This window comes from Daucus carota, chromosome 1 (assembly GCF_001625215.2).
Source record: "Daucus carota subsp. sativus chromosome 1, DH1 v3.0, whole genome shotgun sequence".
NCBI lineage: Eukaryota > Viridiplantae > Streptophyta > Magnoliopsida > Apiales > Apiaceae > Daucus > Daucus carota.
Genome location: NC_030381.2, coordinates 18,043,413 through 18,114,856, shown reverse-complemented (window position 1 = coordinate 18,114,856; position 71,444 = coordinate 18,043,413). Strand labels below are relative to the sequence as shown.

At 34.1% G+C, this 71,444-nt stretch overlaps 10 protein-coding genes across 10 annotated transcripts in view; 7 read left to right on the top strand and 3 right to left on the bottom strand.

The window, feature by feature from the left end:
- LOC108203076 (cellulose synthase A catalytic subunit 5 [UDP-forming]) overlaps positions 1-5,137 on the top strand; it is a 7,622-nt gene extending 2,485 nt beyond the window's left edge. The window contains exons 6-14 of the mRNA XM_017371798.2: positions 704-970; positions 1,063-1,408; positions 1,761-1,898; positions 2,016-2,141; positions 2,283-2,495; positions 2,621-2,891; positions 3,014-3,210; positions 3,294-3,644; positions 4,096-5,137. Of these exons, the coding sequence (XP_017227287.1) occupies positions 704-970; positions 1,063-1,408; positions 1,761-1,898; positions 2,016-2,141; positions 2,283-2,495; positions 2,621-2,891; positions 3,014-3,210; positions 3,294-3,644; positions 4,096-4,677 (2,491 nt within the window). The 3' untranslated portion in view covers positions 4,678-5,137. The remainder of the gene's footprint in view (positions 1-703; positions 971-1,062; positions 1,409-1,760; positions 1,899-2,015; positions 2,142-2,282; positions 2,496-2,620; positions 2,892-3,013; positions 3,211-3,293; positions 3,645-4,095) is intronic.
- A 9,300-nt stretch (positions 5,138-14,437) lies between these two features.
- Positions 14,438-22,217, top strand: LOC108202111 (cellulose synthase A catalytic subunit 2 [UDP-forming]). Its single transcript, XM_017370494.2, has 14 exons — positions 14,438-15,123; positions 15,654-15,849; positions 15,929-16,161; positions 16,263-16,365; positions 16,445-16,628; positions 17,702-17,968; positions 18,077-18,422; positions 18,881-19,018; positions 19,150-19,275; positions 19,404-19,616; positions 19,780-20,047; positions 20,182-20,378; positions 20,464-20,814; positions 21,262-22,217. The coding sequence occupies exons 1-14, from the start codon at positions 15,043-15,045 to the stop codon at positions 21,841-21,843; spliced, it is 3,285 nt and encodes a 1,094-aa protein (XP_017225983.1). The 5' UTR covers positions 14,438-15,042; the 3' UTR covers positions 21,844-22,217.
- A 2,394-nt stretch (positions 22,218-24,611) lies between these two features.
- LOC108198279 (ankyrin repeat-containing protein ITN1) lies at positions 24,612-28,165 on the bottom strand. Its single transcript, XM_017366069.2, has 5 exons — positions 27,565-28,165; positions 27,032-27,178; positions 26,883-26,934; positions 25,943-26,493; positions 24,612-25,582 (listed from the first exon to the last, which is right to left on the bottom strand). The coding sequence occupies exons 3-5, from the start codon at positions 26,920-26,922 to the stop codon at positions 24,884-24,886; spliced, it is 1,290 nt and encodes a 429-aa protein (XP_017221558.1). The 5' UTR covers positions 26,923-26,934; positions 27,032-27,178; positions 27,565-28,165; the 3' UTR covers positions 24,612-24,883.
- Positions 27,557-28,084, bottom strand: LOC108218507 (uncharacterized). The gene has a single exon (XM_017391480.1). It carries the CDS (start codon positions 28,082-28,084, stop codon positions 27,557-27,559), a length of 528 nt encoding a protein of 175 aa, XP_017246969.1.
- A 14,232-nt stretch (positions 28,166-42,397) lies between the features above and the next one.
- Positions 42,398-44,191, bottom strand: LOC108218499 (uncharacterized). Its single transcript, XM_017391469.2, has one exon. The coding sequence runs from the start codon at positions 44,189-44,191 to the stop codon at positions 42,398-42,400; it is 1,794 nt and encodes a 597-aa protein (XP_017246958.2).
- A 3,925-nt stretch (positions 44,192-48,116) lies between these two features.
- Positions 48,117-50,126, top strand: LOC108218490 (uncharacterized). The gene is made up of 2 exons (XM_017391456.1): positions 48,117-48,686; positions 49,026-50,126. The coding sequence occupies exons 1-2, from the start codon at positions 48,117-48,119 to the stop codon at positions 50,124-50,126; spliced, it is 1,671 nt and encodes a 556-aa protein (XP_017246945.1).
- A 3,019-nt stretch (positions 50,127-53,145) lies between these two features.
- On the top strand, positions 53,146-54,323 carry LOC108200051 (citrate-binding protein-like). Its single transcript, XM_017368113.2, has 2 exons — positions 53,146-53,473; positions 53,777-54,323. The coding sequence occupies exons 1-2, from the start codon at positions 53,204-53,206 to the stop codon at positions 54,158-54,160; spliced, it is 654 nt and encodes a 217-aa protein (XP_017223602.1). The 5' UTR covers positions 53,146-53,203; the 3' UTR covers positions 54,161-54,323.
- A 1,482-nt stretch (positions 54,324-55,805) lies between these two features.
- LOC108201118 (citrate-binding protein-like) lies at positions 55,806-56,744 on the top strand. Its single transcript, XM_017369425.2, has 2 exons — positions 55,806-56,075; positions 56,165-56,744. Exons 1-2 carry the CDS (start codon positions 55,806-55,808, stop codon positions 56,546-56,548), a joined length of 654 nt encoding a protein of 217 aa, XP_017224914.1. The 3' UTR covers positions 56,549-56,744.
- A 1,270-nt stretch (positions 56,745-58,014) lies between these two features.
- Positions 58,015-59,098, top strand: LOC108218483 (citrate-binding protein-like). Its single transcript, XM_017391447.2, has 2 exons — positions 58,015-58,286; positions 58,567-59,098. Exons 1-2 carry the CDS (start codon positions 58,122-58,124, stop codon positions 58,948-58,950), a joined length of 549 nt encoding a protein of 182 aa, XP_017246936.2. The 5' UTR covers positions 58,015-58,121; the 3' UTR covers positions 58,951-59,098.
- An 11,303-nt stretch (positions 59,099-70,401) lies between these two features.
- Positions 70,402-71,444, top strand: part of LOC135147104 (uncharacterized) — an 8,396-nt gene continuing 7,353 nt past the window's right edge. The window contains exons 1-2 of the mRNA XM_064079722.1: positions 70,402-70,953; positions 71,295-71,444. The exon at positions 71,295-71,444 is cut by the window's right edge and continues 346 nt beyond it. Of these exons, the coding sequence (XP_063935792.1) occupies positions 70,402-70,953; positions 71,295-71,444 (702 nt within the window). The remainder of the gene's footprint in view (positions 70,954-71,294) is intronic.

The following is a 71,444-nucleotide window of genomic DNA, read 5'->3' as shown; positions in this document are numbered from 1 at the left end:
TGATCCAGTAAACTACTTTCTATTCGATATTCTGAACTTACAAAACTTAACTATTTGCTTGTATGTGCAACACTTGCTATAGTTTTTAATCGGAGGTGAGTTTTTTGCAAGTGTTTCCATGATGCCAAGGCAAAAAATTCTAAAATTGCTCGGTTAAATGAAACCCTTGTGCCATCACCTGAAAAATCCACTCAGTTTTGCTGCTTCTAATGTGGCAGTCGTTTACATAGATATCATCCAAATTAGATTTAACCATTTGCATTCATGTATCTTCTGTCTTGAACAATGTTTTTATAGCATCACTACTCGAAAGAAGACTGCTGAAGTTTGAGCAGGTCACGCTAATATAAAACTAAAGTCATGCGAAGGAGTACCAACTGAAATATGGAAGGAGTCTTAACTGATAAAGTTTGGGTTGAAATAATACTTTAACCAAGAGATAACTGTATGTGACTTTTGAAAAAGAAACTTCATAGCAGTGGGTGTCGTCAACATGTTTTGATATTGAATTTTCTAATTGATTTAAAGTGCAACCCGCTGGAACTGATTCTGCATGCTTTGTGTCAGAAAGATTGTAAGAATAGAGTAAATAACTACTCATTGAAGGAAAAGTACAATTTTCTTATATTTTCTACATCTCTATTGTCTTCCATTCCTTGTTAAATCTGGGATACTTGTTGACGCATATAGTGATCTTTTCTAGGATGGACGAAGGAAGGCAGCCATTATCAAGGAAGCTACCAATCCCTTCAAGCAAGATAAATCCATACAGGATGATCATTATAATACGAATGGCCATTCTTGGACTGTTTTTCCACTATAGGCTTCTTCATCCAGTTCATGATGCCTATGCATTGTGGTTGGTATCAGTTATTTGTGAAATATGGTTTGCAGTATCATGGATATTTGATCAATTCCCGAAATGGTCCCCTATCGAGCGAGAAACGTACTTAGACAGACTATCTCTAAGGTACACTATAAAGGGTAACTGTATGTATATTTCATGAATAATATTTCCTTATGTGTGCCTTGATCTAAGTTTATCTGTCAAAAATGGCTCAGGTATGAGAAAGAAGGGAAGCCTTCTGAGTTGGCTCCTGTTGATGTGTTTGTGAGTACAGTGGATCCACTAAAAGAACCTCCGCTCATCACTGCTAACACAGTCTTGTCTATCCTTGCTGTGGATTATCCAGTGGACAAGGTTGCATGTTATGTCTCAGATGATGGTGCTGCTATGCTCACTTTTGAGGCCCTCTCTGAAACATCTGAATTTGCAAGGAAGTGGGTTCCTTTCTGCAAGAAGTTTAATATTGAACCTCGTGCCCCAGAGTGGTATTTTGCTGAGAAGGTTGACTATCTGAAAGATAAAGTACATCCTACATTTGTAAGGGAACGGCGAGCAATGAAGGTTTGAAGCTAACTCTTTACATTTTTTCCAATAATGCGAATACTAGGGGTGAGCTAATATTCACATCCAAAATACTGTAATAAAGATAAAGTACATGAAATTACATGTGAATTAGGTTATTAATAGGTAAAATTCATGCGGAATTGCGGAAACTCTATTACCTGACATCTTATCTTATCTGTCTTCATTGTGAGTCATGGTTAACTAATATGAGAGGGTAACTTTAATTAGTCCAATGTTTTTCGCAGTGGTCGTTATTTTGGTTTCTTGTGGAACTGGGTCAGTTCTCAGCTTGGTCACAAATATATACAGTAGCTTTTTGCTGACTAAATTACTTAATCTTTTGGTGCAGAGGGATTATGAAGAGTTTAAAGTACGAATAAATGGGTTAGTTGCAATGGCACAGAAGGTTCCTGAAGAGGGATGGACCATGCAAGATGGCACTCCATGGCCTGGGAACAACGTTAGAGATCACCCTGGAATGATTCAGGTTTGCTGAGTTTTTGTTCTTTGCTTTTTTTTACCTTGCTTTTAGTGTCCTATGACCATTTGATGTTTGATATTTATTACTTAGTATAAACATTTGTAATTCACTTGCATACAACAGGTGTTCCTAGGTAACAATGGTGTTCTTGATACTGATGGAAACGAGTTGCCTCATCTAGTTTATGTTTCTCGTGAGAAGAGGCCTGGATTCGACCACCACAAAAAAGCTGGTGCTATGAATTCTCTTGTAATATCCTCGCGCTACTAATATTATGCAATCCCCCCCGCCCCCCGTTTCTTCATCTTGTTGTGAATATTAATTGAATTTATTCTATTTAAAAATATACTTTCTTCTCTCTCATTAACGTGTATCATGTGATTTTTCTAGATTCGAGTCTCAGCAGTCATCTCTAATGCTCCATACCTACTCAATGTTGACTGTGATCACTATATAAACAATAGTAAAGCACTCAGGGAGTCAATGTGCTTCATGATGGACCCTACATCTGGAAAGAAAATATGCTATGTACAATTTCCTCAAAGGTTTGATGGGATTGATCGTCATGATAGATACTCAAATCGTAACGTTGTATTCTTTGATGTAAGTAAAACACCTTGAGATATCATATTTCAGTATGGTCCATGTATACACATGTCTAAACAATGAGGCATATGTTATTCCTAATGTCTTGTTGCATTTTGTTACTTTTTTCCATCAATGCACAGATTAATATGAAAGGATTAGACGGCATCCAAGGACCGATATATGTTGGAACAGGTTGCGTGTTCAGGAGGCAAGCACTTTATGGATATGATGCGCCAGTAAAAAAGAAAGTGGAAGGAAAAACTTGCAACTGTTTGCCAAAATGGTTTTGCTGCTGTTGTCCATCTAGAAAGAAGACCAAGAAAGGTAAGTCCAAGGATAAGAAGAAGACGAAGAGCAGGGAGGCTTCAACACAAATACATGCACTTGAAAATATTGAAGAAGGGATCGAAGGTAAAGAATAGGGTAATTATTACTCAATAGTTTTAATACCATGTGTTTTATTGTGTCAAGGTGGCTTGTTTAAAGTTTTCCAGATCAACCCTTTGATGAGTTTACGTGAATCTTTCTTGTAGGAATAGATAGTGAAAAAACATCACTCATGCCCCAGATAAAATTTGAGAAAAAGTTTGGACAGTCACCAGTGTTTATAGCGTCAACACTTCTAGAAGAAGGTGGAGTACTGCCTGGAGCAACTTCAGCTTCACTCTTGAAAGAAGCAATTCATGTTATTAGTTGTGGTTACGAGGACAAGACAGACTGGGGAAAAGAGGTACTGACAGTTTCTTTAACATCTTAAGCTATCTAGTTGATTTACTCCGACTGTTAAATTTATGTCTATCTTTTATATATTAGGTTGGGTGGATCTATGGCTCTGTTACTGAGGATATATTGACCGGGTTTAAGATGCACTGCCATGGTTGGCGTTCTGTTTACTGCATTCCTAAAAGGCCTGCCTTTAAAGGGTCAGCTCCCATCAATCTTTCTGATCGTCTTCACCAAGTCCTCAGGTGGGCCCTTGGATCTGTTGAGATTCTCATGAGCAAGCATTGTCCGATCTGGTACGGGTATGGCTGTGGTCTGAAGCCACTGGAACGGTTTTCTTATATAAACTCTGTTGTCTATCCTTTAACATCAGTTCCATTGGTTGCGTATTGCACATTGCCGGCTGTCTGTCTTCTGACCGGAAAGTTTATCGTGCCGGAGGTAAGCTCCAACTGGATTATGTTAACTAATGCATCTATATGTTTTCCATTTATACTGAAATCTTTCAGATGACTCGATCTTCAAATTTTGGTTTAAAGCTGAACACTGTCAAAATCTTGCTATATGATCTTTGCATTCAAGAGTTCATTTAGTGGTGGTGACCCATAATTATTAGATACTGCCATACTGGTCTATATTCCATTAAAACTAATGTTCACCATGCACTTTTGGACAATTAACAAAGTACATTGTAACTGTGCCCCAAAACTATGAGTAAGTAGAGTTGCTCATGTTAGAAAGAGGGAGCTACTGAAGCTCATGTTAGAAAGAGAGTTGGTGAAGCTGCCATTCAAAAAGAATAGTTCATCATATGTTATTATTCAAATGCTTCTAAATTCTTAAAGATTTTTAATTGCATCACTTGCTAACAAACTTCTTTCATAATTTACAGATTAGCAATTATGCCAGTCTTGTGTTCATGGCCATGTTTTTGTCCATTGCGATAACTAGTATCCTAGAAATGCAGTGGGGTCGTGTTGCCATAGATGATTTGTGGAGAAATGAACAGTTTTGGGTGATTGGGGGTGTCTCAGCACATCTCTTTGCTCTCGTTCAAGGTCTTCTGAAGGTTTTGGCTGGGGTAAACACTAGCTTCACAGTTACTTCGAAAGGAGGAGACGATGGTGAATTTTCCGAGCTGTACCTTTTCAAGTGGACTAGTTTATTGCTCCCTCCTCTATTATTGCTGATATTCAACATAGTTGGGGTACTGGTGGGAATTTCAGATGCTATAACTAACGGTTATGAGTCATGGGGTCCACTCTTTGGCAGGCTGTTCTTTGCTATCTGGGTCATTGTCCATCTATATCCCTTCCTGAAAGGAATGATGGGGAAACAATCTGGGGTGCCGACTATCATCGTCGTATGGTCGATTCTTCTTGCTTCAATCTTTTCACTGTTATGGGTACGGGTCAACCCATTCGTCTCAAGAGATGGCATTGTATTAGAAGTTTGCGGGTTGGATTGTGACTGAGGCGCAAAGGTATTGTCAAGTGTTTTGTGTTGTCTTTTATTTGGAAAGATTGTTAAAAAAGTGCAGAAAAAGGTCACTTAATTGCGCAGTTGAAGACATTTTACACGTTCTGTGTTATACAAATTGTCAAATAGCAGAAATGAGCCTATTAGAACATTCTTGGTGGTGTAGATAGAAGGCCAGTGCAGTGGTTGTACCATTAACATATTCTTTTTGTTACATTTTTTACAAAATTTGTCTCGGTGAATATAAAGTTATATTATTATTCTTTAAATTAAATTCTCTCTAGGCTTTTTAAGTTTGTCAAACTTTATAACACTGATGGTGTGGTGTTGTGTACTTTTGTGGCTTGTATCTTCATTATAGAATTGTGAGGTAAACTTATGATTCTTGTATTATATTCATGCTATGGGACAATTTTTGCTATGTAATATCAAGGTTCCAAGGCGGTGTCGGTGAATTGTTATTGTTTGTCAGCAAATGTATGTGTTATTATTATTGACACAGTACACCAATCAAAATTGAAATGCTACCTTAAATTTTGATAATGAATGCCATTGCACAGTCTGCACTGGTATTTATGTTGGCAGGTTCAGTTTTCACCTTGGTCCAGCCAGATAGAATGAATTTATTTACTTTGGTACAACCAGGTACAATACAATTTTTCTAGACAAACTTAGAAGATGTTACGGTTTGTTAGTAACAAACAATTTGAGGATTTAAATTATATTTAGAAGATGCTATGGTGAACCTCTAAAATATAATATATTAGTGATTATCTAAAATATAGGTAAGCAAAAATTTGTTTTACTCTCACGGTATTTTCTATAATAATTCCTATATTTGAAAAAATAATATTTTATTAGAACTTTAACAATGATAGGGTAGATAAAAGTGGGAGGGAAAATGAAAAAAGAAAGAAAATGAGAGAAAGATGATGTGGAAGAAATAGGGGCTTGCTTTTCTATCTCTTGCTTTCACCTAAAAATTTTAGGTAAGGAGAAGATGGTTGGAGACTTGGAGTAGAGAATTTTCACTCAAATCCCTATTTTTGTCCAGGTAGGCTGATTATAGGTAAGGGAGATTCCCTTGGAGTTGCTCTTAGTAAATACATTTTGAAGATTTAAATTACATTTTTTCTAGACAACTTAGAAAGTATTACCGTATGTTAATAACAAATTAAACAATTCAAGGATTTAAATTACATTTTTCTGAACAACTTAGAAGATAATCAAACAATTCAAGGATTTAAATTATATTTTTCTGGACAACTTAGAAGATGTGTTAGTAACAAATTAAATAATTTGAGGGTTTAAATTCTTGTAAATATTTAAAATTTATAATATGAATCTTAACTTAAACAAATTAAACAAACATAGAATTGCAGTGGGAACATGTCGGATACATTTACATCTCTTAAGTTATGTTTGTTTTTTTTTGGGAATCACAATTCTCAAGTTTGTTTCATAGGATTTTTTATGGCAGATAATTTAAGATCTTTGTATAATTTTTATAATTTCAGTAATACTTATTAGATAGTTTTAACTTTTTCTAGGCCGATTATATATTTTTATATGAAAAAGGATTTTTTTTAAAAAAATTAATAGATCCAATTACAATATATATTATTATATACATGCGAGAAAAATGTACCAATTAAAAAGAAATGAGTTAACTTAATAAATCCATTTAAATGAACCGCAGTGGTCTATATAGTATTGTGGTATTGAATTGAGCACCGACAGTTATGTATGGAGGAGGGTCCAATCAGCGATTCACGCACATACATCAAATAATAATGCTAATAATAATAATAAAAAAAAAGGCGATCAAAAGAACCGGTACCTTAAAATAAAACAATGAAATCATTAAGATTTTTAGTATCTAAATCTAAATACATTTTTTTTCATATTTTTTCATCGTTGTGTGTGTTCAAAAATACTTTTAAAATATAATACATACGTATTGACATTTTTTACATGTGGAATTATAAGGCTGAACCCTAACTAATACTAAAAATAAAGTAATGGTTCTCTCTTGAACATACATACATAATAATAATAATAATAATAATAAGACAAGTCAACATATGAAAATAACTGCTACTAGTATAAAGGAATGAAGATAAAGCAAAAAGATCTGTTCCACTTGTTTACTCCCTCCGTCCCCTGAGTAGTATACATTGGGGGACGGGGACGCGACACGGACTTTAATGCTCCTGTAAATTGTAGTTGTGTAATTTATTTTTAAATTTTTTTTTTTCTGAATTAAAGTTTGGATGTTATATCTTTATTCAGAAAAAGAAAATCTCAAAAATAAGTTACGGAACTATATTTTATAAGAGCATTGAAATGCGTGTCGAACAGTTGAAAAGAAACGTATACAATTAAATGGGACACTAAAACTGAAATGAATCCAAAGCCAGAAGCATGAGTGATACATAACCCCTCACCAAAAACTCACCGACAGAATAGGGAGCCACACAACACAAACAAAAACACATTAACCAAGCGTATACAATATTCTAGTAACCCTTGTGCTAATCATATAATTGTTGGGCGACAGCAAATGACAACGACTAACTAACCATTTTCTTTTAGGCTTCTTTCCCTCTCCACCTTGCCCATGTGAAATTCAGATTTCCCCTTATATTGTAATGGAATTTCTTATTTTTCCTTTCTATTTCTCCTTTTTCGAAATATATTTTCTTGTTTTTCCTTTCAATGCTATAATATTTTTTTCTATTTATTTTATAAAAAGAAGTGATAATAGAACCGTAAATTCGTGCACTTATAACAGATTAATTATGATCGAGATTTGAATACGGATACATATTTTTCTTCAACATTCCTACGGTAACATGATTATTTATAATTTATAACCGGTTCACACCCTAATAGCAGACTACATTTTGAAGTAAATAGTCTTTATAAAATTTTACAATAATTTATAGTTTTATACAATGATATAACGGATCACTATTGTCACATATATTTAATATTTTATATATATTTAAAATTTTCATTCGTGATTATTATGTTTTTCATAATATTTCTAGTTTTGAGAATAAATGATTAATAATGCAAATAAAAATATTTAATATCAATAGATCAGGTGGATTATAGTTATGAAGGTTGAAAATATATTATACTAACTTATATTTGGTTTTGAGTCGGGTTATCGAGATTGATTTATCTTCAATTAAAATGATATTGGCATTAAGTCAAAACATTAAAATTAAATGAATATATATTTGAATAAAAGAAGTCCTTTTTTGTGCCAATCATTTTGCACTGATATTAGAATTTATATTATGTTAGCTTAAATTCTAATTCTAGTCTGGATTTATTTGAGAAAATGGGTTGCCTCATTATAAAAATTGTTGGTAAAAAAGTGTGTCGCAGAAATCAGATAATTATTTAACAAAATTTTAATTTATGAATATTTTAATATATGATTTTAAAAATTAAACATATAATAAATTTTAATAGTAAAACTCTGATTTGACTCCTTCCACTCCCAAATTCATTTAACTAATGTTAGTATATTAAATACATAAGGTTTCTTGCTCGAAGAAATTGGGAGTGATGTAGAACCTAATGATAGTTGTATGAGATTAGGTTAAACAACTACTCCCTCTGTTTTTTTATATGACGTTTTGACTTTTGGCACACATTTTTATTAAGTGTTTTGACCGGGTAGTTAAAAATATTATTTTTTAAATTTTCTTTTTCTGAATAAAAATTTTGATTATATATTATTATTCAGAAAAAGAAAATTCAAAAAATAATATTTTTAACTACCCGGTCAAAGCACTTGAAAGTGTGTGCCAAAAGTCAAAGCGTCATATAAAAAAAAAACAGAGGGAGTATTATTTTGAAATTGAATTCTAGTGTGTGCCTTAGATTGGATAATTTTGAATATTTCTTCAGACATATCAATCGATGTTGTTCCAACTAATCTGTTATACTTGAACATAAATATATTCGTGCAACTATCAAAGACAATGTCTTGTCTTTTTTACTTTACTAGTAGTATTTGACAATTTGGCAATGCATCCCACACAACTTCAACTCAAATTGATTGCATCCCATATTCTACCAAAAAGAAAACTGGCTTAAAATATGAAATAATATGTTTATGACTGATTCTCGTTATAACTTAAACCGACCTGTACAGTGAATTTAAATTTTAATAAAACGTTGATTATCTAACACTTTTGCGAATAGATGGATTTCAATAAAAATGTCTACAATTGTTTTTGAATCGATTACAGTTTTAACTTGTGCAAGATTATTGACATTCCTTTCCACCGACAGAAACACAGCCCGGCCACCTATGATTTGTCCAAATGTGGGGCCCTTCAACTCGTGGCTACCTAGTAAAACGGAGTCCATGTTTTGAGAGTTTTTCTCTTCTCGCTCGACTCGAATCAAAAGTTCACTTTTATCATCAATTTATTTACGTTCTCCACGCTAATTTTATATATAATAAATAATATTAGATATGATGTTTTGTTTTTAAAAATATAAACTCTCTACATCTGGAATTAGATGATCTCATTGATATTTCCTATTTTAAGCATGCAACTCAACTTGTCTAGTTATTTAATTTATTTTTTCAACTTTTTATGGTAAATCTCAATTGTTATTTATAAAAATAAATTATATAGAAATACAGTCACTCGACCTTAAATTATATGCTTAATATTAATAAAATTTATCTGGAATAACGAAAACATGTTATTCTCAATCAATATATCAATATACTTATATAAAGGAGAAGCGAGGGGCGTCTAGGTGGCGCCTCTCACATCGCTCCGTTCTATTTTTCTAATTTTCTGAAATTTCTGGATGAAAAATATCAAAAATTAGAACTACATTTTTTAGTTTCGGGTATATTAGAAGCAAGTTTCAGAATCTGATTTTGTTTCAGATTATTTATGGAATATAGTAGCTTGAAAGTTTTAATCTGATTTTGTTTCGGATTATTTAATTATGGGAAATATAGATTATTTATGGAATACAGTAACTTGAAAATTTTATTCTGATTTTGTTCAGATTATTTAATTATGGGAAAAAGTAGCAAACAAGTCTCTTTGCACCTATAAATACCCGTATAGATCGTAGGGTTTTGGATCATCTAAACACAACCTCCTCTCTCAACACCACAAACCTACCTCTTTCTAGTAATAGTTCTCTTACTCGATCTCGATTTTTAAAGGAGAAGCGAGGGGGCGTGTAGGTGGCGCCTCTCACATCGCTCCGTTTGATTTTTCTAATTTTCTGAAATTTTTGGATAAAAAATATCAAAAATTAGAATTATCTTTCTCTTGCTCGATTCTTCTGCAACGATAAGTGAAGGCTGTTTATACAGTATTAAAAAAACAAAGATTGTTGCAAACAAAGGTAGTTATAGACCGTTATATCGGAGTCCACAAATCCAAACACGGAAAAGAATATAGTCTTGACATGATATTGATGGTTGATATCAACAAAATAAACTATTAGTGATGTATGTTTGTTGGTTATTCTTTTATAATATATGTTTTGTTCATCAGACATGTTTGTTGTCGTTAATTTTTATATGATTTACTTTATATACGGGAAAAAATTATTCATGCATTATCTGTTTGCTCCGTTCAAGCAAGTTTTAAGAAGGGAGTTATAGACCGCTATCTCACAGATTTAAGTTAGATGTTTTTGTGCACAATCAATTAAAAAAATTGGAGGAAGGTGACAATGCAAGAACATGATTACTTTTCAAAAAAAAATAATTAAGATTCGTCATGCTTTAAATTGTTAATTATGTGTATAAATTTATTTTTCATTTTTTCACCATGAACTATAGTCCAATTTTGCAATTTTATATATTAGTATTGGTATTATATCAAGATTTTTATAATATAAATTTATTTTATTGTACAAATATTAACTTTGAAACATTAATATACTTTTTATAGACAGCCAAAAAATATTTTATTCTATAAATATTAATATTGAATCATCAATATAATTTTTATTGGCCGCCGCAACGCGCGGCTTCTCAACTAGTTGTGTTAAATACAAAAATAAAATAGTAAGACTGAAGAAAATACTTCAACCTTTTATACTTGCCGGATTAGTTATCTCTAGTTACGTCGTGAAAACCAAACAAAAAGGCTTACCCAGCACATTGATTTCAGAAAAAATATTCTTGGAATCCGCAAAACCCAAGACCAACACTACCCTTATTTTATTTCTGCACGTAATTTGCACGTGACTATTTCTTTTACCGTTACTGACCCTGCAAGTTTGCGTTCTTGCTTGCTTACTCCCTCGATTTTCTTTTACAGGTCCTTTAAGATTTTTTCACAAAGCTCATTATTACATCAATAACAAAGTAACTATGATGTCTAAAATATTTTACTTTTATACAAGTAATTATAAATACTACCTCCGTCCCTTTTTAGTTGTCACATTTGGGTTTGTACCGGTCAAATTGACCAATATTTGACTGAAATTTATTAATATTTTATCAAGTGAAAAAATAAAAAATATATATCACCGGAAATTACTTTTAATCTACTTTAAGATGTAATTTTTTGTTTTTTAAAATAATAAAAGAGTGACTTATAATCTTTGGTCAAAGATTAGTCAATTTGATCAACAAAAATAGAAAGGTGACAGATAAAAAGGGACGGAGGGAGTACATTAAAATAAGTCTGATATATTATTATCTCCGGCCACTACTTTTCTTTTTCAACGATAGGCTTGTGTGCTAGGAATATCTGACCTAACATTTATACTCCCTCCGTCCCAATCAATTGTATACAGTTTCCTTTTTGGGACGTCCCATCAATTGTATACATTCCAAAAGTAGTAAACTTTTATAATATAAAACATCATTACACTAATTACTTTCCTCCACTATCTCCATTATATAATAATATAAACACTATTACACCCACTACTTTCCTCCACTATCTCAAATCTATTATTAAATAAAAACGGGTCCCACTACTATACCCATTTTTCATCTAACTTTACCTATTTCTTATACAATTTCTTGGTCTCCGTGTCCCAGCCATTTGTATACAAATGACTAGGACGGAGGGAGTATAGTTAATAGTTCTAGGCTTTTTGAGTAATTAGTAACTTATGTAGACAGATTGCATGAGTGTGAATTAGTGTCTCATTATGTGTAAAGAAGGAGCAGAGGAAACAATAGTTAGGGGCGTTTGGGTGAGGTTAAAATAAGTGCTTCTTGCTTAAAATAAATAAGTGGAGTAGAATTTAGAAATAAAATAAGACTTATAAGTAATTAAAGTGTTTGAGAAAAAGTAGAAGCCCTGAAACAAAAACTAGCATTACTAGCTTTTTATAAGTGCTTCTTGACTTATTACACAAACGGTACGAATAAGTGATCATAACTTATAATCCAGAAGTTGAACTTATAAGTCCGAAACAAACACCCACTTAATAGTTTATTCCTCTTCGTTCCACCTCTATTTTCCTCTTTTTCTTTGTGTATTTTATTTAATTTTTTGTAATATAAAATTTTATAATATAAAAATCACTCTCACTCGTTAATATTAATTTGTTTTTATTTTTAATTAACTAATTAAATATTATTATTAGTGTCTTCTCCAACACTGCTCTCCCTCCCTCTCCCATCTCTCTCCCACCTGTAAAAAAATCGGTCGTGATCTCTTTCATTGTAAGAAGATCGATCGTGATCCCTTTCATCGTTCGATCCCCTATCCAAATGAATGCCCTCAAATTAAAACTTTTTACAATCAAGAGTTCTCCGGCACAAGCCACAACACATCAAGAATGAGAAGAAATCTCCAGCGCCTCTATTTGAGACTCCAGTGGTCGGTTTGACGCAGGCCTAAACCGAATTTGGTCGAAACATTAAAAATTTGGTCGGTCGGTCGGTACCGGGACTAGATTATGAGCGTACTTATATATCAATTATTCTTTTTAACCAAAAAAATTATCTTTTATATCTTCAAACTAAAAAAATGAATTTTCCAAAAAAAAAATAATATCGGATAACGTAGCAACTACCTTTTTTTTTTTTAACTAAACACAATATACTTTTTAAATTCCAAACAAAAAATAGATTTTCTAAAAACAACACATGCGACATACATATAAAACAGATAATTTTAGTATATATCTATTCTACCTATATCATATTATCAAAATCAAAACATTAAAATTTTGGTCGGTCGGCCGGTTTTTGGACCGAATTATGGCCTTTTTATATTATTAATTATCGTTTTGAATTAAAATTATTATCTTTTATATATTTTTTAACTAAAAAAACTCAATTTTCTAAAAATAACACTGGACAAAATAACAACTATACTTTTTTAACTAAAACACATTATCTTTCGGAAGCCTAACTAAAAAATTGATTTTCTAAAAATAACACATGCAACATACATATAAAAACTATTATATATAATTGTTAATATACAACCGATAATACGTTTCAACTAAATATATTAATGTTATTTTTTAATTAATTCATGTTATCACCTTAGAAGTAATATCATATATCTGCACTATCTATTTATAGTATACTATATTATATACTATATTATTATTGTTATTATTATTATTATTATTATTATTATTATATTAGAACTGTAATATTAATAATTTTATCGGTATATCGAGTTTTATCAGCGGATCGATATTATTCTACGAGTCTCCTTAATATATAAATAATAAAATTATAAATATTATAAATGATCAGTGCATGACACGAGTTAATATAATGTCTAGGTGTGCTCACGGGCACATGCTAATCACGGAAACTCATAAATTTGGTGTGTTTTCATTGATGTGGTTGGTGTGAATACAGGGGGATCATCATTATTAAAAGAGTGTAAACCAATCAAAACATAGAAAAACTATCAAATTTTGTGCTTATTGTGTGATCATGGGCACGCACTAGAAAAACCGATATAGGAAAGCTAACTTGTGAAAAGTTTTTCCATATACATGTATGTATCTATTTACAATCAATATTTTGACACAAAAAGAGAGAGGACCATAAATCATTTTGATAATACTATTGACAACTCACATTACATTCACCGACAGCCCACCCTTACCAGACACACACTATCAGATTGTGACACTCGCCATTATTTAATACACTAAAATAAGTTAAAAAGTAAAAACTACTCCCTCTGTTCCAGTCAATTGTATACATTTCTTTTTCACTCTTATAAAACATAGTTTCACAACTTATTTTTAATATTTTCTTTTTTTGTATAAAAATATAAATGTTATACTTTTATACAAAAAAAGAAAATCTTAAAAATAATTTACAGAACTATACTATATTGAAGCATTAAAGTCCGTGCCGCGCCCCCGTCCCAAAATGTATACTATTGACTGGGACGGAGGGAGTACCCCTTTTTCTTTTCTTTATTTTTCACCAGCTAACAAATTTTCAAGATTTAGTTTATATTCTGAAAAATCTTCAAGTTGTTGAATTTTTTTTATGAATCTCGATTCCCCCAGTTTTACACTTACGAATTCAGTGAATATCAATAATACAATAAATCTTTTTCTAAATTACTATCTTACCCCGTAACCCCTCCATCTCCACTGCATCTCTGCCGCATCTCCGTGGGGCCGTCTTCCTCCACCACCACCATAGCTGGGCCCCATCTTCTACCCCACCATGTTCTTTATTAATCATTAAAACATTTCACAACACATATATAATCATCAAAATATTACACAGCTTACACAGATCTATCTCATGTTCTGTCTCTTTGGCCTTACGCGTTAGAATACTGAATACTCTGTCTATACACACACATTATACACAGTCTCTCTCTCTCTCTCTCTCTCTCTCTCTCTCTCTCTCTCATCTCTCTCCTATATATAATTCACAAATTGTAAGTATCTCTAGATCTCTCTCATCTTCAACCTCAGTAGCTGGCACTTATCAAAGTACTTTGTACTGGGGTTCTCTAAACTTCCAAGAAAAGAATAAAGATTTAATCTTTTCTTCATTTTTTTACTGCCACAATAAAATTCTTGTGTGTAAATAAAAGTGTACACATCACATTTTGGGGGTACCCTTGTGATTTGTTCTTTTCTAATTATTCAAGGAATAGTATAATACAAGCTGTATAAACTATACACCATATTTGCTGTGTTCACCTATCAGTCTCTCTCATCATTTAATGTGAGGTTGGTGTTTCTTTCTGATGGGTTTTTAATAGAGTTATTCAAGTTTCCTGCTTTTCCTTTATGGGTCTTGACTTTTGTGTGAGAAAGATTCAATCTTGAAGAGTTTTAGTAGTTTTGGTGTGTGTATTTGTGTCTATGTGTGTGTGACATTTGGGGCTAAATGGATACCAAAGGAAGACTTGTTGCCGGTTCTCATAACAGAAATGAGTTTGTTCTAATCAATGCTGATGAAGTTGGAAGGGTGAGTGCTTAAAGTTTCCATCTTTTTTGCTATTGCTGCATTATGTATCAACTGGATTTCATCTCTTCTTTTCTTCTTGTTCTTTGATATTTTGGGATTTTGTGCCAATTATTGAAGAGCCCATCTGCTCAATTTTGAGATTTCTTGTTTGCTCATTATCTAGTTGAGGTTTCTTGTTTATACTTGTATATCACTAGCTTCTTTAGCCCAATTGCCTAACAAGAGTAAGAAACTTGCTAGTCTAAACTTTGCTATATCAGTTTCTGTGGCTGCAATTTCAGCCAATTTTCTTTACTTATATATCAGAAAATTTCCTTGATTTAGATCTACTGACAGTTCCAATTTCTAACTAGTTTGCTAGATTTCTCTGTAATACTAGTATTTATAGATTTGATGTCTCTTAAAGGCATTATTATAAGAGCCATTTAGTTTCAAGATGGTTTTTAGACTTGATTGCTTTTTCCATATGTGGATATTTCTTGATCTGATTGTAATTGACATCTCTGTGTATATATGTGTGAACGTTGCAGGTGACTTCTGTGAAAGAGTTGAGTGGCCATTTTTGCCAGATTTGCGGAGATGAGATTGAAGTAACTGTGGATGGGGAGCCATTTGTTGCCTGCAATGAATGTGCTTTCCCTGTTTGCAGAAATTGCTATGAATATGAGAGAAGAGAGGGCACTCAGTCATGCCCTCAATGTAGAACCAGATACAAGCGTGTTAAAGGTAATTATAGCTGCCCAATTTAGGTATTACCTTATTAATCAATACTCAGCATGAATTTCAATATTTAACCAATTAACAGGAAGTCCCAGAGTGGATGGAGATGAAGAAGAAGATGAGTTTGATGATTTGGATAATGAGTTTGAGTATGAGAACGATCACAGATACCATCAACATGTAGGCGATCCAAACGCCCCATCTGGTCGCCATAATATTGGCCGTGTTCCATCCAATGCTTCTGGGATCACTACACCCTTAGAGATGGATTCCTCTACTCTTAATCCTGAAATTCCTCTCCTTACCTATGGTCAAGAGGTAAACTGACTTGACATAGCGCTCAGTAGCTATCATGTAATTTTAATTTTTCGAGCCCCTGATAATCTCAGTTATAAAATATATTTCTCTGTCTAAAACAGGATGATGCAATTTCAGCTGACAAGCATGCTCTTATTGTCCCCCCATTTAGGGGACGTGCAAAGCGAGTTCATCCTATGCCATATACTGATTCCTCAGTTTCTTGTATGTTTCTTCAATTATGCTAAATCATAAAGCTTAGAGAGTTAGTTGTCTTAATGTTTACCTGATGCTGATGTTGCAGTTCCGCCTCGTCCAATGGATCCAAAAAAGGATTTGGCAGTATATGGCTATGGTTCCGTAGCATGGAAGGAAAGAATGGAGGATTGGAGGAAAAGACAGAATGAGAAGCTTCAAGTGGTTAAACACCAAGGAGGCAATGGAGGTGGCAAGAATGAAGATGATCTGGATGATCCTGATTTGCCCAAGTAAGTGCAATCATTCTATTATTTGTTATGGGGGTTGTATTCTTTATTCTCGTGTGGAATGTTTTGGTTGTTTGGTGTCTCTTTATTTCCTCATTATAAATCGATTCGTGGTCTGTGGACTCAGACTTTGGAAATGTAGTTTACTTGTGATTTCCTTATAAGTTTGCTGACTAATGTCTTTAAAGATATTTAATTTCAGTTTTGTTCAATTTGTAACTTCTTCTTTATGAAGGAAGATATTGTATGGTTATATATATGTGGAAGAGTTTAATTGGTTTTTGCAGCCATATATCTTTTCAAATTTCCAAAGAAAGACTTTCTAAAGATCAATTTTAATATAGCAAGTCCAAACTGCCTGAGCAACATGAAATAGCCTGTTTCTATCCCATTCTTTTTTTTTTTTGAGGGGTTCCTACCCAACTTTTGTTCAAGTCCAACTACCACATTCAGTAAGTAGACCAAATGTGACGACATTTTTCCATATAATTAAGAGTTGAAACTAGGAAGATTAAATGACGACTGGATAAACTTGTTATCATGTACATATGGATATTTGTCAGTATACAAGGAGGTGCTTTTAGGAGGTAAATATATTGGCATTCTAGATGATCAATGGAAGAACTTTCTTTGTTCCTATATGGTACTCCACAATGCGTCACTAATAATCAACTCACTTTTGCTATTTCAAATGTGATACTCATTTACAGAGATATCATTTAATTTAGTGTCAATAGGTGTTTTCATTTAAGCATCCTGTCCTGACTAGAACATTTTTCTAATGCTGAATTTTTAAACAGGTTACACTTATAGCAGTCACATAAATAGAAGTCACTTTGAGAAGTAAACCTCATAGCAGTGTGTTTGGAAAACATTTTTCTTTTTTTAATATTTATCATCAAATTGATTTGACATGCATAATAAAAGCTTATGAGGAATGCCTTGTGTCTGAAGGGTCGTAACAATACAGTGGATGGTAACAGAAAGAGAAGGATTGTACCTTTTCATTTCTATCTATTTTTTGTTAAAGTATTGATGACTTATTATTCATATTATTTTTTTATAATTTAATCTAGGATGGATGAAGGGAGGCAGCCATTATCAAGGAAGCTACCGATTCCTTCAAGCAAGATAAATCCGTACAGGATGATCATTCTAATCCGAATGGCCATTCTTGGACTGTTTTTTCACTATAGGCTTCGGCATCCAGTGCATGATGCCTTTGCATTGTGGTTGGTATCAGTTATTTGTGAAATTTGGTTTGCCGTATCATGGATATTTGATCAATTTCCGAAATGGTACCCAATTGAGCGAGAAACATACTTGGACAGACTATCTCTAAGGTACACTAAATAGGGGTTATGTATGTCTGTGAACGCGGGATGTCCCTGTGTCATGAATATGATTTCTTTTTATTTGCTCTGATACAAGTTTATATGTTAATATAATAGGTATGAGAAAGAAGGGAAACCTTCCGAGTTGGCTCCTGTCGATGTCTTTGTAAGTACAGTGGATCCATTAAAAGAACCTCCACTCATTACTGCGAACACAGTCTTATCCATCCTCGCTGTAGATTATCCAGTGGACAAGGTTGCTTGTTATGTCTCTGATGATGGTGCTGCTATGCTTACTTTTGAGGCTCTCTCCGAAACATCTGAATTTGCAAGGAAATGGGTTCCCTTCTGCAAGAAGTTTAATATAGAACCTCGTGCCCCAGAGTGGTATTTTGCCGAAAAGGTTGACTATTTGAAAGACAAAGTACATCCTACATTTGTAAGAGAACGCAGGGCAATGAAGGTGTGAAACTGACTGTTCACTTTTTATTTTTTTTGAATATTGCAAGTTGAAGTGGTGTAGCTATATATTCATAAGGAATGCTGAAATGAATTGCGTTTGGGAACATGTATTTCATTTCAAATGACATGATTTCAGGTTTCTTTTCAAATTCTCAACTTAATACTAGTATTTAAATCTCATGGTGTTCAAATGAACTCCAAATCCAACTTTTTATGAACCCAAACATGTCATTTGATCGAATTCAAAATTTCAAATAAAATTCAAGTTCCTAATCAGACCATAAATGACTTTATTAGTGAATTAGGTAATTTGTGTGAAACTGTTACTGAGAGGTCTAAAGTATAACTCTGACTCTATCATATGTCATTTAAACTTATCTTTTGTTGGGAGTAAGTAGTCATTGATCACTAATATATAGTTGTTTGCTGACCATATTACGATGATATCTGATGGTGCAGAGGGATTATGAAGAGTTTAAAGTAAGAATAAATGGCTTGGTTGCAATGGCACAGAAGGTTCCCGAAGAGGGGTGGACAATGCAAGATGGTACCCCATGGCCTGGTAACAACGTTAGAGATCATCCTGGAATGATTCAGGTCTGTGGAATTTTCTTTCTTTTTTTCTACTTCGGCTTTGATGCCATACAAATATACAATATGCTAAAAAACTGATACCAATTGACGTTTAAAATGAAAATAACTGGTTGTAATATACATGCATATGACAGGTGTTCTTAGGTAATAATGGTGTCCTTGACACTGAGGGAAATGAGCTGCCTCATCTGGTTTATGTTTCTCGTGAGAAGAGGCCTGGATTCGAACACCACAAAAAAGCTGGTGCTATGAATTCTCTTGTAAGTTTCTAGCCCACTACATTAATGCATTTTCTGTCTTCATCTTGTTTGAAGTTTGATTAATTTTTAAGTGTTTGTTAGTATATATTTTATTCTCCCTTGTTAACGTATATCATGTGATCTTCTAGATTCGAGTCTCAGCAGTCATCTCCAATGCTCCATACCTACTCAATGTTGATTGTGATCACTATATAAACAATAGTAAAGCACTCAGAGAGTCAATGTGCTTTATGATGGATCCTACATCTGGAAAGAAGATATGCTATGTGCAATTTCCTCAAAGGTTTGATGGGATTGATCGTCATGATAGATACTCAAATCGTAACGTTGTTTTCTTTGATGTAAGTAAAATAGCTTGAGAAATTAAATATTCTCTGTGCGTAGTGCATGTATACCCGTATTAATCCATACAGTTAGGCACCTTTTCTGTATGCTTGAGATGTGGTTTTACTTTATGTTATTCCTAATAGTTGCATTTGTCTACCTATTTCAATCAATGCACAGATTAATATGAAAGGATTAGACGGCATCCAAGGACCGATATATGTTGGAACAGGTTGCGTGTTCAGGAGGCAAGCTCTATATGGATATGATGCGCCTGTCAAGAAGAAAGCTGTAGGAAAAACTTGTAACTGTTTGCCAAAATGGTTTTGCTGCTGTTGTGGATCTAGAAAGAAGACCAAAAAAGGTAAGTCCAAGGAGAAGGACATGAAGAGCAGGGAGCCTTCAACACATTTACCTGCACTTAAGAATATTGAAGAAGGGATCGAAGGTAAAGAATTCAATTATTGCAACTCAGTTAATGTGAATCCAAAGTTTCTTTTTGTGTCAAAGTAGGTGGTTTAAAAATTTCTGAAATAAATTTCCTGATCAAACGTGGATGGGCTTATGTAAATGTTATTGCAGGAATAGATAGTGAAAAAGCAGCTCTCATGCCCAAGATAAATTTTGAGAAAAAGTTTGGACAATCCCCTGTGTTTATAGCATCAACGCTTCTAGAAGAAGGTGGAGTACTGCCCGGAGCAACTTCAGCTTCTCTCTTGAAAGAAGCTATACATGTTATTAGTTGTGGGTATGAAGATAAAACAGATTGGGGAAAAGAGGTACTGATAGTTGCTTTAACATTTAAAGCTATCTAGTTGATTTACTCCAATACTATTCAACTTATGTCTATCTTTAATTTATCAGGTTGGATGGATTTATGGCTCTGTTACTGAGGATATATTGACAGGGTTCAAGATGCACTGCCATGGTTGGCGTTCTGTTTACTGCATTCCTAAAAGGCCTGCCTTTAAAGGGTCAGCTCCCATTAATCTTTCTGATCGTCTTCACCAAGTTCTCAGGTGGGCCCTTGGATCTGTTGAGATTCTCATGAGCAAGCATTGTCCCATCTGGTACGGTTACGGTTGTGGCTTAAAGCCACTGGAACGGTTTTCGTATATAAACTCTGTTGTCTATCCTCTAACGTCCGTTCCTTTGGTTGCTTACTGCACATTGCCGGCTGTCTGTCTTCTAACTGGAAAGTTTATCGTGCCAGAGGTAATCTCCAACCGAACTATCTTAGTTAATGCATATATGTTTTTTTCCCTGTTATTTCAAGTAATCTTTTAAAGATTTGATACTTACATTTACTCTAAACTTTTGCTCCTAAGAGTTCATTATGTGGTAACGGGATACAATGAAATCCTTTGGCGAATAAAAAAGTAGTGATTTGACATTATAATGGTACAAGAAACCTATAAGGAAGTCGACATGAACATATTAGGAGGAGATAACTAGTCAAACTGTCAACTAAAATTTATTATTTTGTTGGGGTTTCCCTGGTCATACGTATATATACTTCAGCTTGCGTGGCTCAATAAATGATTAAATGTCTACATTAGCTCAAATGTTTGTCCTAAACTTTTAAGGTTGTTAAGTGCACACTTGCTACTGAAGATGTGTTGTTTGTAAAACTTGCTAACAGACTTGTCACATTGTTTGCAGATTAGCAATTATGCCAGTCTTGTGTTCATGGCCATGTTTTTGTCCATTGCTGTAACTAGTATTCTAGAGATGCAGTGGGGTCGTGTTGGCATTGATGATCTGTGGAGAAATGAACAATTTTGGGTGATTGGGGGTGTCTCTGCGCATCTTTTTGCTCTCTTTCAAGGTCTTCTTAAGGTCTTGGCAGGAGTAAACACTAGTTTCACTGTTACTTCCAAAGGAGGAGATGATGGTGAATTTTCGGAGCTGTATGTTTTCAAGTGGACTACTTTGTTGCTCCCTCCTTTGACATTGTTAATATTTAACATAGTCGGGGTACTGGTGGGAATTTCAGATGCCATAACTAACGGTTACGAGTCATGGGGACCGCTCTTTGGCAGGCTGTTCTTCGCTATTTGGGTTATTGTTCATCTATATCCCTTCCTAAAAGGAATGATGGGGAAACAGTCTGGAGTTCCAACTATTTTAATCGTCTGGTCGATCCTTCTTGCTTCTATCTTTTCACTTTTATGGGTACGGATCAACCCATTTGTGTCGAGGGATGGCATTGTATTAGAAGTTTGCGGGTTGGATTGTGACTAAGGTAAATCCCTGCTTTAAAGTTTTATGTGGAAAGATTGTTGAAAAATTGCTGGAAAAGTTCACTTAAGTGTGCAGGGAAGACATCTGTTGCACTATAGTTTTGTGTTATAGAAAAATAATTGTCAATAGCAAATATGAGTTTATTAGAGCATTTCATGTTGGTGGTGTGTAGATAGAAGTACAGGTCTGTATCATTAAATTAATATCGATTCTTTCCATACATTACCGTCTTCGAGTTTTTTGTTGGTCGGATGGCAAAATTCGAACGTAAAGATACAATTACTTTTCACTTCAAATTTCCTCTGTTATGAAGAATTCTATGTATACGAGACTTTTTGAATAATTTATGAATACCTGTTGTTAATGTGTCAAAATAGTCTCTTATTATTTTCAACATCAGAGTATATGTTAATCCAAACCAGTACATTGGCTGGTTTAACTTGAGTTATCTCCTTTATTCTCTGAAGACAGTTTAGTTCTCTTAGCTTCTCGGCAGTAGAAAAGTAAATATTGATATACAATGTTGTACCATGCGAGATAACAAAATAACAAAATTATTTTGTTTAAACGAGAAAGAAGAGCAGTGAGCCGTCATATTAGCAGACCGTCTCACAAATAACAAAATTATTTTGTTTAAACGAGAAAGAAGAGCTCTACGCTCCTCGACCACAACCCCGAAAGGTGAATGCATCAGGACTCTGCTTCTAATAGCTTGGGCTGCTACCAAGCAATCAGTCTCGAGAATCCCCTCATACCAGCCGTGCACCTCCATCCAGCTCAAAGCCTCTTTAATGGCCATCACCTCTGCGAGCTCCGGTTGCAAAACTCCAGCTGAGAGCACCGTTCTTGCTTGAATTAAATCGCCTCTGAAATCATGACCAACCATACCAGCTCCGAATACCAGCTGCTCTGGAAATGACCTCAAGTCCTCAACTAACGAATCCTGTGGTTTAACCCAAGTAAATGCTCCATCAACAGGTAGACCTGCATGAGGCAAAGCCACAAAGACCTGCTTTGGGATTCTCTCCATTGTGTAAGGTACTCCCTCCGTCCCCCCTGAGTAGTATACATCGGGGGACGGGGACGCGGCACGGACTTTAATGCTCCTGCAAAGTGTAGTTGTGCAATTTATTTTTAAATTTTTTTTTTCTGAATTAAAGTTTGGATGTTATATTTTTATACAGAAAAAGAAAATCTCAAAAATAAGTTACGGAACTATATTTTATAAAAGTATTGAAATGCGTGTCGGACAGTTAAAAAGAAACGAATAGAATTAAATGGGACAGAGGAAGTAACTTTTTGCTGAATACAAAACTCCATTTGCAGAACAATTCTTGTTACTCCAGACTTTCAAAGAAATTTTCCTGTACCTGTTGATTAATATCTGGAATAATCAAGCTCCAAATATGAGCAGCTTTGGGACACGTTACTAAAGCATGTAACGTCGTTTCCTCATCACCATCACAAACGGGGCACATGTTTCTGCTTTAAAGAACAAAGAGTGGGCAGTAAATCAGAAGCTGCTCTTTAAACCAGATTTAAAACTTTTGCTGGAGCCTTAATACGCCACATACACTCCCAGAATTTCGAGTTTGCTCTGTAGTTTCCACTAGCACTTTTCACTGCAAAAGTTGATATCGGCTTTCACTAACGAAATAAGTTGAAAAGTAGCCTTTTCTATAGAAAAAATACACAAAATGTTATTCTAGTAATTTCATTGTTTTTATATGCCTTTAAAAATTATTGGAAATACGTTACTTTCATTATCTTCAGAAATCTTATCTTTCCATCGAACAAAAAGTATTAGATGTGATAAGCCATTCTGAAATGGTATCTAGAAAATATTGATTATTGAATTATTTAAGTATTAAATCTTGGGTTTTTTTTTCATAAATATCAAAGTCTAAAAGAATTTTTGTGAAAATACTGTTTCTTTTTAAAACAAATCGCAAATATATTATCTTTCAAAAAATATTTGCAAAAATACGGAGATTGCATATAGAACCATATCTGCAACTCCTAACAATCATATATGCAACCACAAATGCAACTTTGAAAAAATCATTTGAAAATTAAATTTATTTGCATGATAAATTGCAACGGGTTGCAAAGGTCCAATGAGCACCCTACGGGGCCAAAAATAATATCACAACTCACAAACATAAAAACAACTCAAAAATCAACTCAAAGCAACCATCAGTAACCAATACTTACAGTTTATTTATGTCTATGTACTTCTCTTTCTTTCTCGATCTGCCTTGTCGTCTCCTTCGTGTTGACCCAAGCAACCATCAGTAACCAATACTTACAGTTTATTTATGTCTATGTACTTCTCTTTCTTTCTCGATCTGCCTTGTCGCCTCCTTCGTGTTGACCCTACCACTTTGCCAAACTCTGACGACTCATTAACATCGATGCACCACCGACAAACAAATAAACCACCGTGAGCAATCAACCACACAAATTAAATACATACAACCACCAATAACACAATCTTTGATCGAGTTTGAATAAATTTTGATTTTTCCAAAATCTGAAACCCATTCATCTCATCGATTGAGAGAAATCGAAGAGAGAGAGGGGCAAAGAAAAAATGAGCCCAATTCAATTCAATTCAGACGGAGAGAGAGTGAGGGGAGGGAGCGGGGAAAGATAGATGAGAGAGGACGTAAAGATGAAGAGAGGAACCGTATATTTGCAATATACAAATTAGAAGCAGGTAGTAAACGTAAAGTTAGAACATTTTTAAGGTGATAGTATTCTTGTAATTAATATGTTAAATAGAGGTATATTTGATAAATTCCCTTACATCTTTTATAAATCGTAATACAATAGAATACATTAGAACACATTTTATATGAATTACATAGCAATAGATTGTTTTACATAAAACAGTTATAGGATGATAGTGGCAATGACACCAGTCACAATGTCACAAAGCTGGCAACTCTTAACACTCATCAGCACTCCAATATGATACACAGAAATTTGGCTGCCACACACTGAGAAAACACACAATGCTTTACACGACTTGATCAATTTAAACTGGAGAAGACATATCCTTTTTCGTCTGGGGGATCCTGCCTTGTTTTTCATTCATCTCATGTAAAGATTGGGTAGAAGAGTGACAAGTGAACCGGGGAAAAAATGACCAGATTTTTACCAAGGTGTATCTGAGAGTCCCCAAGAGCGAAATATAGAGAGGCATGTAGATACTTGCAAAAACAGTGACAGGAAGAAACGCAACCAAGTACATGGCGATGCTAGTCCACTGTTGATTGTGTCGTATCATCAGAATGACTGTCGCGGCAAATGCTAACATCATCATGGACACGGATAATATCAGACATGATATCCCCAGCATTAGCTTCTGTGGAAGTGAGTTTTTGAAGTCTTTTAAGCGGAAGGATGAGGTCAAGATTGAGAGAAATATAATAACCGCTGTCAGGCAAAATGTGAGTGACAGAACGTCACTGATGGTGAAAATGATGAAGAATGTTTGATTTATTAGAACTGGGGAGCCATCGTCTTTTGAACCTCCTGGTACTGTGTATGCGGCTGCAAAGGCGACAGTGGCAATGAGTACAGCGACAATGGAACAGTTCTCTGCTGTGCGCTTTAGCCATTCTTGGGATCGATCACGAAGCTCTTCTTTATGCTCCACAAATAGCTCCTCAGCAGTTTCCCCATCCACGTTTGTGTGCTTGTGAAAGTGTGGTCTGATCACCTTTTTTATGCGCTGTAGAAATAAACGATCAAAACAAAACTATGATCCTGCAATTAAGCATGACAAGCTTGCCTCTTTACTTTAACATATACTCCCTCCGTCCCCCTGAATTGTATACGCACACTTTAATGCTTTTCTAAAGTATAGTTCTATAACTTATTTTTTAATTTTTTTTTCTTAATTCAGAAAAAGATAAAATCTTAAAAATAAATTATAGAACCATATTTTATAGAAGTATTAAAGTGCGTGCCAAATAGTGAACGTATAGAATTAAATGGGACGGAGGGACTATACATTACTCAACTCAAAGCAGATTATTTTGCGGAAAAATGGCATGCAGTCTAAAAATGCTAAAAGAGAAGGGGATGGCACCTCGAACAATAACAAATCATCTTGCAGTTGAAAAGAAGGGCTGCGCTTTTCAGTTTGCTCCACCGCTTCATTAACTACCTTTTTCCCAACCATGTGTAAGATTGAGTTCCCCCTTGCATCACACTTTCGTATCAACCGTCTCATGGGAACTTCCATCTGCTGTACCATTTCAAATATCTGCAGCTGGCGATACTTAATTGCTATGTGTAGAATACACCGGCCATCCTCGTTGATATGCTCAACAGCCTGTGGGTGAACCTGCAGGATTTTCTCGACAATTTCAAAGCAGCCTGTTTGAGTTGCAAGAAGCAGTGGCGTTTGTTGTTTCTCAGCCATCTTCTTTTCCATAGCTATCTCCTTCTCAGTTTTCTTTTTGCTTTCCGGTTGCTTTTCGTTAACAGCTTCAGCTTCTCTTTGGTCAATTACAGACTTGGTGATTTTCCATGATGTATCCTTTGGTATTAAGAAATTCGCAAGCTTTACAGCTTCTTTATACTTTTTCCTTCTATCAACCATTTCGTCCCACCAGGGTACTCTGTAACTTGATGCAGCTTTCAAGAGAATCAAACTCAACAAATTAGCTCAATAATTGATTATTAGCACCGAATACATATCATCTTTGCACATATACAAGTATTCTGTTAGTGTGCTTCTCTCTTATTGTATACGAGATGTAATTTGTGAAAAGAGGTCTGTTCTATATCATTGCAGGCTTCAAAATGCGTCACAAGGTAAAAAGTTTCAATTAACTTAACCAAACCAAGCCACTCGGATATGTGTTGTGTCCGACACTTCATACAAGTTATAGGAACATAGATTGAAACATTTGAACAACGAGATAAATGAGTTGGTTGATAACTAAGATAAATTCATTTTTTTTCATATTGCAAAACATCACTTTGTTTGTCATAACTTAAATTTCAGAGTTTTTATAGTTTACCTTCATGCAAGTGACCAGAACAGTCATCACTCATCACCATCGGCTTTAATACCTGAAACCGCAATATTAAAGTCTGATAATTTTCTGATAAAATGTATATCTATCCTTCCCTGAGAAGTTAGAACAATGTGCAAATAAACCAAACTTACGCGAGTCAATCAATGCCATCAGCCATCCCTCACCACGAAAATGAAATGCTGCTGGATTGCAGGCAAGAAGTTGTAGAGCAGTGAGTCCATCACCGTCTTTTAGGTCAATTAAGTGGTCATACTTCTTGGCAATTTCAAAGGCCAAATCTGTTTATACTAGTTTTTGTTAAAAATTTATTTGATGGTAAAAAAAAAAGAAGCTCAAAAACAGGAAAAACGAGAAAGGAAGATATCCACTCAGCAAAGTATGCTAAGTACTTATTCAGCAACTTGTGACAAAGTTAATCTACATGAATCAGTGACTCATTATCTTATTACATATCAGTTGTGAAAGGAGCATGGTGGTGTCAAGAGCTGAACAATATCCATAGCTACTATTACAACAATTTCCAATAGGCAAAAAGTATCACACAAAGTGATGACTAACATAATCAATAATTTATCTCTGTCATGTAAACAGAGAATTTATGGGAAAGATATCCAGAGAAAAAAAGAAATGACAATCAAAATATTCAGAAATAGGAATCACAAACCAAAATGTTCTGCGGCAATGGCTGCGTGAAGGACAGTACTCCCATCAAACTTCTGATGATACTTCTCCAGCTCCTCTGTATCAAAATCCTTCACTATACAACCACTCAGAAACTTGAATATCGCCTTTTGTCCATAGCGAGCAGCACGGAAAAGCGGATTTTCCATGTTATTGTTCGTTATGGTTAACAAATTTTTGCGCAATTTCAACATCATTTCTACTGCATCCAATAATTTGTCGTAGGTGGCTGCTTCATGAAGAACAGTGTTTCCCCCAGAGTTTTTACGGTCCATCAGATGTATGTATTGGGGCGATAAATTTTCCAATAACTTGATCACCAATCCTACTTGCATGGAATACAAGGCGACATGTAAAATAGTGTCTTTGTGTATGGTTACTACACGCATTGGACCCTCTTCTTCTGCATATTTTTCGCAAAGATCAAGCACTTTCTGCTCATCTTTTTTTATCAGAGCTTGGTAAAGCTCTGCATTATTACTATCAGTAACACTACTAGCCATTACAGTTTTAGCACCAACTTGAGGTTAGAAAGCTGATGAGTAACAATATATTAAGGTGCGCAGAGCATATTGCTCATGTCTAATTGTCTACGTATATATAGAAAGATCTGATCTTCACTGTGTTGCAGGAGGGTAGATATATAATTTTACATGCTAAAAAAAGGTAACATTAACAATAACAATCATGCATTCATTTCTTTCAAAAAAAAATAAAAAATCATGCATTCAATTACTTTTCTTGTCAACTTCTCCAACCAATATGTGATAAGTGTTATTTTTGCGCTAAATTAAGTGATAAGCCTAGCTGATACCTGTCTTCTCTTTGTAACTAAAAAAAAATAGAAGATTAATAAGGGTTTGCAGTTTTGAGAGTCGACTTCCAAAATTCTAGCCGCCACTTCTCCGCTCTTCATCCTTCATCCCTCTTTCTGATTAATCATCTTCGATCTTCCATCTTCTCTTATATTTATCAGTTTTTTCAATAAAACCAAGATCTAATCCTTTTGGGTGAGTTCTTGTTGAGTACCTTGTCATCAAGGTTGTGCCCATCTTTTTGGGATGTTTGTGTTTGTTTTGATGTTTTTGTGTGTCTTGTTATGGGTTTCGGTAACGTTTTCAAGAAGGTGTTACATGATATTTTGGGTGATCCGTATGGCTTGTATCAAATATGGCATGGTGGTAAATATCGCAAGAGCTCACCTTTCACGACATAATATTGTTCATGTTTTGGGGTCATTTTTCGATCCAATATCAGTGGATGTAACTGATAATTCTGAACATTGGGCTACAGATGTTGCTGCTTATGTGAAGGTCGATTGTGATGCTACTATGTTCACAACTGATGTAGGTTGGATTGTTCGAGATTTGATTGTAATTCTTTTTGGTTCAAAGAATTTAAATATTCTACTTGTTAAACGATCTGAAAACAAAGCGGCTATATGTTTAGCTCGTTTTTTGTTTCTTAATCAGGTTGTAATTGACAGTTCGAGGGTTTGTCTCGGCTGGGTTTCAGTTATTTATTAAATTCTTCGCATTTCGTCAAAAAAAAATAAAAAATAGAAGATTAAGAGTTCAACATATAGTTGCTCGTTTAACCCTAGTTGATGTCCTTTACTCCTTTATTGTAGCAAATAATAAAAAAAGGTTGCACGTTCAACATTTATTTTCTCGCTCAAGTCTAACTGATACGTGTTTGGTTCAGAGCCCGGTTAACGGGAATCGGAACCTTAATCCCATGACAAGTGTTTGGATTAGTTATTTGATGCCATGGAATGGGAACCCCAATCCTTTTAGGTGGTTAAATCATACCCTTCCCACCCCTTGGGTTACCATTCCCATTAACCCCCATTCCCATACCCTCCATTCCTATTCCCGATTCCCATTCCCAACCTCAATCCAAACGCCCCCTGATACGGTAAGAGGTCGAGAGTTCAAAATTTAATTAAGGCCTATGCTTCTACTTATGCGAACCTTGTAACATTTTCCAAAGCAAAGAAAAGTATGGGATTCCACAAGATATGGATGCTGGTTAAAGATTTAACCCACATCATTATGTCATCAATCATTGATCTGGACCCTTAGCCAAAAACATTTTACACAAGCAGGAAAAAGTTAAAACATAAAAGGCATTACTAAAAATTAAGTAGCATATATCTGGCCTTGTGTTTCACAAGGTCAAGGATTTGATTTCCCCCAAAACATAAATTGTTGAGTGAGGGCGGGATTTACCCTTCACCCAGTTAATTTTTTTTAAGACCTTGCTGGTGCATTCTGGTTCGCGTTAAAAAGCATATAATAGCATTGAGAAAAGAGCCTACTTTCACCTCCTCTAATAGCCAGAGTTCATGAATTTGGATATTCACATCGCAAATTGTTAATATAAGTTAATTGCTAATAATTAACAATTTCACAATCAATATAAGTTAATTGTTTATAATTTCGCAATCACAATCAGGCATGGTAATATTAATTCTTTGCCAAGTCAGTTTCAAAGTTTAGAGTAAGTAGGCCTAATGTGAACAACTAAAGAAAACCTATGCTGCAACACAAGTCATAAAGTAGATTGTGATTTTAGTGGAATGATGAAATAAAAGAGGAACAGATATGACATATGAGACATGCAAGGCACATAATAGATACCAGATGGAATTATGCCATTTCGTCCCTCAATGATAAATTAAAAAGTTGCCTGATAATTGATCACCACTCTCTGGTTCGAACCCTACCATCTCCATAACTCTCTTTCTCTGCTTAATAACGCAACTATGAAATTATTACAATCTTCATCTACAAAATTCAACCTGTCCATCTAAAGTAGAATCTGTTGACAAGTGATGCGAAACTCATGATTATCCTTTTTATTTATTTATCATATAATACAAACTATGAATAAAGTTCTATGGAGACTGGTTTATTTGGAGACTGTAGAGACCTAATCCTGGCCATCCAATCATTAAACATCCAACGGCTGCATATATTTTGTTCTGCATGTTTGTTTTCTCTCCCTATCTTGTCCTTCACTTCTAAATCGATGAATAACAAGCAGTACTTCTAAATCTTGCATAACATAAAATAATAATTCCATAATATTGGTGTTCAATCACCGAAATCCTAACAAATAAAAATAATAATTGCATACAAAACAAAGATGTAGTTGGACACTGCTATGATTGACATTGAACTCATTGTCATTATCCTGCAACGAATTGAATTTGTTGCAAGACAAAATAACACTTAGATATATCACAAATATGCGGGACAAATTATTAATATTACATTACTAGAAATGCAGGACAAGAATAGTGTAAATTACAAACATAGTTTTGAATTAAAACTAAAAACAAGAAATGCAGGACAAGAATATTAATAATACATTACTAGAAATGCAGGACAAGAATAGTGTAAATTATTAATATTACAAAACTAGAAATGCAGGACAAAGAATATTTAATCATGTCCATTAATTGCCATATTATTTAACGGTAGATCTTGTAGTCTCTAATGACTCCAAAATTTTTGGTCTCCATTGAGCCCAACTCTACAAACTATTACTAATTTTATCTTCTCACTATCGATTATGAGGGATGTCCTTAAACAAGAAGACTAGTCTTACAAAAAATTAGGGAAAATAGATTTTTTTGCCGCCCAACAGAAAATAGATTTTTTTGCCACCCAACTTATTATTATTTGTTTAGAAACCTACCATTGAACTATAATTTTTTTCTTTTTTGTCACTAATGTTAGGTTCAGACTTTTTTTTATCACTAACGTTAGGTTCAAATTTGATTATTAACACTATGTTATTTTTTTGGTATTATTAAAATATAGTTTTAGTATGCAAGGCGATCTGATATGTGTTTATATCTTTATGTAGTGTCCTAGGTAGTTTACATTGAAAGACGAGAGTTGGACACGCATTTTGAGACTCCAAAAAATTTCAAAAATTATTTTATTTTTTTTTCTAAATAAAATTTAATGTTGTTTTTTTTTCCTTAAAAAAACATTGGATTTTTTTTGTCACTAACGTTATGTTTTGATTTGATTATTAACAATATGTTATTTTTTTAGCATTATAAAAACATAGTGGTAGTCTGCAATATTATGGTGATATGATATGTATTTATAACATTATATACAGTCATTTATATGTCCCTTAGCTAGTTTACCTTAAAGTATGAGGGCATTTTAAGAAACTAAAAAATTTAGTTTTATGAATTATTTTAAGACTCCACAAATATACAGTATCACTTACTTTATAGTTCTTTACCACTACTTGTCACGTATTTTAAGGTTCCAGTTTTTATAAATATAATTTCATAAGTAAATTTTGAGATTTCTTTTCTGAGTAAAAAAATCCGTACTCTCGTCCTCTAAGATAAACTAGCTATGACACATAAAGAAACGTCTTTACTCGGCTACAAAATTTATTTTATATATAGCGGGGGTTCCGTTTTTCTCTTAATGGGAGTTTTGGGTGTCGGTTTATATGGTTCTACTGAGCCGACATTAAACTTTGCAACATTAGTTAATCAGTCATATCCTGTGGCGTTGGAAATAATATTACATATTGGATTTTTTATTGCTTTTGCTGTCAAATCGCCGATTATACCTCTACATACATGGTTACCAGATGAAGTACTACATATAAAGATATAGACACAGATCACTATTATATTGCAGACTACCGAAAAATAAATTTCCGAAAAATATCGTTTAGATGGTCGGAAAATTTAAATAAAAGTCTGATTTTAATTAAATATAATAAAATTTCTCAAAATGCCTCTTCAAAAGTTAACAATAATGGCAGAAGATAATGGAAAGGATGCAAAGTGTCTACGGGTTAAAAGTAAGGGGCTGCATAGTGTTTATTCCAAAACTATTAGGAGCAATGTGCAACATGTTGAAATCAAAGGGGTGCCAAATGCAATTAATTCTAAAAAGAATAACATAGTGTTAATAATCAAATCCGAACCTAACGTTAGTGACAAAAAAAAAATCTGAACCTAACATTAGTGGCAAAAAAGAAAAAAATTATAGTTCAGTGGTAGGTTTCTAAACAAATAATAAGTTAGGTGGCAAAAAAATCTATTTTCCCCAAAGAATTATGATTATGATTAGAGTATATTTAACAATCTACAAAACCCTTAGCTAAAAGTAGGTCAAAGATATTATAAACAGAAATTATAGATAATACGTAAAAAATTATCAATTCTAATGAGACATTTCCCATGTCAGATTTATCCGCACATGGTAGCAATCTATTTTATAATATAGTGGTAAACCTATACCACAAAGAAAAGAATCGTACGGTATGAAATAACATAAAAAAGAATTCATTAAGGAGAAAAGGAGATCCACTTTCTCCATTCTTATTTTTATTTTGTGCTGAAGCGTTCTCTTCTCTTTTGTATAAAGCAGAGATGGATAAAAAAAAATAAATAGTTTAAAGTTTGGCAAAAATAGTGTTATGGTGTCCCATTTATTTTTTTGCAGATGATAGATAGCCTGATATTTATGGAAGGTAACGAGGAGGCATGTAACAATTTCAAGAAAATTGTTGAGAAGTACACTAAAGCATCAGGGCAATGTATAAATTTTAGCAAGTCTAAATTGTGTGCTGGAAAACTTGTCGGGATTGAAATGCAAGAAATTTGGCTAAAATTTTGGGGGTGAGGTTAGTTAGACATTTTGAAAAATATTTAGGTTTGCCGACACATGTGGGGAGAAGTAAGAATGATGTGTTTAGATTTATTAAAGAAAGAGTGTGGAATAAACTCAAAGGATGGAAATCTCATCTATTTTCTGTTGCCGGTAGAGAGATACTTATCAAGGCGATCATACAAGCTGTTCCAGTATTCACTATGAGCTGTTTTAGAATTCATAAAGGAATTGTTCAAAAAGTTCACAGTATGATGGCTCGATGCTGGTGGGGTTCAAATGATAAAAAGAGAAGAATTCACTGGTGCAGATGGAATTATTTGTGTGAGCCAAAGGAAAGAGGAGGATTAGGGTTTAGAAATCTGGAGTTTTTTTTTAATCAGTCCCTCTTGGCGAAACAAATATGGAGAGTCATAAGAAATCCTAATTCGCTTTGCAGCAGAGTCTTAAAGGGTTGTTATTTTCCTAACATTTCAATTCTAGAAGCATCATGTGGTTCAAGTGCATCTTCAGTTTGGAGGAGTCTGATATGGGGGAGTGAGATTATCTTTAAGGGTTATAGATGGAGAGTGGGTGATGGTAATGATATTAGAATCATAGAAGATTCCTGGATTCCCAGACTGAAAACTTTCAAAATTTTTGAAAAACGTCATATTCCTCCTAATCTTTATGTAATCGATCTTAAACGAGGAGATGGATCATGGGATGAAGAATTTATCAGAATGAACTTTTGCAAGGATGATGCTGAGGTAATCACTCAGATTCCATGCTGTGATAATGATCTAAAAGATAAGATTATTTGGCATTATTCCAAGGATGTGGAGTATAGTGTGAAGAGTGGATATAAGTTGGCCATGAAATCGAACAATCAAGCTGAAGCTTCAAATATGAATGAAACTGAGAATTGGTGGTCTTCGGTTTGGAAAATGAAAATTCCACAGAAAATCAAATTCTTTATCTGGAAAGTTACTCACATGTGGTTGCCTACTAATTTTATTATTTATCGTAAAGGTATCACTAACTCTCCTGAATGTTTGCGATGTAACATTGGAGCTAATGAGGATATCATGCATGCATTATGGTCATGCCCCGCTACTTCTAAAATCTAGAAGATTGTTGGATGGTGGCAGGTGATGAAAAATTATAACGCTTTAGATGTAAGTAGCTTTCTAATTAAAATGAAGCAAAGATTGACAATGGAAGAATTTGAATTATTTTCTGTCATTAGTTGGCAAGTCTGGTACACGAGGAATAATGTTGTTCATTGTGGAATTTGTCCTAAACCTAATGTTCTGGTTAGCTGGTGTTGTGAATATGTCAAAAATTTTAAACTTTTAAATGTTTATCACATGAAGGTGGCTGATAGATCAAAATGCAAATGGAAAGTGCCTTCTCCAGGTATGCTCAAGCTCAATGTAGACGGAAGTATAAATATGAAGAATCCAGGATGTGGTTTAGGTATTGTGGTGTGCAATGACAAAGGAGATTGTATCGAAGCAAGGTGTGTTTATTTGAACAAATGTAGTTCTCCTTTAGCTGCTGAATTGTTAGCTATTAAGGAGGGGTTGAAGACTGCCAGAGGTATGAGATGTTCCAATTTCATTCTAGAATCAGATTGCTCTCAAGCTTTGGCACTAATAGAAACTTTTGATTGAGGTTGCAGTGACTATGATAGTTATCTGTTAGATATTAAATCTTTGTGTTCTAATCTTAATGTTAGTAGTCTATCTTTTACTGTTAGAGAAGGTAACATGGTGGCTCATAGTTTAGCTAGATTATCTATGAGATGTAAAATTAGTGCTAGGTGGTGTGAGGATTTTCCTTCTTCTGTATTATCAACTTGCATAGCTGATTTATCTTAGAATGTGTATGGTTGGGTCTTTTAGTGTTTTAACTCCAAAAAAAAAAGAGGAAAAAAGGATATGGGACCTGTATTTAGATTTATTCAAATTGTTTTTTTTGACAAGAATAAAAAAAAGAAATAAATATTGGAGTACGCTTCGATTTCTAACTAGTGTAAATGGAGTAGTATACCAACAAGAGAAAGTATTCAATTTCATTTAAGTTATCGATTATAATAACAAATAATTTTTTATTGAATTCTCATCCAGTCTAAAGAAGGGGAAAAAAAAAGGTATAGGTAGGGACTCCAAAATTTATCCCCAAATTCTTTTCCCAAGTGACGTGACAGACATGTGGCGGATTTTAGTTGGGTGGTTTATGTACATACAGGGGGTTTCATTATTTATTAGTACTAGCCTTTAACTCGTGCGAATCATGGGAGGGTATATGGTTCGTAATTTATTATCTATAATTTACATTTTAACATCATTTTATAAGTATTTTAGTATTAATGAATTAAATTTTAATTAAATTATATTGACTAACAGATTATATATTCTCACAAAAATTTAGCTTTTACAATTTATTATCTATTTATAAATATTTTTCTGTTATTAATATGTGATAATTTATTATTCAACTAATTTTAAATCAGATTTTTCATATTTCGTATACTTTAGTATGTATGAAAAAAGATATTACGTAATGGTTAGTGTTTATATTGAAATTGAACATGTTAGAGTTAAAAAGAGTTATATGAAAGTTCTTATTAAAAAAAGATGTTCAAAAACGTGTGTTTATAATTTTATTTTTAACATCATTATAATTTTTTTTATGAAATATTATATGATAATATATTATCATGAGTGTTTTTAGTATTTGAAACTGTTCAATAATAAAAGCGTAATACACATTCTGTAGAGTTGTAATTCCATAAGGGGAGTACCAAACCAAAAAATATAACTAAAATATTGGACTACAAATTATACCCATGTTGGCTTATCACTACTAGAAAAAAGCTAATAGACATCGGCTAAAAACCGATGTCTGAGAAAAAACAGAGCGATGTATATGCCGCCGATGTAAAAGGTTCGCAGTTTAGACATCGGTTTTAAACCGATGTCTTATATTCTCTCAGACATTAATTTTTTTTAGAAAAACGATGTATTTACATTGCTTTTTTACAGTTATTGCATCATTTCTTTTAGGAATTCTATATAGTTTGAGTAGTAGAACATGTTAAACACATTCCATGTAGGACTTATGAAGATAAAGACATCGAATAGTGATAAATAAATGATGTGAAATATATTACTTACATCGTGTCCGTGTAAGAAGTGATGTAAATGAGCTATATTACATCGTGTCTGTAAAAGGAGGTGATGTAAATGAGATGTGTTACATCGTGTCTGTGAGAAGGGTGATGTAAATGAGGTGTATTTACATCGTATCTGTGAAAGGGGTGATGTAAAAGTAGTTTATAACATCGGTTTCTAAAATAGTTCCGATTTAATTGAGTTTAATTTACATCGCCCTGTTAAGTTCGTATGAAAGTTACATCGGTTTTATTTCCTCTACTGACTTAAAAGATATCTATTTACAACGTTTTTGTATGAAAAATGATGTTTTATAGGGGAATTAACAACATCTTTTTATAAAAAAATGATGTCTTACTTTTAACTTTTTTGGCATGAGGTATTTGTTTATACATTTTTCCCAAAAATCTCAAATGAGATTTTTGTGTACCAGCTTCATACCAAACAACCAAACAACCAACCAATTACCAAACAACCAGAAAATTACCAAAATATGATCCAATAATAAAAACAAGATTCATAGATACCAAATTCGTAATCCTTATGTTTTGACATAATTTCAAACCAACTATTTTGGCATGATCACCAAACTCATGAAACAAAAGTAATGAACAAAAGAGCTAGCAATTCTCATAATATATCTACCAACTGTTTGGAAACACAGCAACAACCAAAAAAGACACATCCATGACTTGATTACTTGCGGCCGCGATCACATGAAACTTTCAATGTGGGTGAGAGTCTCCAGACGCACCTCATCAAGTACGTCCATCATGTAACTTGTCCGATTCTTCGATGACCACTACGAATATACAAGTTCAAATCAGAAAATGGATGTCCTCATCAGTTGGTATATATGAATAAGTTCACAGAATGTTATTACCTTGGTAGTAAAAGAGTACATGTCCTCATCATGAATTATATCTCTCATATAACGCATCACAACGTAACCACATTCCGTAGAACCCGGTTGTTTAGGTGATCCCTATTTTCAATATTATTGTTATCGATCAGCTAAATAAGATTAAAACAGGGCGATAAGCATTATCACCAAAGCCAAGAAAGTAGTACTTACAGCAAGATTATGTATTTTGGGAATAAGATTTCCCCTTCCTGTTTGAGCATTGAATGATTTAACAGCGCTGCAAGAAAATTAATAAATTTTTAAACATGAGAATCCAGTAATTTGAGTTTATTTATTATATTAATACCTTAGTAAAGCTTTTTCCAATGCTGGATAATGTGGCCGTTGCGGCAGTGGATTAAGAAGGTATATGTCACTTTCCCAGATTGCAACCAAAATCCAATGAACACTGATCAATATATTTAAAAAAGTTACAATTAAGCGAGAATCAGAATAATCATAGTTTTTAAATAATTTTTATTTGAAAACACTTACTTTTGATTATGTGGCATGAAGAAAATGCGACCCGGGCTCTCTTTCAGCCTGCCAACAATTAAGCCTTCAAAATCCTGATTCAATTTAAACGAGGCCGACGGGTCAATAAAACTAAAGGAATCCCCCAAATTTCTCTCCTGAATCAGAGTATGCAAGTACCTACGAAAAAATAAGATTTTTTTTGTAAGTACATATTATGCTGGAAATATTCAAAAATTTACTATACTTGTAAAAAGCATTTTAAAAGAATTACTTACAACATGTATGTTGCTATTGCAGCTTGACCAATCATCCCAAATGTACATAAGGCGATGATATTTTCCGATAGTACATATATTCTTTTGTCAGCGCCAAAGACTGGATAATCACATGGAATATCAATCGACATGCCAGACTCCTTCATGATTGATGCATGTTTAAACAACAACCTGAAGCGACTTGGCACCTTCTCATTTAGCTCCACATTTTTAAATTTTGCTCTTACGATCTTTAACAGTTGAGCATCACCCTTTGGCGCGACTTGCGTTTTCTTTTTCTACACAATGCATTTTAAAATACATATATAACAAAACATACTTTACATAAGCACAAAGAAGTGAAAAATTAAAAAGATAATAATTTGCATACCATAGCAGTTGGAAATATGATCAAGTCCCTAGGCCAAGCTACATGTGAACCAACAGCTTGGTGGACTTTCTCTATTTCACCAGGTACAGGAACCGGAACCAGTGCATCGCCATCGATGCTTCCATCCACCGACACGCGAAGGCATCCTGCTTGCATAGGCTTTCCATGTATATTGTTATTCATGTCTTCACCTTCAAAAGCCATGCCGAATGCAACTTTGTTGTCGACGCTTCCCACAGCAAGCTCACACGACCGGGCACCCTAAACTCATAATATTAAGCAAAATTACAGGTGCAGATTAAGCTCATAAGATTAAGCTGACATGAGAGACAGAGTTTGTTTTACCTTTTTCTCAGATGGTGGTGGAGGATCAATAGCAACACAATCCTCACCCTCATCGACCACCAATTCCTTCGCAGCTGCTGGTTTCATCTTCATGCCTAAACCTTCACCTTCAACCTGCGCCTGGAAACTACCTTTGTCCGACAAATTTGGTGAGTGCAGAGTGTTTGCAGTAATTAACGCCCTTAGCTCAGCAAGTTCTTTCTTTGTTTTATCCATCTCCTCATCCCTTTTCCGATCACGAGCCATTAATTCAGCTTTGGTGACTCGATTCCTTGTCTTTGGCAAATTGAAAAATGCTTTTGGGGTGACAGAACCCCCCACCCCTCGAACCCTTCCTGTGTGCTCTGGAGTTTCCAAAGCCAGAGACAACACATCCCAGCTCCCACTCATTTCTAATTCACCCATTTTTTTCTTTTCTAGCAAATTATCCTGTCAACATATTATAATATATATATCAACAATTTGTTTATAATTTTAATTACAATGTTAATTACAATTTACAATGTTTATTATAATTTGCATTTAATTATATTTTCCTCGACCCCTAGTTATACTAAATAATGAGGATATTAATCTTACAATTTTTTTGTTTATCTCAGTCACATCTTTATCGACTTGAAGATCCTTCCGAACTCGAGCCTTTTTCCACAAAATCGCACGATCAGGAATTTCTCCGGGCTCAAAATTGCCTTTCTTTACCTGTTTAAAATATGTGGAGTATTTAATTACAGAATATTGATCAATTCTAAAAAAAATTAAGAAGGTGAAATCTTACTTCTTCTTCATGAAGGCCGATGTAGCCCTTCCTTGAAAGGCGATGCTGATATTTTCGCTTCTTGACTCTATCACTTTGCTTATTATGAATAGACTACAACCAAAAACATAAAACATAACAAATTATGATAAAATTCATTAAAAGTGAAATTAAGGTGAAATTAAAGGTGAAATTAAGGTGAAATTCATACCATCCATTCCTTACTAGTCCGCTGGGCAACAAACTCTCTCCAAGAATCTTTACCGACAAATGCATACTTCTTTGGAGGCTTGCTAAGTTTTTTCTTCTTGCCAACATATGGCATCACATGGTTAGCAGTTAATGTAGCCTTGAACTGTCTCCATTTTGCCCCTGCAGACTTCAGCACTAAAGATCGACTTTCTGGTGCCACTTTAAAGGCTGCCTGCAACAGATATGCAACTACTATAAAATTCAAAAGAAATAAATATGAGATAAAGAAGGTAATATTTAGCGGTAGATATAATTTACCTGAACATCATTCCATAACCTCTCTTTCATTTCTTCATCTACTTTTGGCCAGCTAGGGATGTCAATTGGCACCATAGTCCTACCCAACATACCTATGTAGGACTGCAAGGTGTGCCTAGTTTCTCCAACTGGATCCCCACGCTCATTGTATCTAATTTTAATTTTTTTCCCTTGGGCCTTTTTAACAACAACTTTGTGCATAGCACATATGCTACGCTTACCTCCGGACGTCCTTAATTTTGCTGTTTCAGTACTAGTAACCGTCCCCTCTGGAACCTCTGCACTTTTAGGCTCTGTACCTTGAGAGTCTGCAGCTTTCAACACTTTATCTTGATGGTCTGAAGCTTCAAATTCTGGCACCTCATTTGCACCTAACAATTGCTTCTCCACTTCACCATTGTTTTTATCCTTTTTAGACGCTTTAACAACTTTTTGCTTCTTCATTGTCATTCTTGAATCTGTAATATACACATTAGCACATGTATACAATTATAAGTTGCAATTACAATTACAATTAGGATTACAATGAAGAAGCAAATTCAAATTACAATTAAATGAAGAAGCTACAATATTAACTAGGAATGCAGATTAAAACAAATCACAAAATGGGAAAAACAAAATTCAAATTACAATTAAATGAAGAAGCTACAATATTAACTAGGAATGCAGATTAAAACAAATCACAAAATGGGAAAAACAAAATTCAAATTACAATTACAATGAAGAAGCATCCAGATTAAAACAAATCACAAAATGGGAATGCAAATTAGTTCTAAATTAATATATATCATCATTTTTTAATCCAAATCCCCTCAACATTTTGCCTTTTATTGCTAACACTAGGCTCGGCAGGTTCTTCGTCATGATCACACATAGGAATATCTATGCAGAATGGAGGATTTTCAAGAGTCGTGTCTCCCAAATCATCATCATTGTACAACTCTTGATAGTCTGCCTTTGTAGAGTTCAATGCAACAGACCACCTAGCATCGACAGGGTCTTCAATATAGAAGACTTGTTTCACGTGGTCAACAGACACATACTTGTCGTTCTTGTGACCAAGCCGACTGAAATCTACAAGAGTGAAGCCTAAATCATCAACTTTGATACCTCTCTCACTGTCTGCCCATTTACATAAGAAAAGTGGAGCTTTAAAAGCATAGTAATCTAATTCCCAAATCTCTTCGATTATCCCGTAGAATGTCATATCACACTCCACGGGATTCATGTCCTTAGCACTGGACACTTGTACTGTACTGGCAACTAAAGAAACCCCGCTATTCTGAACAACTCTTGCATCATCACGGTCCTTTGTGAAGTATCGTACCCCATCAATCAAATAACCATCATAGCTTAAAACCGAAAACGATGGTTTGCCTGCCAACCATCTAATCGTTTCGGAAATATTTTCAGGATTCTCTACCATTTCAGTACTAACCTGCGCGCATATTTTAAAACCAATCAATAACTAGACACGTATATCTAACGATGCAGCAAAATAAGTAAAAGGGAAACTAACCCTTTTCTGAAACCAATTAGCAAATAAACGGTTGTGCTCTCCAATTAGCCATTGAACACTCTTTTTTTTGCCTTGGTATTGCTGTTCTAGTAACTCCTTATGCTTCCTGAGATAATGCATATGTTATGTAATCGAAAAAATTGTTTATCAAGACTTGAATTGACAACAGAAAAAAGATAAGCTTACATGATATAAGGATACACTTCAGAGTTGTTCTGCAGGACATGTAAATGTGCCTCGTCTCTTTCTTTCTCATCCACAGACTTTACCATTACACCCGATAATGGCCCAGAAAGTTTGCCCTTATCCTTTGGAAGACCAGCAGTCATGAAGCTTTGCCTAACAAATTCTGAGCAAAACTCAACCGACTCTTCTCCTAGGTAGCTTTCTGCTATACACCCCTCTGGATAGTAACGGTTCCGAACATAACTCTTTAACACTTTGTTCAACCTTTCAAACGGGAACATCCATCTATAGAATACAGGTCCACATAAGCGTAATTCTCTAACCAAGTGGACCGTTAAGTGTATCATTACATCAAAAAACGAAGGCGGGAAGATTTTTTCTAACTCACACAAAGTCAACACCAAATCTGACTGTAGCTTATCGAGTTTGGATATATCAACAACTTTATTACATAAACTGTTGAAGAAGAAACAAAGTCTGATTATGCTGACCCGAACATTTTTTGGAAGAATCGAACGAATTGAAATCGGGAGAAGCTGCTGGAGAAGGGTGTGACAATCATGGGATTTCAACCCATAAATCTTTAAATCAGACATGGAAACAAAATTTTTTATGTTCGATGAATGGCCATAAGGAAGTTTCATATGCGATAATGACCCTAACATCGTTCTTTTTTCTGCTCTTGACAAAGTATAAGGGGCAGGGGGAGGTAGGTTCGCTTTTCTCCTACTTCTGGAGCCAGGTCAGGCCTCACACCCATTTCAATCATATCACGACGAGAGTCCACGCTATCTTTACTCTTGAATGGAAGATTCAACAATGTCCCGATTAAATTATCACACACATTTTTTTCAATGTGCATAACATCGAGACAATGACGTACGTGATGAAATTTCCAATACTCCAACTCGAAGAAAATTGACTTCTTCTTCCATGGACAATCCACTTTTTTTGCTTTTTTCACCTCCTTCCCAAATGTAAATTCAATCTGCTCCTGCAGCCTTAGCACTTCTTCACCAGATTGGGGTTGACGTGCACATCCAAAGTCTTGTTCTCCATTAAAAGCTGCCTTACTCCTCCTATAGGGATGATGCGGTGCCAAATATCTTCGATGTCCTTGGTAACACAGTTTTCTGCTATATTTTAAATGTTTAGCTACTGTGTCATCTCCACAAATTGGACACGCCATATAACCTTTATTCACACAGCCCGATAAATTCCCATACGCTGGAAAGTCGTTTATGGTCCACATTAAAACAGCTCTTAATGTGAAATAAGACTTTGTATACGCATCGTATACATTCCGTTCACCTTCATCCCAAAGCTTTTTCAGATCGTCAATCATTGGTTGCAAATACACGTCAATGTTATTACCCGGTTCATGTGGACCTGAAACTAGTATAGTTAGCATCATAAACTTCCTCTTCATGCATAACCATGGAGGAAGGTTATAAGTTACCAAAACTACTGGCCAGCAAGTGTACCTATTGGTAAGGCCATTGTTGTGCGGGTTTATTCCATCAGCAGCTAATGCTAAGCGAATGTTTCTAGACTCACTACCAAATTCAGGCCACCTATAGTCAATATTCCTCCAAGAAGGAGAGTCGGCTGGATGACGCATTTGGCCATCTTGAATTCGCTTGTTCGAATGCCAACTCATAAGTTCAGCTGTGGCAGGAGATTTAAACATCCGTTTAAATCGAGGAATTATCGGAAAATACCACATTACATTGGCTGGAACATTAATCCTAGGTTTACCGTCCTTTCCAACCTTCCAACGAGACAGATGGCACTTGGGGCACTCCGACGCATCAATATTTAAACCCCTGTACAGTATACAATCATTTGGACACGCGTGAAACTTAATATACTCAAGTCCTAAATCAGTTAGGGTTTTGTTTGCTTCATACGCATTCTCGGGTAACACATGGTCTTTAGGCAGTAAAGACCCTACAGAAGAAAGAAGATCGGTGAAGGCACTATCGCTTATGCCAAACCTAGATTTCCAATTATGTAATTTCAACATCGACTCTAATTTGCTGTTGTCGCTACCCTCGTATAACGGTTGTTCTGCATCAGCGACAAACCTACTAAACTCACCCGAATCATCAATATATTCACTCCTCTCATACGCTGCTTCACATATGTCAACATTTTCGGATGTAGGAATTTCGACTGAATTACTACCAAAAGAAGACTTTGGTGCTGACTCGCTAGTTGGACACTTTTCTCCGTGCCATATCCAATCAACATACCCCAAACTAAATCCTTTTTCATATAAATGACCTCTAATTATTTTAACAGAATGCTTCTTAAAATTCCCACAACGTGCACAGGGGCAAGGGATTTTATTACGATTCTTAGCATTTTCTTCAGCAAATATCAAGAAAGATTCAACCCCCACTTCATATTCTAAAGAATCCCTATCTTTTGAAATCCAAGACTTGTCCATATTTCGTAAATCAACCTACCTGATTGTCATATAACATATTAGAAACAGATTTATTACAAATTTCCTAATTAATAGCCTAATAATATCACAAAACGATTAAACAATTAAAACACCTATATACTTTTACATAAATCACAAGTACAAGATATATATATCACCAAGGTTGAATAACACAATCAAGTGCACAGACTAGTCATAAAAAGGCAACTAACAGAGCTAATTAACACAATCATGTGCACAATCAATATGTTAAAGGAACACAGAGCTATTACTATTTAAAAGAAAAAAACATACACAACAACACATACTATACACAGCACAAAATATTACACATTTAAGCGACAAATACTAAACCAAATCTATAAAAAGTTAGGTAATTAGTGAATTACTACTTGTACCGAGCAGAAAACGCAGAGGCCTTCAAGTATGAACTTCAATGGAGCTTGAATCTGTTAAAACAACATTTCAAATGCATTTAATTTCTTTGAAATTAAAATATCAGTTGAATTACAAGTGAAAGGAGTTTAATCATACCTTGATATTTGCAGCTTAGTATACCTGATTCACAGGCCCTGTCAAAAGAATATATATCAGATATTAACAATCAACAAAAAATAAAAATGCAAACTACATTTTAAATCAGAGAATACAAGTAGTATTCCTTATCATATTTATTTAGACCCACTTACAACAACCCATCAAACACAGAGCAAAAACACTTTCTAAAACAAAGATAAATCAAGCATTAGCCATTATCATACAACTAGTTCATTTTTCTAACACCCAAACTGCAAAACTAACATCATACATATCATATTTATACTGACCCACTTACAAGAATCCGTCAAACACCAACATTTTTCAAAAATTAAAATGTAAACTACATGTTAAAGCAGACAATACCTAACATTGGCAAGAACACAGAGCTATAGGAACACAAACACTAACATGCATTTATATAAAACTACTCACTTACAATAAATCCGCAAGAACACAAAGCTCCTTGATTCAATCTGTTAAAATAGCACAGAGCTATTAAAATTTGAAAGACGAAACAAGCATATAAAGTACGAATCAACTAACACTAGGTTAAATCTTACTAATCTGGGAGAGAACCGACTGATTTATGCTTCCACTGCAGCAGCAACACGCATACAAAGTACGAATCGAGCAAAAAAATTTGACCTAAGTTAGGGTAATTCGGAATCGGGTTTGGGTGGTTGAGAATTGGGTGAGATAAGTTAGGGTTCTAAGATTAGAGGTATATTTGGGGATATGGTAGCAAAGAGATTGTAGATGGTGAGAGAGGGAGTGTCGAGAGAGAGGAGAGGGAGTGTCGAGAGGGAGGAGACAGTGTTAAAATTGGGGGGGAATGAAAATATGTTAAAGGCGGGGGAGATGTTTTGTTAAAAGAAGTAGAGATATTAGCAGCGCGTGTTTTTTTTGTTTTTAAAATTTAGTTTAGACAACGGTCATTTTGGTAACCGATGTCGTTAATTCTGTTTAACATCATTTTTAATATTTATGATGTAATAAAAGTATTTAACATCGGTGGCTTTTGCAACCGATGTTAAATGAGTGATGTTAAATCCACTTTTTCTAGTAGTGTATTATAGTATATATAGTATAGATCAGTGTAGCCAATCACACATTGCCACATCGATTTGAGAAGAAATTTTGGGTACTTAGCATTTTCATATTACTTGCATATTAAAGTAATACATTATATTTATAACAACTTAAAATAATAATATATTAAATTTAAATATAACCAACTATTATAGGCAGTACTATCAAAGCATAAACCTTATATATTAGTAAATTTAATATAATAAGTCTTTTTACATAATTTTATCTAATCATTTTAGTCAATACTGCTGAAAATACTACTATAATCTATTAACACTCTGCAGATGCTGTTATGCCGAACCCTGCCAAATAATTAAAATCAGGATATTTAAATTGAAGAGATATAACAAGGCGCAAAGTTATGGATCTATGCAAGGCTAGTGCTGTCAATTGATCGGATATCCGGTCCGACCCGTACCTATTCAGGATTAACGGAACGGATATGGATCACCTAAAATAAAATTCGATCCGAAAAAAATCTGATGCCGAAAGATCCCGATTCGATATGTATAGGATATGGATTTAAAACGATCCGATTCGAAAAAAATCCGATTTGACTTTTATACATATTTGTTTATGTGTGTGTGTATAATATTCGATTAATATATTATATATAAAAATATGTAAATAAAAATTAGAGACGAGGCATTTGGACTTGGATAGTTGGACTTATTAAACATTTGATTTAGGAGTTTTGGGCGGCATTAGTACAACATATTTAAATTTTGAGTTTCACATATTTTATTTTATTAGAGGATTTGCAATATTTTTAAGTTAACGTGGTGTTTCTAAATTCTAAACTTTCAGGATTTATAAAAAACTTAAAATATTTGAACATATGTGTTTTTATATTTTAAAACATTACAGTTTGATTTTATAAATTATTATTATGAGTGATTTCGACACACTTTTTATAGATGGAGACTTTTTTTTTCTTTAAATATAGATGGAGTGGAGCTCCGATCCGAAAATCCGTGATCTTACGGATTAGGATATAAATCATGTTCAAAAAAATATGGTTGAAAACCGATCCGAAATCGAATCCGGTAAAATTAAACGAATCAGGATATGGATTATGTTTGATGCAACCCATTAACAGCCTTATGCAAGGCCTCCAAATCAAAGTATAAAAAGATTTGAATTGCCAAAATTTATGTTAATCTAATTTCATCAATGAGAATAATTTATTTTAAGAATAGTGGGATAAATCTGCTAGAAAAGGTCCTCAATATCGTAAATCGAAAAGTAGAACCTAAATATCACCTTCTCAGATAATGACATCAAATATTAAACTAAAACGTTAAATCATATAGCGTTAAGGTTGTCAAGAATATAAGAGCTCAGACCGCCACGACGTGAGATTTAGGTAATATTTTATATGATTTTCAGGTCTTATCTAATTTGAGCTTCCAAAACATCGGATAAAGTAAGTTAGGCCATCCACAACGCGGTCCCGCTTCATGCATAGGGACACGCGAAGTGGACTTGTTACTTCAAATGGGACTCTTGCTGCGTTGGACGGACACACACGAAATGGGACAGTCCCACGCGGGCTCGTCCCATTTGTTTTCTTTATCTGAAAATCATGTACCCTCAGCAGCTTTTGCGTCAAAAAGAGGGCTGTGCAGCTGCTTTTTTATGTGACTGTTTTGAGTAACGTTAATATTTTTAATGTAAACTAATTAACGGTAACATTTTCCTACTATAAATACATAATTTTCACACCCTATTATTCATAACCTTCACTTCTAAAAATATTTAGATTTTTTGGCAAAAAAAAAAAAATGAATCCAAATAATCCTTCATCTTCAAATTTTCAAAATTCAAACCCTCAATTTCCATATACATATCCAAATTCTTATTTTCCTAACACACAAAATTTTAATTTTAATTCTCAACCTCCAAATGCTCAATACCAATTTCCAAATTCTCAGAATTTTCAATTTCCATATCCTCAAAATTCTTCATATCAATTTCCATTTCCTCCGTTTTCAAATCCACAATTTCAAACCCAACAAGCACCTACCAATATGCAAAGTTCTGCACATTCACAAGTGCCGGCCTTTAGTAACACAAATATTATTGATTTAAATGATGATTGCGAGGAAACTGAAGATGTAGAGAAACACTTGGTCAGTGGAAATGGGTTGAAGATAAACTCTTAATAAGTGCATGGTTCAATGTATCAATTGATCCATTTATTGGTACTGATCAAAAAGCTAAAGCGTTTTGGGACCGAATTCATCAATATTGTGAAGAAGATAATCCTGGTGTCATCAAAAGAGGAGTCGTGGCCATGAAAAAAAGGTGGTCCAGAATAAACGTAGGTGCTCAGAAATTTGGATTGTGTTATGATGAGGCTCAACGAATAGTCGGGAGCGGTTCAAACTTGGACGACATAATCGAGCAAGCTCATATGCTCCATTTAGCTAAGTACAAAAAGAAGTCTAACTTTGACAATCACTGGCGTGAGCTTCGTAGACAACCCAAGTGGAGAACTCTTGGAAATACTGCAAGTTCTAAAAGAACTAAATTAAGTGATTCTGGACATTACTCATCATCGGGAAATAACGATACACCAACAAATGAGAATGTTTCTGAATCTCCTGTTCGTCCCAAAGGTACAAAAGCAGCTAAAAGGAAAGGAAAATGGAAGGAAAAAATGGCAGAAGCATCTGAAGAGTATGCAGAATTGCGGGTCAGTACATGTAGAAAACTGGACTTGATGCAAGCATTAAATGAAACTCGTCAAAATGATCTTGAGGCAAAACAAACAGAGCTAGATTTACAAGTCATTTTGGCAGATACTAGTAAAATGACTGATGCTCAGCGGAAGGCTCACTCAAAAATGCTTGAGAAAATTTTGGCAAGAAGCTAGTGTTTGTCCTGTTTCATTTGTAAACTAGCCGTTGGAAGCTAGTGTTTGTTTTGTTGAATTTGTAAACTAGCCGTTGGAAGCCAACGTTTGTCTTGTTTCATTTGTAAACTAGCCGTTGGAAGCTAGTGTCTGTCTTGTTTAAGTTGTAAACTAGCCGTTGGAATATATTCATTTTAACCTTCTATTTAAAGTAGAAGTATTAGCTCACTTCCATATGGATTAAACACCCACACTACAAAGTCTAACTGATGAGTTTATTGAAGAGTTCTGCTTCGATGATACTAAGACAATCGTCGTCTCGATCTCTTTCATCAATTATATGGACAGAGCTCAACATCCAAACCTCGTCGAAATATATACAGAGATCGTGAAGCAGGTCATCAACGTCTAGAGAAATATTATTTTTCACCAAATCCTGTTTATCCTGAACAAATATTTCGACGAAGATTCCGTATGGGAAGACATGTCGTTCTTCGTATCATGAGTGCTATTTCAAATTTTGATCCATACTTCCAACAAAGAATTGATGCTGTGGGAAGAAAAGGTCTATCACCATTACAAAAATGTACTGCAGCAATGCGTATGTTGGCATATGGAATATCTGCCGATGTTGTTGATGATTATGTTCGTATTGGAGAGATTACTGCGATCGAATTCTTGAAAAAATTCGTTTCCGGTGTAATTATGATATTTGAAGGTGAATACCTACAAACACCGAACTCTAATGATGTACAACGTCTACTACAGATGGGTGAGGTGCGTGGCTTTCCTGGTATGATAGGTAGTATTGATTGCATGCACTGTCAATGGAAAAATTGTCCTAAAGCATGGAAGGACATGTTCATGAATGATCACAAAGGAGTTGCAACAATTATGCTGGAAGAAGTTGCTTCATCTGATCGATGGATATGGCATACATTTTTCGGAGTTGTTAGATCAAATAATGACATAAATGTTTTAGATCGATCACCAGACTTTGATGAGGTGCTACAAGTCCGTGCTCTTGAGGTAAACTACACAATCAATGGAAATAGTTATAATACGGGATATTATTTGACGGATGGAATATATCCCGAATGGAAAACGTTCTTTAAAACGATACCACGTCCACAAAATGAAAAGAGAAAATTATTTTCTAAATATCAAGAAAGTCAGAGAAAAGACGTCGAACGAGCATTTGGTGTGTTACAGGCCCGTTTCGCAATTGTACGTGGTCCAGCACGATTTTGGGACAAAGCAAATCTCGGAAGAATTATGAGAGCATGCATCATAATACATAATATGATTGTTGAATACGAGAGGGACACATACGCTACTCAATTTGGTCCCTTACCAATTTATGATGATGCAACAAATAGCTTATTGCAATCAAACTTAGGTGAAGAATCATTTGTCCCGTATGAAACGTATATTCAAAACAGTATATAGATGCGAGATAAACGGACACATCGTCAGCTACAAAATGATTTGATTGAGCATATATCGCAGTTCCATAATAATCGTTAATTTATTTAGTATTGTAACGTTAATTTATTTTCTCATGTACTATTTTGAATTTCATGTTTTTTAATAATATGATGCATTTTAATTAGGGGCATGTCTTCTTTATTCTAATTATATTTTAAAAATATTTATTCATTATTATTTAATTAATATTAAAATTTTAAATTAAGTAATTGAATTTAAAATAATTATGTTTAATATGTAATATAATAATAATAAAAGAGGGACAATAAATGGTGGCAAGTGGACTTCCATTGGACAGCCTTGGCCACTTTTTTACCGATCCCAGTTTATAGCTGATGTGGCGCGTAAAGTACAACAGGTTGATTAAAACGGGACCGAGCATTGCACATGCTCTTAGTCCAAAACCTTACATCTTCATCTAGCTTTTGGATCCTAGGATTTGTAGATGGATTTGCCCAATCTGTATTATATTATTGTAAACAAACACGGTTGTAGTACAAAATTTTAAAGTAATTATTAGTTAAACAAAAAAGACATCATCGTCCAAAAATATACACAATCGCACTTTACACACATACACATATTTTAAGCAAAATCTAGAATATTAAAAATCAAAAATAGTACATTAGTATACTCTATACATAAACACATACATGTTTGGATATTTGGATTATTTTTTTTTCTGATTTCGGGTTTGGATGGGGTTTGGATCAGATTTGGATTTCGGATCGAGTTTTGATACGGAATACCGAATATCCAAATTCAAATCCAAACTCGTTCGGGTCTAAAAATCAAATCCAAATTCAAAATATCGGGTTCGGTAAAATCCATTCGGATCGCATTTTTATAGCGATCCCTAAGTACATTAAGGCCTCTTACTCTCACATCATTAAATAATTTTCAAAACTAAAAATACCGGTGATGACGTGATGTAGTACAAGACAAAAACTCCATAATTATACTTTTCAAGTTATCGTGTAACTAATACAAGAAAAAGAATATCTATTTTATAAACGAAGAAATATAAAAATATAAAAAATATAATTTATAATTAGTTAAAATATAAAAAATAAAACTAATATCAAGAAAAAATACAAGATAAATAATATTCTTTTTCTTATAAATGAATAAATAAAAATATAATTTATAATTAGTTAAAGAATAAAAATAGTAAAATTACTATGAATAACATATACTAATATTAAAAAAATATTTTTTAATAGATAATAAAAATGTATATAATTTTAAGGGAAAATAGATTTTTTTGTCACCGAACTTATTATGTTTTTAGAAACTTGCCACTCAATTAATTTTTTTTCCCATTTAGTCACTGATGTTAGGTTCGGAAATTTTTTTGCCACTAAAGTTAGGTTCGGATTTGATTATTACCATTATATTAAATTTTTTTTTAGTATTATTAAAATATGGTGATAACCTGTAATATTTTGATGATTTGATATATGTCTATCTTTATATATAGTACTTTTATGTACCCAAGATCGTTTATCTTCGGTGATAAGAGTTAAACACGCATTTTACGGTTTCTAAAAGTGTACACTCATAAATTATTTTATTTTTTTCTTCCGAATAAAAATTTAGTGTTTTAATTTTAATACGCAAAAAGAAAATCTCATAAATCATCGAAGATTAAGTTTTCCTCTCTATTTATTTATCTTTCTCTTGAAAATTATAATAAGATAAAGTTATAAAAAATTTTGAGGATAAATTTAAGAGAGATCTTAGGCTGAACTAGGTGATTAAAACTTTAATAGTGAAAGATGATGCATCGTATCATTTAATTAGACTTTATTTTATCGTGAAGAGCATAAATTATTGGGAAATCTACAAAACTACCTACCTTTTCTTTTATTGTTTTCAAAAATACTACCTTCCAGAATTAGTTTTAAAAATACCTTTTCATAAAAAAAAAATCAAACCTAACATCAGTGACTAAAAGGAAAAAAAATTTAGTTGAGTGGCAAGTTTCTAAAAACATAATAAGTTCGGTGACAAAAAAATCTATTTTCCCTAATTTTAACTACCCATTTACAATATATAAAAAAATATTGTAAAAGTTAAATTATAAAAGAAAACTTAATTAATTTATCAATAATATTTAATCAAATTTTAATACATTATAATTTTTCATATAAAAAAAATGTAATGACAAAAAAAATTAAATTATAAATATAAAATGTTGAAATATAAACTCGCACGTTCTCTGCATGGGCTATCTTCTTAAAAATAAACAAATTTATACAATTATATAGAAAACAAAAGACATGTCTTGTTAATCATAACGTGTTCTACTGAAAATAAACATGAACCAATTTGTTATGGTTCTAGACAAGTAAAGTATGAACCTTCATTTAACCTTTTTTAATTCTAACCTTGTTACTTGAAGACTTACATGAAACTTAATATCTTTTCCCATACAAAATGAAAAATATGATTTTAAATTAATTGAAAAACACATCACATGTTAATATTTAAAAAATATTTATACATAACTAATAAAAATGTTTATTTTTTATAATACCAATTTACAATTAAAACCAATTTAGAATTAAAAAAATACTATAAAAATTAAATTTTCAAGAAAAAAAATTATAATCAGTCAGTTAATATATATTGATAAAATTTTAATTTATAATACTAAAACATTAGCAATATAATGTTAAAAATTAAATTATAAATAAATTTTTTTTCAAACTATATACTCGCTAGTGACAGGGTTTAAGGTCGTATATATAAATTTACAAGTATTTAGCAAAAAAAAATCAGTAATAATAAGACAAAAGAGTAGTTCCAAACTCCGTACAAAATTGAGTATTTAAAACTGAACTGAAAACAAATCATTTTGCAGGACACTGACAATAATTTAACAAACAATAACCAAGCGTCCAAGCCTCTCTTTTGGCAAAGATGAAGAAGCATGAGTAATACTCAAGCGTGATTGGACTATAAATAGAAAGTGTAACATGTTGAAAAGTAGCAACACAGAAACTTAAACAGAAAAGATATAGGAATTAGGAAGCATGAAAGTTCTGAATCGAAACATGCTAATGCTTGTGTTAGTTTTGTCCTTGATATGTAATATATCTCACTTGTATGCTGCTGATCCTACTGATGGATTCACCAACATACCACTGACTGAAGCCAATTTCAAAATTCAGAGGCCTTATAATTTACCAGTCGAGGCACGATACAGCTTTGAAAATGGCGTTCGCAGGATGTGGGTGTACGCTAATGACAAGTCCCACAGCCCAAATAGCCAGACACAACCCCGCACTGAAGTTCGAATTATGGTACTTGTTTCAATTTTTACATAGTAGACTTCATTTTTTTTATGCAGTGAGAATCAGATTAATCAGCGTTTGTATCACTAAGAGCAAGTCCAAGAGTGTACTAAACTAATGTCCTAAACTAGAATTTAAAATTTAAGGATTTCATACAGATGAGTGCTCCAATAATATCCTGGTGGTGCCTTAAAACACTAGGACATTATATTTTATTATATTTATAAGGCATCTAGCAGGACATTGTTGGACTTGCTCTAAGGACCATAAAATGGTTACATTCGTAAATTGTTGAGCTAAATATCTGTGCAGGGACATGACTACTCATCTGGAGTATGGCAGTTTGAAGGATATGGTTTCGTCCCAAATGGAACCACTGGACCTTCAGTTGTGCAGATACATGGTGCCACCCACGAATCGTCTACAATAATTTTAAGGATCTATGACGGGGAGCTGAGGTACTATAGTGGTGATCTTATAGCCTCCAATATGTACGATAAGTGGTTCAAGGTTAACTTAATCCATGATGTGGATCAAGGGAAAGTCACCGTTTTCATTGATAACCAACAAAAGTTTCAGACCAAGGACAGAGGGCCTGGAGACCTGTATTTCAAGTGTGGAGTTTATGCTGCTCCCAAAAACATCAGTTACTATATGGAATCAAGGTGGAGAGACATCAAATTATACAAGAAGTGAACTGCTTAATAGCGAAAACTGTTGAAAATATAACCATTGGTGTTTGATATTTGTATCATGTATTTAATCTATCTACAAATCAAGGTTGGTGTGTGAGTATAGACTTTCGATTTCTGATCAACTTTGGCAAGACATATTTTACAAGCTATTATTTTTTTCTGTATATTTTTCACTCTACTATAAGCATATTAAGCAGATGCATAATGTTAAGCAATATGTGCTGGTTAACAATCAAATGAGCAATTACCACGGGAACCTCTTAATAACATTGCACACATATGCAATGGGAGCTACTACAGCGAAGATAATTACTTGACGAATAATGAAACGTTTATCTTGGTTGATAAAACAAGGTTCTTCTAGTGCCAGAAGAGGTCTAGAGTTCGGTTTTTACCTTCTCTTCTCCACACCTTGATTTGTATTAACCACCAAATAAAAATGGAAAATGTTCTTTAAATTCTACCAGGTACCAATATGTTGGAATTTGATATTATTTTTTCAATACAAAAATAAATATAAATCATTGTCATCAGCTGAGATTTGACATGGTTGCCCAAGGGATGTAGCTTGTATTCTTCGACATCTTCTTCACCTCTGGTAAATAGTTCCTCTGTAACTGTACACATATGAACTAACATGTACGTAAGATTCTCTGCCTGAATTCAGCTTCTAAAGATGGATCAGCGATGACATAAGACAGAAAATGTTTAAGTTTTAAGTGGAGTTCGTGAAGATTATACAAAGGAGGGTTCAATTGTTAATTGTTATCATACTATAGAGATAGTCAGATAACTCCCGGGCTACTTATCCTGCATGTTTAAAGATTCACCAGTATATAGTTCCATGTTATAAAAATTGTTGATCACGTCGTAAACTAATACTGGCAGCCGGTTCTGAGACCATGCCTCTTGCCCTCTTTAGATATATAAGAAGCAAACAAAATATTGAAATATATATATAGGCACGTACAAAAAAATTCTTAACACCACCAAACTAGTCTGTAAATACTTAAATAGATAACTTATTTGGTTGGCGTGAAGAAATACCATTGGTGTCATTTCTTATATTTTTCCTGAAATTGTTGTTGGGCACAATTTTTTTCCTTAAGGCTTTAGATATATATCTGAGGTCCGGTCCTGTATACTGGTATGACCCTATCCTTGGAGAACCATTTCTCAATCTACTCTGACTCCTACGTGATAAAAAGTGTCACATAATTGGACAGCTACACAAAGTAGAGTTATTATGTTTAACAATCTATAAATTGATTAATTACGTCATTCTGTTGTAGTTCTGAATGCACGAATTCTACAAAAGGCAACGAGCTTAATATTTCAATTCTAGAGTTGATTCATGGACTGGCTCAGAGATTTGGAAGAGTCTGAAATGATGGATCAATTGGGGAATACCAGAGCAAACAATAGTCCAAACCTTTATTTTTACAGCCAGCAGACAAAAAGTTGTTCCAGTAAATTTTTAAAGGAAACGTATTTCAGAAACTGTAAATAACTCATAAAATTTTCTGCCACCTTGAAAAACTAATGACTGCATCCTTGTCTGGATTACATTTTAACAAAACAGGATTCTCACATGATGTACTATAAATCCAATAGAATTCCAAGGAACTTGATATATCACAAACGAAATGAAGATGTCTTATTACTACACTATTCACCTGTTTATTCTTGTAAGTGTTTCAACAAGCCTCAATGGAATTTGTCAGGCTGATCCGACAGATGGATTTACACGTCTTCCGCTGAACGATGATAATATAAAGCTGCAGAAACCATATAACGAGCCACTTGATGATCGTTACAGTTTTGATGATGGAGTTCGTAAATTATGGGTATACACTAATGACAAGCCTTACAAACAAGGGAGCCCAACCAGACCTAGGACAGAAGTTCGGATTAATGTACCATCTTCTCTCTTTTTTGTTTATTCTAATGGGAATGGGATTGATGAATACTATAATAGCTTGGATTTTTTTTTTCTTTTTTGCAGGGTTATGACTACTCCTCTGGAATCTGGCAGTTCGAGGGCTATGCATACGTGCCAAAAGGAACTTCCGGGGTCACAATTATGCAAATTCACGGTGCACGACAGGGAGCTACCACACTACAACTAAGAATATACAATGGTGATTTGAAGTACTATAAGTTTGATGTGATTGAGAAAAACTTGTACGACAAATGGTTCAGGGTAAATGTGATCCATAACGTGGATGAAGGAGAGCTGACAGTGTTCATCAATGGAATCAAGAAATATGTGAAGAATGATCAAGGGCCAGGTGATTTGTATTTCAAATGCGGAGTTTATGCTGCTCCTGCTGGTTCAAGCAAGTACATGGAGTCCAGATGGAAAGGAATCAAAATCTTCAAGAAATGAAGAACCATGCATACATTAGCATGACAACGAGGAGAAATGAGGAGATGATATTTGGCAGATTCGGATGTTTGCTCAACTGTGTCTTTACATTTTAAATGTTTTAGCTTCAAAGTATGATGGTTACTGCCAGGAAATCAATTATGTAACATTTATATACAAAATTATCAGTTAATTAAGCTTGGAAGTTTGAGTTAAACTAGTTATTTCCTTTTATTGTACTCGGATTTGAGCAGGATCAGATGTTCAAGGATGAACTCTACTAAACTTTGAGCCATTAGTAGGAGTCACTAAATGCATCTGCACCATTGACATTAAAATTTTCCCAGGCAAGAAATTGTATTAAGCAAACAAACACAGAATTTAAGTCAGAATTACTTTTGTCAGGCAAGAATGAAAGCACACAAACACAAAATTTAAGGGGTGCCTTAGTTATATTATTCAAGGCTGCAAAACCCTTGGCTAAAAATCTAGCTGACATACTAAAAATAATATTTATGATAATTTGTAAGATATTCATCATTCTGACCAGACAAAATTCTTGTCTATAATTATATCTAAGTGAACCTTAATACACTTAAATTCTAAACCAGACAGACTCTAACAAGGTACTGATATGTTTGTTCAGTTACGAATCAATTTGTATATATGTTCTGTGTTGTTGGGGAGAATGAAATGACTAAAAATAAATGAAAATAGTAGAGCTGTTGAAAAAAAATTGAGTGAGTGCAAAATTGTTATGATAAGATTCGAGAAGTAAATGAGTATAAGAAGGAATGGGGCGTTCCTTCCCAAATTGGAGTGTGGTAACTGGTATAGGGTGTAAGGAATATAACAGAGGAAGGAATGACATTTATAAACATTTGTCTATACATAGTTCAAATTTCGTTCCATTCCTTCCATATTCATTCACCCCAACCAAATACAACATTAGTATATTAATTATATATTCATCAGTTCCAATTCGTCCAAGAATAATGAGATTGATGTACTGACATTTAAGATAATGAAAGTAGAATAAGTTGCCAAGCGTAAAGGTCTGAGAACTATGAGCTCAGAAAAACAATATAAATACTACTATTTCTTCAAACCCGACAACAAAGATACTTAACCAAACTAATTAAGTTAGATAATTTGAATAAAAAACAATTTTGAATATTCGAGACAAAGCTTCACATGATTTAATGCTACTAGAATAATTCCTAATACCACCAAAATAGACCACAAACATCCTTCGTTTAGTCTGCATAATTGCATTTCATGTGTTTTAACAAGGATTAGAATCTTTTTCTTTACAATAAATAGGAGAATATATTTACAGCTTATGGACAAATTGTTGTTCCCTGAGAAGTCTAAGGACTGCATCTCTGTCTTAACCTGCAGAACACTGCAATTCCAATTTAGGAATCATCACCAAACTACTATATATACAATGGAATACCAAAGAACTTGGGATATCAACAATACGATGAGGACCTTCTCTGATTACTACAGATTTCTCCTCCTGATTTTTGTGAGCGTTACAACAAACCTTCATCAGTTCTGTTGTGCTGATCCGACAGATGGATTCACACTTATGCCATTAACAGACAATAACATTAAGCTACAAAAACCGTATAATAAGCCTCTCAATGATCGTTATAGCTATGATGATGGTGTCCGCAGATTGTGGGTTTATACCAATGACAAGCCTTTTAAGCAAGGGAGTGGAACCAGGCCAAGAACTGAAGTTCGGATCAATGTGTGTCCTGAATCACCTCTCTTGTGTAAACGAGTTACTTCAAGCGTCTTTCTAGTGTGTGTCCAAAACAACCATATTTTATTCAAATAGACAAATTTTTATTGGTGGAGATTTTGTGCATTGATTGAAGCAAATAAAAATCTGTCACCTATCTAAAAGGTGGTGGTCGATCTGTGTTCATTGACGCACACTAGAAAATTCCTCCATTGAAATCTTGTTAATGAATCATATCTGCCATAGAGTATGTAAGTGCTTTACAAGTTTTTTTTGTTCTTTTTAGGGTTATGACTACTCATCTGGAATTTGGCAATTTGAAGGCCATGCTTACGTGCCAAAAGGAACTTCTGGTGTAACAATTATGCAAATCCATGGGGCACGACAGGGAGCTACAACGCTACAACTACGAATCTATGACGGAGATTTGAAGTACTACAAATTTGATGTGATCGAGAAAAACTTATACGACAAATGGTTCAGAGTAAATGTGATTCATAATGTGGATGAAGGAGAGTTGACAGTGTTCATCAATGGTGTAAAAAAATACGTAAGGAGTGATCAAGGACCAGGAGATTTGTATTTCAAATGCGGAGTTTATGCTGCTCCTGCTGGTTCAAGTAATTACATGGAGTCCAGATGGAAAGGAATTAAAATTTACAAGAAATGAAATCTATCTGCATGGTTGATATTTGGAAGAATCAAGCGTTTGTGTAAAAGTGTCCTGTTGTTTATCTTATTATATGTCGGTGTTTTTTAACAGAGCCGTGTAAACTTAAACTAAGATTTATGTAAAATCGTGGATAATTTCGTGTTAACGGTGCGCTACTCCCTCTGTTTCAGAAAACTTTTCTCGTTTGATATGTCGGCAATATTCATAAGATGAGATAAATTACTAATTTACGTCTAATTTATAAGTCTAAATATAGTCATGAGTGATCTTGTTGGATACGTAATAATAAGTACTTTGAAATTTTTATATTTAATACAAATACAATATTAAAGATATTAATGATCAAAAGCGTGTATTGGCAAACATGATAAGGACAAACAGAAAAAATATTTTGGAACGGAGATAGTATTAAAAGTTAAAAATGTGATGACAGAAATAAAATTGATAGGTTATTCATTTGACAATTATATTATTTTTTTAGGGAATTTAACAAAACTATCCCCTTTTAACATATTAATTGCATTTATACTATATGTCCCCTTTTTTTGTAAAAATACGGTAATCGTAAATACATATTCAAAAACTTGCAAAACCACGACCCTTCACCGCTCAGAGCTCAGATGAGGGTTTTTCAATCTTTCTTGCTCCAATCCAATCGACGACTTCTTCTTCTTCTTTGAGGTATGATTTTGGTTACTTTGTTAGCTTCTTCAGTTTAAAATGGAAGTGCTAAGTTGTGGCATGCATAAACCCTAGAATGTAAATGAATTTATGTGTTTGTTGGTACTAAACCTAGATTATTATGTGTTTTTTTAGGCCGGGTAAGATTATTTGTGTAATAGGGCAATGATGTAGACATGGCAATCCTCTGCTTCTCGTTCTCTGTCGATTACATCTCCTTCATGTTCGAAGGCTAAAGGAAAGAAGTTGAAAGTTATGAAATCCATATTTTTTTGAAACTTATTATGTAACATGATGTAATTTTAATAGTTTTTTAAAATTACATTTGTAGTTGCAAATATGTTTGCATGTAGTTGCTTTTTTAGTTGCTTCTGTGGTTGTTTTTTGTGATATTATTATTGGCCCCACAGGGGTACTCATTTTTCTGCATTTAAGTTACATTTGTAGTTGCAAATATGGTTGCATGTAGTTGTAGAATTGGTTTCAAATGCAAAATCATATATTTTCGACTTTATTCTTTTGAGTTAGCTTTACTTATAGTATACTTTTTATTTCAAGAAAAAAAAAATCTACTCAAGAGAAGATAATTTGATCAGTCATCCACTGAAATTGGGATCAAAGTTAATATCCGAGAAGATTTGGTTTCACCAATTTAGGTTGGTAGTAGTAATCTCTCAGATTCAGTAAGTTTCACTCCTCTATCATATTGTTTTAATGAATTAGTTATTCCAGTATAAGATTGATTTAATGGTTATTGTATTTTAAATGTTGTATAACATGTTGATGTATTTTTCTACTAAACGAGGAAGACATCAAAGTACAATTTAAATTGTACAATGAGATTTACTAACATTGATACGAAGTTTGAGCGGAAGATTGATTCTATATTTGATGATATTTCTGATTCCGATGACATTGTTTCCAACTCGAGTGTGAAGCAAGATGTCTTAGATGTAATAAATGATTTTTTCCTACCATTTGGTACTCCTTGGAAGTTTGTTGATATTGTTTTAAATCCAATTTGGTTGCCTGAACAGAAGCATTGGCTTCTTGCTATTTTAAACTTTGTGAACGAGAACTCCGTGTTTGTAGTACTTTGTCTATTCAAGGAGGCGATATTGTTATCAAGAATGCACTTCTTCCATTGTCTACGCTACTCCCATATTATTTGGACATGACTAGTTTTTACTCGAGGACTGATGTTGATTTCTCTGCCAAGTGTACGTTATACGGTTAAGGGAAGAACTAATTGCATTAGATCGATCATGGCGCGTTGATATCCTCGTACAACACCCAAGTGAGTATTTAATGATCAGTTAATACATTTTTTTAATTTATTTTATTAGCTTATTTTCTCTGTCCTAATTTTGTTTACCTTTTTCTATTCTTATGCAAAGACAACGGTTTATATATTGAAGAGTACTTTGTCATGCAAAAAGAGTGTCCTAAAGATACATTTGATGTTGATTGTCATCGATCTAGGATTGGTTTTTCATTGTATTCTTATGGAATGGCGAAGCAGATATACAACTATGATAGTGAGAGTGAATATGCTGATGCTTGGAATGAAAAAGGAAGAGATGGTCCAGTGAAAGTTTCACCAAAGAGGGGGGATCGTGGTAAAAGGAAACAAATTAAAGATTGAGGAAGGAAGGGGAAACTTGCAAATGTTACAAGAAGAAGCAAGAAAGAAAATAAAAATTTCATAGATCTCGAATCATAGATTTGATTTTGTTGTTGATTGACAAAAGTAATGGCCATGTAGTTTTTTAGTTATGTTCAAGTTTTATGTTTAAGGTTGAATGTTTGAAAGAATTCAAGATAATGGTGTTATGGATTGTCAGAAAATTGTTAGATTTGAGTTTTAAATATGTATGTTGCAGTTGGTGTTGCTGGTTAATGTATTATGTCTTAATTTTCAGTTTTCTGAATCAATCTTGTTAAAAATATGAAATTCTAGAAGTATATGGAGTTATAAAAATAAATTATTTTATATTGAAGTAAATAAATTAGATTAGTTACATAGGTTGTTATATAAGTACAACTTATATAAGTTGCAATTTTAGTTGTTGTTAAGCTTACATATGCAACTACATGCAATCATATTTGCAACTACATATATAATTTAAAAACTGTTAAAATTAAATTAAGTTACATAATAAGTTGCGGAAAAATGAGTGCCCCTGCGGGACCAATAATAATATCACAAAAGCGACTACAAAATCAAAATTAACAACATTTTGTTAATTTATGTGCACTCATTTTGGTCCTGTTTTACTTAATATATAAATTTATATATTCTGGTTGCATATGTGGTTGTAAAGTGAGTAAAAAAAGTAACAAGTTAATGTGGTTCCATATGTGGTTGCATATGGGTTGCAAGGTGAGTAAAAAACAGATAACAAATTAAGGGCCATTTGGATCGCTGATGGGAATGGGAATCGGGAATGAGAATCAAGGGAATGGGAATGGGGGGAATCAGGTTTGGGAATGGGGTTACCAAGTTTGTTTGGATTGTTCTGAAATCGGAATCTGTTCACTAAATAAAGTTGTTTGAATTACTCTGGAATGGAAATGGGAATGAAAATTATTTTTTATTATTGAAATTGAAATTTGCTATTAAAAATTCATTAAATATAATATTTAAAATCAACTTATTTATCTTATTTAATAATAATAATTAAAACGCCATGAGGTAAGTTTTTTTATTTTATTAAAAGTAATTATTCTTAAAAAAATTGAGTGTTGCGAATATCCCGTGATTAAATAAAATTCATATATAAAACAAATTTGGCTATGAGCAAAACAAACAATTTTATACATAAAACTCTCATGTATCCAAGATTTTTTCCGAATAAAAAAGTTTGATCCCGTAATAACAACAACGTCTGTTAAAAACAATTGATGCAGAAACATATCAGCTTAGTTATTACTAATTTGTATCTTGTTAAACGCAAAAAAAACCAATGATTATACATATATATTTATCCAAGGAACAAGTGAAAAAGCTAATAAAAATGTAAAGTGAGGCATGTGTCAGTGATCTATTCGCTAGAACAAACAGCCAACAAAAATAAGTTGAGGTCATTATTTACAACAAGATCATTATTTTCACAATGGAGTTCAAATCCATCAAGACCACAATAAGCAGGTCGAAAACTTTCCCCCCAGAAAGGGTAATCAGGATTCTTGAATGTCGTATCGCCGCATCTAATAGCAGTAGTGTTACTACAGTCCGAGTAGTAATCTAAATTGAGCAAGACAAGTTGGGATGTTGATGAGTAAAAATATGAAATGAGATGATAAAACTGACGGGGTTTAAACAACACCGCAGATGTTTAAGTACCTGAGCACACATGATGCAAGAGTTTTCAATAATAAAACCGTAGAAATGGGCCACGACCTTGTCAAAGCCTATTTATCATGTATTTAATAAAACAAAGCAGACAAGGATAGTTTTAAACAACATATTACAAACTCAATATAAAACATCACCAACACGACAACTAGAGATTTATGCAAATAAGAGAGGGAAATAAAGGATCCCACGAAAGTCAAGTTATTCAAACAACACCATTGACAGTTCATGTAGTGAAGGTAAAAGTGCTAGGGGTGTAAACAACAGAAATTGCAGAGGGTGAACTATACACTATAGTTATAGTATCACATTACACACAGACCTTGTTGGTAGACTATCAATAACACACAAAAATTTGCCAAATGAATATAACAGCATGCTCCTTTTACATTCTCCCACTAACCCTCAAAACTAATGCTATAATCATAACTACATTGCATTCTGATCACGATACTCTTGAACGAAAAGTTTAACTTCAACCATTTACTTACAAGTCCAATTACACATCTAATCATAAAAGCTCCATAGAGACAAGAGGACTGTGACAGACACCTTATACATCCCCATTTTATACCACAAAGTTGCGTTTCTTTTCTACAAAATTCCATTTTACACTTTACATCCGAATAAAAAATTTCTAAGATTTTAGCATTTCTAAAATTTCTAGGATATACTTAGGACATTTTCTCTTTTTGCTTATATATATATTAAAAAGTAGAATGGGAGCTCCTTTTACGGTGCTTATATATATTTTATGGTCTGAAGTTAGTGCTATCTAGTTCTCTCACTTTGTTATCATGGGCATGCATGGTACTTTCGCTTCCACCTTACAGTTGAAAGGCATTTCTGTATATTAATGACATCAAAGATTTAAACCGATATCTTTACGAGGAACACAAATTCTACAAGACCTTGTCCCAGTATACTTGTTTTATGTGCAAGCAGACTCTTCAGACGCTTCTTACAACACCTGGCACACTGGCCCTTCTTACCGGATAGATAAGTCATCTAATATACTTCCTGGCTCACATCTAAACCAGGGAAAAGATCAAAGGAGAAAAAACAAAGAAAATATTCTTAACATTCACAAGTTCTAATGCTTCTTAAAAAAATTACAAGAACCATCTAACGCCAAAGTATAAATTAATGAATTATTAACTTTACAATTAGTGCCAAATTAGAAATTCTTACCATTACATTTGGTCGAACGTTGATTATTGCTGAGAGCAATCAAATATTGTCGCTATGGGGTACAGTAATAACTAATTAATCAGAAAAAATTCATCTAGCCAACAAAAATTATATGTTATCAAGCTCTTGGACATTTTATCGAACACCTTGTAGCCGATTCTTAAACAAGTACTCTCAAACAATTAACACACACCAGAGCCACAAATTCACACATGTACAATGAGCATAAACAATTAACATACACAAATTTATGCATACAATACACACACACACACACACACACACACACACACACACACACACACACATATTGTGAGAGCTATGCAGAAAGTGTTACCTTCAAAAGAGACTTGCTTATGGCTGAGAGGGATTGGGAGAGAGTCAGAGAGAGAGAGAAGCGAATCGACAAAGATGGAGGGGGAGAGATTTACAGAGAAAGAGAGACGTGATATCGAAAGAGACGAAGGGCGAGAGTCAGAGAGAGAGGGGGAGAGATCGACAATGATAAAGTAAAAGGTAGGATATAAGAGACCTCGAGTGGGTGAGAAGAGGTATGAATTTTCAGTAACCCAGGGTACCGGTACGGTTTGTGTTAACCGGCTGCAAGTATGCGGGTTCCCATTCCCGTTTGTCAAAAATCTAAACCAAACACTCTATTATGGAATAGACTTCCCATTCCTATTTACCAGGCCCGTGAACCCCCAACCAAACACCCCCTTAATGTAGTTGCATATGGGGTTGCTGTAGGATTGAAATATATTTGTATGGTAACCTAAATGAAGAGTTGAGATTGTACTTGCTTTACATATGAATTATCATACCATCTAAAATATCAAATGTACAAATGCATTATTTATTTTTCATTTGATTTCTACAAGTACGCTTATTATGTCCAATTTGCTTGCATTTTGCACATTGAACTTATGCTATAGTCTTCCCAATTCTTTCCTAATGTGGCTAAGAGTAATCTGCAATGTTTCTTTGTCTCTATAAATTTGTTTTGCTGACAACTCTTTATTGTGCTTGTCTGTTATAATTTCATTTTGGTGAACCTCTTCTATATCCTCTATAACAGTTTCTTTAGATGGTATGTTTACCATTTGTTAAGAAACCAAATCTGCATAATCCATAAAATCTGCAAAATTGTATGTATCTAAATCATCAGTAGATTTATGGTGACATTTGATGATACTCCTTTTGTAATTTGAGCCTGAACACAACCATTATCAACTGTTGTTTCGCTCTGATTTGAATTACTTGAGGTTTGCATATATGATTCTTCAAAAGTGAGGCTTAAAAGGTACTTGCTAAAATCTGGCTCTCTTTTCTTCAACTCAATATAAAACAACAAATGGTTATCATCAACAATTGTGAAAAGTGGATATCCATCTTTTGCTTGGTACTCATTTATCAAAAAAGTTAACCGAGGCTGCAACTTTAGCTCATTGCATATCGTTCCCACCAAGTAATTGAAGTTACAATTGTTTGGAAGTAGAACTCCAAAAATCTTGAAATTCTTGTGGTTCATGTCCTCATCCCAATAACCACTATGATGCACAATAAGTGGTATATTATCCATATCTACAAGATAAAATTTGCAACCAATATTTAGTCTTGTAATACAAAAATCTAGAGTATCAGTTGCCGAAAGAATAAAAATCAAAAGATGTTTAAATGACAAATTTTTGACAGGAAAACTAGTACATCATGTGTTTCAAAAACAAGAAAAAAGGTAGAGCCATCAACTCACTGAGCAACATGTTGAGACAAATAATTTACCAGTGTACAGAATTAAAATGAAAAAACTCGTACATGACCAATTTTTCGATGCAAAACAAGTGCATTATGTGCTGAAAATAGAGGAAAAAAGGAAGTGCGATCAACTCATTATACAACATGATGAGACACATGCTTTGCTAGTCTATAGAAGTAAAATGAAAAAACTCCTAGATGACCAATTTTTTGATGTAAAACAAGTGCATCAAGTGTTGAAAACGGAGGAAAAAAGGACCTGCCATCAACTCAATATGCGACATCATCAGACACATGCTTTGCTAGTCTACACAACTAAAATGGAAAAACTCCTAGATGACCAATTCGCCAATGCAAAACAAGTGCATCATGTGCTCAAAACAGAGAAAAATAGGCACTACCATCAACTCATTATGCGACATGCTCAGAGACATCCTTTGCTAGTCTACACAACTAAAACGAAAAAAAACTCCTAGATGACCAATTTATTAATGCAAAACCAGTGTGTCATGTGCTCAAAACAGAGAAAAATAGGCACTGCCATCAACTCATTATGTGACATGCTCAGAGACATCCTTTGCTAGTCTACACAACCAAAATGAAAAAACTCTCACATGACAATTTGCCAATGCAAAACCAGGGCATCATGTACTCAAAACAGAGGAAAATAGGCACTACCATCAACTCGTCATGTGACATGCTCAAAGACATCCTTTGCTAGTGTACACAACTAAAATGAAAACTCCTACGTGACCAATTTTGCCAATGCAAAACCAGTCCATCTTGTGCTCAAAAAAGATGAAGATAGGCATTGCCATCAACTCATTATGCAACATGCTCATAGACATCCTTTGCTAGTCTACATAATTAAAATAAAAAACCTCCTACATGAATTTTCTGATACAAAAAAGTCCTAAAAAAGAAGACAATAGGTAGATCAATCAACTCATAATGCGACATGCTCATATACTTCTTTTGCTAGCCACAGTAAACAACCCGGTAAATGATTAGTCCATATTTTTCCATATTTAGTGCTTATCTTTTGTTTATTTTCGTAGTATTAATCGCTTATTTATCTTATTTGAGGAAATTGTAGATAAATAAAGAAAGAAGAGAAAGTGCAAAAAAGGGGAAGAAAAAGAAAAGAAAAGAAGAAAAAAAGAGTTGGCAAGTAAGGGGGCACATGGAGGGCTATGATCTACCCAACACACAAGGTTGTCTTTATGAAACTTGTATCGACCGATTTGTACTCTAAATTCCAAGATGGCACACACTTTGCACAAGACCTTTGATGGAGAGATTTCCTAGTGATATTATTCGATACCTGAGAGAGAACCCACATGTTGAAACAATGTCGAATCGAACCTTTGCGAATAAAAAATAGCAAAAAAAAGGAAAAAGGAATAAGCTACTTCAATACCCATTGTTCTTTATAGATAAAATCTTTAGATGAATGGGCAAAAGTAGATTGGCTAGTCTCGTTTTGTGGCCTTTGTTACTCGAGTTATTAAGTCCGTCGGGGGATTTCAAAACCTAGTGCCCTAAGACCGTTTGGTTTGGGAGTCACTAACCTAAAGCTCGCAACATGGGTAACATTGTTTGCCTAAGAAAACGGACAAAATAAAGTCAATGCAAAAAAAAAAGAAAAAAAAGAAAAAAAAAAGAATAAGAGTTTGTGAAGTTTGGCTAAATATTTGTTTCGATAGAGATTGGGTCAGTTCAAAATTGGTTGAAAAAAATAAAGTGTTCTTAGACAATTAGGATCCATCAAAGGCCTTAAATTACTTACACTCCTTGGATTTCGAGTAAATTTTTGTGTCGATTCAAGTAGATTAGAGACAACTGTATCTTGATTATTAGTAAAAGAGTCTTTGAGTCGTATTTTCCTTAAAAACGCTTTTTGTTAACACCGGCGAAATTAGAGTAGAGTCGAGTAGACGCTTGCTAGAATGTCTCGAAGATTTTATGGGTATATCTTCTGTAAACCCTTAGGAGACAAAACTCCTCTTGTAGAGATCGTCTACGAGTTTAACGGGTTGGTGAACCTAAAATCACCCGTCACGCCTACGAAAAGGAGCCTAGGAATCGCATTTAGTTTTCTTAGTTTATTTCTTTTCTTTTGATTTTTACTCGAGGACGAGCAAAAGATAGGTATGGGGAAGTTTGATTAGTCCATATTTTTGCATATTTAAGTGCTTATCTTTTGTTTATTTTCGTAGTATTAATCGCTTATTTATCTTATTTCAGGAAATTGTAGATAAATAAAGAAAGAAGAGAAAGTGCAAAAAAGGGGAAGAAAAAGAAAAGAAAAGAAGAAAAAAAAGAGTTGGCAAGTAAGGGGACACATGGAGGTCTATGATCTACCCAACACACAAGGCACATGGATGGTCAAGATTTAGCCACCCTACCCCTAAACCCTAATTCTTTAGTTATAAATACCCCCTTCTCTTTACTTGTAATGACCTACCTAGCTACCTACCCACCTTTTCTACCTAGTCATTTCTATAGTTAGTATCTTAGATAGATTTACATTTTGCTAGCCCCAATTTCCTTTCCAAGCTTGTATACACTTTTTAATTTCTATGCAAATCTCTTTTAGCTTAATCTTGTATTATCTTTTTAATTTATGTTCTCCAAGTTGAATGACTCTTGTAAGTACCACCACATGCTTTTAAGCTTTTGGGAAATAAAGAATCATTGAGCTTGTGATTAGTATAGATTTGTGATCTCTTGAAATAGTCAACTAAATCCTAGCATATTCTGTCTACCAAGCTTTAGGTTTAGGGGAGCTCCGCCAAACCAATGTCACACTTCAATTAGCCGATTGATCCGTGAAAATTCCTAAGGGAATGATCGAAGACGTGCTAATTAAAGTAGGTGACTTTGTTTTTCCCGTAGATTTTGTCGTCCTAGAGACCGAGCCGGTTAAGAACCCAAAGAATCAAATTCCCATCATCCTAGGACGACCATTTTTAGCTACATCCAACGCGTTGATTAATTGTAGGAACAGCTTAATGAAGCTAACATTTGGTAACATGACAATCGACCTCAACATTTTTCATGTGGGGAAACAATCCGATGATATCTATGATCAACCTTTGGACGTTAATCTAATTGATGAAATAGTTGATCAAGATCTCATGAATCCTAAAGATGCCCTTGAATTTTGCTTAAAACATTTTGGAGAGGATTGAGATGTTTCCGACTACACACATGAGGTCAACCAAATGTTAGAATCCACCATTCCGACAACGAGTCAAGAGCGTGATGTTGAACCCGAGAAGTTGCCTTTACCAAATAAGACCGTTGAGTCACAACCACCGGAGTTAGAACTCAAGCCTCTTCCTGACACTCTTAAGTATGCTTTTCTAGGCCCTAATGAATCATACCCCGTTATCATTGCCTCTAATTTAACTACATCACAAGAGGAAGAACTTTTAGGAATCCTTAGAAAGCATAAGGGAGCGATAGGGTGGAGTATTTCGGACATTAAAGGAATTAGCCCGGCGATTGTCCAACATAGGATTCATTTGGTAGAAGATGCAAAGCCCGTGAGAGAACCTCAAAGGAGGTTAAATCTTCCCATGATGGAGGTAGTTAAGAAAGAGATTTTTAAATGCTTAGATAATGGGATCATTTATCCCATTTCTGATAGTAAGTGGGTGAGTCCCATCCATGTAGTGCCTAAGAAGTCGGGCATCACTTTAGTGACGAATGAGAACAATGAGCAAGTTCCAACACGTGTCCAATCCGGTTGGAGAATGTGCATAGATTTTAGGAAGCTCAATGCCGTCACTAGGAAAGATCATTTTCCTTTGCCTTTTATCGATCAAACGCTAGAACGGTTAGCGGGTCATGCTTTCTATTGCTTTTTAGATGGTTACTCAGGATATTTTCAAATCCCGATTGCACCGGAAGACCAAGAAAAGACCACCTTCACTTGCCCTTTTGGAACCTTCGCTTATAGACGCTTAGCTTTCGGCCTAACCACGGGCCCATCCACGTTCCAAAGGTGCATGAATAGCATTTTCTCGGAAATGATAGGTGACTTTCTAGAAGTCTTCATAGATGACTTTTCCATCTTTGGACCATCTTTTCACCAATGCCTTAACAATCTAGACTTAGTTTTGAAAAGATGTGAGGAAACGGATTTAGTGTTAAATTGGGAGAAATGTCATTTCATGGTTAAGGAGGGAATCGTTTTAGGACACAAAATTTCTGAAAAAGGGATCGAAGTAGACAAGGCTAAGGTTGACCTAATAGCTAATCTCCCACCTCCCAAGTCCGTAAAGGAAATTCGTTCTTTCCTTGGACATGCGGGATTTTATCGTAGATTCATTCAGGATTTTAGCAAAAAGGCCCGACCTTTGACCAACCTTCTAGCTAAGGATGTCAAATTCGAGTTCACAAGCGAGTGTGTTCATTCCTTCGAAGACCTTAAGAGAGAATTGACTTCGGCCCCGATCATGAAGTCTCCCGATTGGAGTCAACCTTTTGAGCTTATGTGTGACGCATCCGACTATGCCATAGGAGCAGTTTTAGGACAACGAATAGATAAGAGGCCTCATGTCATTTACTACGCTAGTAAGACCTTAAATGATGTTCAACTCAATTACTCTACCACCAAGAAGGAACTTCTAGCCATAGTCTTTGCCCTAGAAAAGTTTCGCTCTTATCTTATCGGGTCCAAAATCATTGTTTACACCGACCATGCCGCTCTTAAATACCTTTTCTCGAAAAAAGACTCAAAAGCCCGCTTAATTAGATGGGTTTTGTTGCTCCAAGAGTCTGACTTAGAGATTCGGGATAAGAATGGTTGTGAGAATGTCGTCGCCGATCATCTCTCTCGATTAGTGGTTGAATCCACTAATGACTTGCCCTTAAGCGAGTCCTTTCCCGACAAACACCTTCTCTCGATTTCCACTCTCCCTTGGTTCGTCGACATTGTCAATTACCTAGCAACCGGTGACATTCCTTCGACATGGTCCAAGAATGATAAATCCAAGTTCTTTTCTCAAGTGAAACATTTTTTTTGGGACGACCCGTATCTCTTTAAACATTGTCCCGACCAAATCATTAGGAGGTGTGTCCCAAATAGTGAGTTTCATAGTATCCTCTCGTTTTGTCACGATCAAGCATGTGGAGGTCATTTTAGTGCGAAAAAGACCGCCGCTAAAATCCTCCAATGCGGTTTTTATTGGCCTACTTTGTTTAAGGATGCCGCCGAGTATTGTTCCGCGTGTAGTAGGTGCCAACATCTAGGAAGAATCACTAGGAGGAACATGATGCCTATGAGCCCAATCCTTGTTATAGAGCTCTTTGATGTGTGGGGCATAGATTTCATGGGCCCATTCCCTAGTTCGTTGGCCACCTCTACATCCTTCTCGCGGTTGATTACGTTTCCAAATGGGTAGAAGCCATCCCGACCCGGTCTAATGACAACAAAATCATCCTTCGATTCCTTAAGGAGAATATCTTTTCTCGATTTGGAACACCTGGGGCTATCATT

Bases quoted from the DNA above. Each gene is read 5' to 3' on its own strand.
- LOC108218483 (XM_017391447.2), top strand. From the start codon at position 58,122: ATGCCATTAACAGACAATAACATTAAGCTACAAAAACCGTATAATAAG. The intron at 58,287-58,566 runs GTGTGTCCTGAA...TGTTCTTTTTAG, and splicing joins GAACTGAAGTTCGGATCAAT to GGTTATGACTACTCATCTGG.
- LOC108218490 (XM_017391456.1), top strand. From the start codon at position 48,117: ATGAAAAAAAGGTGGTCCAGAATAAACGTAGGTGCTCAGAAATTTGGA. The intron at 48,687-49,025 runs GCAAGAAGCTAG...TTATATGGACAG, and splicing joins AAATGCTTGAGAAAATTTTG to AGCTCAACATCCAAACCTCG.
- LOC108200051 (XM_017368113.2), top strand. From the start codon at position 53,204: ATGAAAGTTCTGAATCGAAACATGCTAATGCTTGTGTTAGTTTTGTCC. The intron at 53,474-53,776 runs GTACTTGTTTCA...ATATCTGTGCAG, and splicing joins GCACTGAAGTTCGAATTATG to GGACATGACTACTCATCTGG.
- LOC108218499 (XM_017391469.2), bottom strand. From the start codon at position 44,191: ATGGACAAGTCTTGGATTTCAAAAGATAGGGATTCTTTAGAATATGAA.
- LOC108202111 (XM_017370494.2), top strand. From the start codon at position 15,043: ATGGATACCAAAGGAAGACTTGTTGCCGGTTCTCATAACAGAAATGAG. The intron at 18,423-18,880 runs GTGTGAAACTGA...CTGATGGTGCAG, and splicing joins GAGAACGCAGGGCAATGAAG to AGGGATTATGAAGAGTTTAA. The intron at 20,048-20,181 runs GTAAAGAATTCA...ATGTTATTGCAG, and splicing joins TATTGAAGAAGGGATCGAAG to GAATAGATAGTGAAAAAGCA.
- LOC108198279 (XM_017366069.2), bottom strand. From the start codon at position 26,922: ATGGTGATGAGTGATGACTGTTCTGGTCACTTGCATGAAG. The intron at 26,494-26,882 runs GTAAACTATAAA...TTCTCTTGAAAG, and splicing joins TTCTGGTCACTTGCATGAAG to CTGCATCAAGTTACAGAGTA. The intron at 25,583-25,942 runs GTGCCATCCCCT...TTATTTCTACAG, and splicing joins ATGATTTGTTATTGTTCGAG to CGCATAAAAAAGGTGATCAG.
- LOC108218507 (XM_017391480.1), bottom strand. From the start codon at position 28,084: ATGGCTAGTAGTGTTACTGATAGTAATAATGCAGAGCTTTACCAAGCT.
- LOC108201118 (XM_017369425.2), top strand. From the start codon at position 55,806: ATGAAGATGTCTTATTACTACACTATTCACCTGTTTATTCTTGTAAGT. The intron at 56,076-56,164 runs GTACCATCTTCT...TCTTTTTTGCAG, and splicing joins GGACAGAAGTTCGGATTAAT to GGTTATGACTACTCCTCTGG.